Source organism: Macaca nemestrina, chromosome X (assembly GCF_043159975.1).
Source record: "Macaca nemestrina isolate mMacNem1 chromosome X, mMacNem.hap1, whole genome shotgun sequence".
In the NCBI taxonomy this organism is placed as follows: Eukaryota; Metazoa; Chordata; class Mammalia; order Primates; family Cercopithecidae; genus Macaca; species Macaca nemestrina.
Window position 1 is genome coordinate 147,746,577 of NC_092145.1, and position 72,089 is coordinate 147,818,665.

The window sequence follows — 72,089 nt, forward strand, 5'->3', positions numbered from 1 at the left end:
TAAGAAAGGATCCTTTTCTAAGCATAGGTTGAAAGTTTGCAAACTACAGCTGTTTGCACCATCCCATAATTGGAGCCGTCTACACTACCCCTACACTCGCTGCGTGAAACGTGGCTCTGAGAAGTCCAAATGCATCGACCACACTGACTACAAATAATTCAGCTTCCTTATGCCTCTCAGCCTGGGCCTATCCTTGGCCCATGTTGTGTCCTGTGTTCCCTTCCCACGCTCTATCTCCACTTCCACCAGTCTGGTCAACATTGTCCCGCAAGTCTCAACTTTTATATTAACTCCTTGGGGAATTTTCCCTGCTTTCTCCTCCCCCTCCTCGCCACACAAAACACACCCAACTTGATTAGGTGCCCATTTTGAGCACCCTGTACTTGCCCTTCTCAGAGCCTCTATCACACTGCATTCTAATCTTATACCTCCACTATTCACATAGTACTTGACAAGAAGTGGGCAGGCATTCAATAAATGCTTTATGAATGAATGGATGGATGGATGGATGGATGGATGGATGGATGGATGGATAGATAAATGGATGAATGAGGTTATAAACAACAAATAACATACCTGTGTGTATAATACATATCACCTTATAAAACATAAAGATAGATAGATGATACATAGATAGATAGATAACTTGTTTGAAGTTTTATGATTCCCCACAGAACAAATATTATTTATTTTCATTTTGCCAGGGTGAAAACAGCTTCACATCTATTAAATGACTTGCCCAAGTCACAGATAATAAAATCAGGTTCCAGTCCACAGAAATATTTCTAAGGGTTTTTTTTCAAATTTCCAGGATCATTTTACTCAGAAAAAAATATTCTGGTGCTAGTCTTGGAATCGATAGTGCTAATTCTGTGGAGAATATATATTGGATATAAAAGTACAGAACTTTAAAGTCAGAAGAAGCTTGCATGCTCATCTGGTCCACCTCTGTTATTTTATAAATGAGGAAACTGAAGCCCAAAGAGGTTAAGTCTTGTCCAAGGCCACACAGCTACTAAATGCAAGTCAGTATTGGAGTCTAGATTTTTCAGATGATGTATCCAATACCTTTTCTATGATATAAGAAAGATGATTGGTTTATAAACAAATTCTTGGAACACAGCATATTTATATTTGAGGCCTGCCTGTGATTGTAAAACCACTCACGTTCAGACTTCCTGAGATTATGCCTGTTGCAAATATTCTGTGCCAGTGTCAGAGCATGGGGCCCAGTGTGTGACAGAATTAACAGTTAGCGCTGAGGAAGGCCGGGCATGGTGACTCATGCCTGTAATCACAGCATTTTGGGAGGCCAAGGCAGGCAGATCACTTGAGCTCAGGAGTTTGAGACCAGCCTGGCCAACGTGGTGAAACCCTGTCTCTAATAAAAATACAAAAATAAGTTAGCCAGGTATGGTGGCAGGTGCCTGTAGTCCCAGCTACTCGGGAGGCTAAGGCAAGAGAATCGCTTGAACCCGGGAGGTGGAGGTTGCAGTGAGCCAAGATTGCACCACTGCATTCCAGTCTGGGCGACAAGAGCAAAACTCCATCTCCAAAATAAAATAAAATAAAATAAAATAAAATAAAATAAAATAAAATAAAATGAAGCTCTGAGGTCAAATTACCTGGGTTCAAATTCTAGCTTTGTGACCTGTGGCAAGTCACTTAGTTTCTCCTGTGCTTCAATTTATCACCTGCAAAATGAGTGTAATAATTCCTACCTCAGACAGTTGCTGTGAGAATTAAAATATTTACTACACATAAAGTCATTAGGAGGGTTGCCTGACTCATACTAGGTACTGAACAATGTCAGCTTCAATGATCTCAGTTTAGAAAACAGCTCATTACATACATATGAGGTCATTGTTAGTCCACATGAGTTGGGGAGAGTAGTGACTGCAAAGGGTCGTGAAGAGGCCTTCTGGGCACTAGCAGTTTTATCTTTCTTGAACTGATCACCTATTACATAGTTATATGCAGTTTGCAAAGATCCATCAAATCAATCCTATATAATTATCAAGAACTGTGAAGGTTCTCAGATTTGACCATACTTGTAAGCTGACAAGTTATCCTGCCCTAGTTTCATGGATGTTGGCAGAAGACATGAGACTCCTGGGTCAGAGGCAAAGGACTTTCTTATTCAGAGAACAGCATACAACATGAGCTTCATATTTGTATCAGTTTCTCTTGCCCTCTAAGTCCCATGGGGGCAATGTAGAGGAGCCCAGTTGAATACTGTACATGCAGTGGGTTTATGCCATAGTTTAAGAACACAAAGTGAAGGGAATCCAAATATTTTTAAAGAGGCAGTAAGCCTGCCTGACCTTTGACCTGGAGAGAACCACTATTGTGTTGGAATGGCTTTATTATACTGGACTGATTTTTGTTCTGGAGATAAACCCTATCTCTGTCTTCCAAGGCTGTTCACTATACAAACATCCTTGAGAAGAGAGTTCAGAACAAATGGAGTGAGAGCCTCTGGTTACAAGGCATGCAGAAAGGTGAGAGACCCATGGAGAATGGTTACCCAACAATATATGCACTATTCTGATATATGTCATGCTCCAATAAAAGGCTTTTTAAAAGTGCTACCCTAAAAAAAATGTTGCCCTATGTTCAAATACATTTGAGAATATCTGGGATAAACCATTTTCTTTACCATTGTACTTAATAGAAGCTTTCATATGCTAATGTGTATAATGCATCTGCAGGAAAAGGAACAAAATTTGCAGTTATTTCTCAACATTCAATGCTTCTTAAACCCTTCCTACACAAACATAAAAATCACCTGGGAGTCTAGTTAAATGAAGATCCAGATTCAATAGGTCTTCAGTGGGACCAGAGATTTTGTGTTTCTACCAAGCTCTCAGGAGACGCCAATGTTCTGGTTCATACATCCCCACATGTTGAGTACTAAGGAGTTAGAAAACTCTCTTTTCAAGGAACTTCTCACAAGACTGGGATTCTAACAAACATGCTGTGAGATTACAGTTTCCACCAACCCTAGATCTACTATTATGTCCAATCTGACATAGGAAGATAAAACAATATAAAATTCTTAAATGCAAAATATCAATGATTTGTGATGCAGGTCAAAGCTGGTTAAATGTAAAATGTAAGTTAAATGTAAAAATGCTAAAATGCTTAGGAAAGTTCTAATACTTAGGACGTATCTCCTATGGTATAAGCAAAAACCACAAATGGGGGCTGAGTAACAATGAAATTCTAATTTTGCCATAAATGATAACTTAAAACACTAAAATCAATGGAATGATATTTTGCAAAGTAGTTGAAACCTAAGCTAATGAAGGTCTGAAATGACAGAGGCTGGAGACTATTAAAGTGGCTGGTGAATGTTTTCCTGAGCTTCATATAACATGGAGGTACTTGAGCCACCCTAATCCCAATAGGGCATTCCCCATCAGTGAGTGCCGTGGGCAGAAGGCTGTTCTCCTGTGGCTTTCACACCACCCCTGGGCAAGAGGACATCCAGTAGAAATGACTCAGCTGTACCTAGTTCCATACTTATCTTTCTTAAAACTTCAGTTCTCAACCCTGGCTACACATTAGAATCACCCAAGCAGCTTTGGAAACACTTCTGATTCCCAGGCCTCTTCCAGACCAGTAAGCTATGAATCTCTTGGGACAGATCTTATGCATCAGTAGTTACAAAAATCCCCCCAGTGATTGTGATGGAAACTGTTACCCTCAAGCCTCTGACAAACTTCAGTGAAGGAAGTAAAATCCATAACCCATTGTAAATGGAGCATAAATCACCAAGGTACACCTGCTTTCCTCTCTTCCGCATCTCTGATTCTGCCACTATACTAAGAACCACCATGCTCTGAGAAGAGACATCAACAACAGCACGGTTCATTTCCTTCTAGACCTCACCACATGCCTCATCTCTCTCTAGTTCATGTTTGGTATAAGTGATGGGTCTCAATTCTAGGGAACAAAAGCACAGAAATCTCCTTATGTAGGACTTTGTGGAAATTTTGACCAGGGTGAAATTAATTTCATCCCATACTTACCATAGTTTGAGCATTGTATTATCTCAAATATTACCATGGATAAAGGGATTCTGCAGTGTCATGCTATGTAGTTAAGATTTCTGGGTTTGGGTCACAACCTCCCGTACTTACTAGCTGTGTGACCGAGTTGGGTAAGTTACTTCATCCCATTAATCATAGTTTGTTCATACATAAAATAGGAGAATTCATAAAGTTCAGAGTTGGGATGATCATCACTAGAAGGTAATTCATGTGAATGACTGGACACTGTCCTGGGCATAATAAAACTTCCATAAATACCAGCTATTTTTATAAGTTGATTTGGTATCATTTAAATAGATGATCTGTAGATGGCCACTCTTCAGTGAACTGTTTATTATCCAGCCTCAGGGAGACGTGTAAATTGAGAATAAATATTTAAATACTTTTACACTAATTTGACAGAGTAACTCTCTATCAAATCTAATAAAACTCTTAGGCTTGCATTTTGTATGTCTTTATTAAATTTTTGTAAGAACTCATTTTTTTAAATGTTATGAGTATTGGTTCATGGACTTGTATTTTGTATACCTTTTAAATTTAGTTTTTTCTAATAATTCATTTTATGGAAGTATTTTTCCATGATAGATTGGAGATTAAAATATTGATTTTTCATAGAGAGAGTTTGAGAATAACTAGTTTAAAGATAAATTTATGAATACTGTGTCATAGACATGAATGAATAACCCAATGTATCTGTTTTCTGTGCTATATAACAAACTACCGCAAGTTTAGTGGCTCAAAATAACACCCATTTATTTTTTTTAATTTTTATTTATTTATTTTTTTGAAACAAAGTTTCATTCCCATTGCCCAGGTTGGAGTGCAATGGCGCAATCTTGGCTTACTGCAACCACCACCTCCTGGGTTCAAGAGATTCTCGTGCCTTAGCCTCCCAAGTAACTGGAACTACAGGTGCACACCACTGTACCCAGCTAATTTTTGTATTTTTTTGTAGAGACAGGGTTTTGCCATGTTAGCCAGGCTGGTCTCAAACTCCTGAGCTCAAGTGATACTCCTGCCTTGGCCTCCCAAATTGCTGGGATTACAGGTGTCAGCTGTGCCTGGCCACACCCATTTATTATCTCACAGTTTCCATGGGCCAGGAGTCTAGGTATGGCATGGCTGGATTCTCAGCTCTGGCCTCAAGAGGCTGAAATCAAGTTGTCAGCTGGGCTGCATAAGTTTCAAATAATACACAAAAAGGAAATGTTGCTTTTGAGTTCCACCTTTTGTGTTGCTGATGCCTCTGAAAAAATGGTGTGTATGGCACATTTTTCTGCAATTATTTTCTGATAAATGTGAAATCCAACATAATTGCCCTTGAAATGAGATATTTAATGATGTGAAAGCTAATGACCATGTTAATGGTGATTCTCAATAAAGATCTGCTTATCCTTATAAACTCCTTGAAATCTAATGCAGTGGCTGTGGAAATCGCTTAATAAACCTCTTTTAGACATGGCTAATTTTTATATACTATGGATTGATTTACAGGACTTTTTTAAGAAGCCCAGTTCTCCACCTGGGTCTGAGTGTAAAATTCCCAAAGGGCTTGGCCTGGTGTCTGTTTGAACAGGATTGGTGTGCTTGTGGAATTATTTTCCTTCTTCACTAGAGGCCCCCAGTTTGACAGCACAACAGTGGAAGCACAGGTTTGCATGTGTATGAAGGGTACCGAAGAGCTTCAAGAACTTTTAGAAAGTGCATGGTATATAAATATTAAATGAATGAATGAATGAACAAGTGAGTGACTGAGTGAATAAAAAACATGTTAGTTACTTCAAAGGAGAGAAAGTCATGTATAATGGAGGACAGCTAGAAACATCTCAGCCGATAGTTTTACAACAGAAGTGATTTGGTCGATAATGGAACCTTCTGATTTATAGACTTTTAATTAGGGAGGAGGATATGAGGACAGGGGCAAAAGGGGCTTCTATGGAAGCTGGTAGAGATTATTTTAGGGAAAATTAATAAGATCACGTGGTTTTGATCATATGACCCATAACTATGCCTTTAGAGGGAAAAGGTTAATATATTTACAGAATAGGTGTGTGCTAACAATGTTTGGTTTAAACACATTACCCCAAAATACTGCCCTCTCAACTGCTGGAAATGCATCTTTCTACTGGAACACCTGGCCAGAAATTGTCCCATTGGAGAGCCTTTCAACCTTACCTTTAACAAGCTAATACAAAGGCTTATCTTTCATACCCTTGTGAGAAATTTTTTAAAGTCCATATTTCATGTAACAGCTATGTGAGATTCCTACACTGAGAGGTTTGTTAGTTTTGGGGGAGATGAAAAAGAAAAAGAATACAATGCTCACTCTGGAGCTCAGGAAGATGTTTCAGGAAGCGCTTGCTGGGTAGGTTTTCTTGGTGGGCCACTTAGGGAGCACTAGGTGGTAGAGAGGACACTAAGAGTCAAGAAGGAGACAAAAAAAAAAAAAGGAAGCATCCAGGGCAGACACATCCTGATTCTTCTATTTGCTTTCCCTGGTTTTTGGGAATACTGAGAAGTAATAAGCTAGCACTTTAAGGCTACTTGTCCCTGTTGGTTGGGGGCCCAGAGAAACTCACAAAAAGTTGGATTCAGCTCCATAGAGTAGTGCTGTCAACTGGAAACATAATGCAAGCCATAAAAGTGAGCCATATATGTAATTTAAAATCTTCCAGTAACCACATTTTTTAAACTATTATTTCAACATGTAGTCAATGTAGAAATTATTAGATATTTTCTTTTCCTTTTTTTTTTTTTTTTTGTACTAAGTCATCAAAATTAAGTGTGTATGTTACACTTACAGAACACCTGAATTTGGATTTAATCCACTACAGCTGCTCAGGGCTAGTGGCTCTTGTATGGAAAAGGGCAGCTATAGAGAATGGTAATCCAACAGATCCTTAGCCATGTGCAGAACGTTCAAGGCCACATGTTGGCAAGGTTGCTATACATTCAAAACACTGGAGAGCAAATCTGGAAATCTGGAATATTCTTCATGATGGTTCATGAAAAAAATACAACCATCAAGTAATTTATTCAAGAAGAAAATTGCCTACATGGAAATGAAATATTATCAAACTGTAAAGGTACATTTGTGCATACTTATATACAATAGTTTCTGGGCTCTTAGCCCAGAAATACAGCATTAATTATACTGTATATACACACACAACATTCAGATGTCCTTAATTTCAAAAGCTGTGATTAAATTTGAAAAACTGAAGAAATGATTTTAATCATAGACTGAGTGGAATGAGGTGGCAATTATTAATGTCCCATTTTGCAAGTGGAGAATTTGGAACTGTTATCTGAGGAGCACACATGGTTTTTGGCCTCCATTCCTTTTTGAATGAGAATTCAGCATCCAAAGTGGACTATAATGGTGGGAAGCTATAGAAAAAATGCACATCTATCACCAGAATTACTTGGCACAAGCAGCCTGTTAACTGCTCATTTTCAAGTTGTAGAGCTGAGTCACTATCAGGAAACTGAAGACCACAGAGGCAACTTCATGCTGCAAAAAAGAAGGTTTTCCTGCCTCTCCAACATGACATTCCTTCCTGCTCTTCTTTTGAAACTATTGGCCTTATTCAGTAAGTATTTGATTGCAGGGAACAAAAGTCTCTCAAAGTGGTTTGAAAGGAAATGAAGAATTTATTGGAAAAAAATACTCAAGTATTTCATGGAATACAGGAGGCCTTATCTAGTGGCCTCTCCACATCACAGCTTGGGCTTCCTCACACCATGGTGTCTCTGCATAGTCAGACTTCTTACATCTCAGTTATCACTTCTTACATGGCAGCTGGGAAAAAAGCTATTCAAGTATTTCATACAACACAAGGGCTAGAACTAGAAAATCAGTAGAACTCAAGGACACACTGTGGGCCGTATTGTCTCTATTTTTCATTTTCTCTCTTCCTTCTAAGCCCAGTTCTTTTTTCTTTTCACTTCTTTATTTTATTTTATATTTTTTGAGACAGGGTCTTACTCAGTCACCCAGGCTGGACTACAGTGGCACAATGTTGGCTCACTGCAACCTCCACCTCTTAGGCTCCAGCAATCCTCCCACCTCAGCTTCCTCAGTAGCTGGGATTACAGGTGCACACCACCATGCCAGGCTAATTTTTTTATTTTTTGTAGAGATGGGGTTTTGCCATGTTGCCCAGGCTGGTCTCAAACTCCTGAGCTCAAGTGATCTGCCCACCTCGGCCTCCCAAAGTGCTGGAATTACAGGCGTGAGCCACCACGCCCAGCCTCTATGCCCACATCTTTCTTCTTTCTGTCTATGACTGATTTTCTAGTTCTGATTTTCTAGTTCTGCTTGCACAATGTCCAAATGTGGCCACCTCAGTCACAAAGGTTGACCAGAATCACTTTGTCCCAATTCTACCTTCCTGGCAGACAGAATTTGATTGGCCCAGATGATAATATATCCCTACAATTGAACAGTGTGTAGTCACTAAAAATATTCCTTCCACTTTTGATAAAATGAGAAGAGACAAGTCCTGAAATGTATTGTGAAAAGTGCTAAAAACCAATTGTATTTATTGTATAAGTGTGACTGCTAAAAAAGCTGTGAAAAAAGATACTAAGAAAATATTCTAAAATAGAACAAGGCATCTCAGTTATTACTTGCTGCTGAATAACAAACTTGGTAAAACTTAGTGTCATCAGACAATAACTATCATTTCTCATGATTCTTTGGGTAGACTAGTCTGAGCTGGGTGGTTTTCTGTTCCAGGTGGCATCGGCTGAGTTCACTAATTCTACTGTACTGAACTGGGGGCTGGGCTAGGCTGGAAGGACTGAGAAGGCTTTCTTCACATGTCAGACACCTTGGTTCTCTTCTGGTGGCCTCTCCACATCACAGCTTGGGCTTCCTCACAGCATGGTGTCTCTGACAATGCAGAGACTTCTTATGTGGCAGTAGGTTTTCAGAGGGAAAGTGAAAGTTGCCAGACGTCTTAAAGTCCAGGCCTAGAATTGGCACAGCATCATTTATGCAGACTTCTAGTAGTGGCCAGTCCAATTCAGGATGTCAGGCCAGATTCCAGGGGAGGTAGAATGACTTCTTGCTGGGTGGAACAGCATGTGCATACAAAGGAAAAAAAAATTGATGGCAGCCATCTGGGGAGACTACCACACAGGGATGGGAATCTTAGTGTTTGGAATTAGAAGAGAAGGGAGATTTTTCCTGCTAGTTTTTGTTGTTGTTGTTGTTTGTTTTTTTGTTTTTGAGACAGGGTCTTACTCTGTCACCCAGGCTGGAATGCAGTGGTGCACTCTCAGCTCTCTGCAGCCTCTGCCTCCCAAGCTCAAGTAATCCTCCCACCTCAGCCTCCCAAGTAGCTAGGACCACAGGCATGCACCACCACAGCCAGCTAATCTTTGTAATTTTTTTGTAGAGACGAGGTTTCACCATGTTGGCCAGGCTGGTCTCAAACTCCTGAGCTCAAGCAATCTGTCTGCCTCAGCCTCTCAAAGTGCTGGGATTACAGGTGTGAGCCACCACACCTGGCCTGCTACTTTTTGTTTGTTTTTCTGTACTTTCAAATTCTTCAATGAGCACCGTTTTAATAGTCATACTTTTTAAGTGGTGCTGTTTGTAATCATAATTTATTAAATGCTGCCAAGTTGAATGTCTGGAATAAATCAATTAAGGGGAAGATGTCAGTATGCATTCTAAAATGCGACATTTGCTGGGAAATAATGTCTACAAGAAATTCTTGGCTTTGCCTCTCCTGAGAGTAATAAAAACTAGCCAGAATGGTAGCTGAAGAATAAGAGGAAAATATATATTTCTTGCTGTTAACTAAAAACAAATCTCTGCCTCCTTAAGTACTCTAATTCCTAGTCACGTAGCTTGGTGTGTGATTGCTTTCTGTCATATTTGTATGAAGGCTAGAGCCTTCATCCTTGAGAATAAATAGACTTACCAGCCTAGTGGCTGTGAGCATTTTTCTGCTTAAGACCTTGCTCCTGGCCAGGCACGGTGGCTCACAATTGTAATCTCAGCACTTTGGGAGGCCGAGGCAGGAGGATCACTTGAGGTCAGGGAGTTCGTGACCAGCCTGGCCAACATGGTGAAATCTCATCTTTACTAAAAATACAAAAATTAGCCAGGTGTGGTGGCGAGCACCTGTAATCTCAGCTACTCAGGAGGTTGAAGCAGGAGAAGTGCTTGAACCTGGGAGGCAGAGGTTGCAGTGAGCTGAGATTGTGCCACTGCGCTCCAGCCTTGGCGACAGAGCAAGACTCTGTCTCAAAAATAAAAAATAAAAAAAGGCCAGGCATGGTGGCTCACGCCTGTAATCCCAGCACTTTGGGAGGCCGGGGCGGGTGGATCACGAGGTCAGGAGATTGAGACTATCCTGGTTAACATGGTGAAACCCCATCTCTACTAAAAATACAAAATATTAGCCAGGTGTGGTGGCGGGCGCCTGTAGTCCCAGCTGTTCGGGCGGCTGAAGCCGGAGAATGGCGTGAACCCGGGAGGCGGAGCTTGCAGTGAGCCAAGATCGAGCCACTGCACTCCAGCCTGGGCGACAGAGTGAGACTCCGCCTCAAAAAAAAAAAAAACAACAAAAACCCTTGCTTGTTCAGAATTCAATCCAGCTAATAGTCATTCTGGGGACCAGGAGTCTCCTAAAATGTGAGGTCTGTTGACTGCTGCTCAGTAAAAGTACTTTAATCTCAGCTGAAAGGGCCTGAATATTCATTTCCTGCACTGAGCCAGGCATCAACGTCACCTACAGTCCAATTGCTCTGAAACGCACACAGATTGAGATCAGAAGAGCTCCTTTCATCCAAGTGACTTCTGTATGCAGTGACTATGTGTCTTTTCTGATCTTCCCAGCTTTGTCTCCCACTGACTTCTCTGCCTTGGACCCTCCAACCACTTCTACCAACTCTGTCTTCCCCTGGAAGATGCCCCTGCCCCAGGGTCAAACTGTTCCGAATGACAGGATTGCCCTTTCCTTCCCTCTGCCCCTGGCGAGGCCCAATCCCCTTCCTCCAGGAAGTTTCCCTTGATCTACAGGTCAAATTTGTCTCCTCCACCCCCATGTTCGCCAGCACTTTGCTCTGCCATTCTGCCCTCAACACTGGAAATGCAAAGAGGGCTAAATCCTAAATCCCAGACCTCAGGGAGCACTCAGCCTGGGGTAGAGAGACTCATGTAGTGTGGTGATGGCTGCCATGGAGGTCTATTTGGGGTACTATGAGAGCCTAGAGGAGGGGGATATTCAGTACAGCCTGGGCCTCCAGGAAACCACCTGAAGGAGGACAGCACGCCAGACAGAGGGTTCAGCAAGAGCAGAGGCACAGAGGCAGGAAACCACATGCAGTTTGAGGGCATAGGACACACGTTGGTTTCATAAGTCCACAGCCACATCACAGGACACCCTAGGTTAGAGTAGGCTGCATCACTCACCTCTGTAGCATTAAGGTCCCTTGAAAGGCCAACTCTCTTGCTTTGTGATACCATTCCACTCTGGGGAGCATGCAGAGAGGGAGTTATATATTGTCCAAGCTATACCCTGGGGGCACCCTTGGGGAGTGCCAAAACCCAAGATGTTATTTGCCCTTTTCTCTCTCACACACAAGTGTACAGTGGAGTTTCCCAGAAGCTACAGGACATATGTCAAGAGACTGAATACACAGCAGATAAGGGAATCCAGCTGTCTTCCATTCAGTCAGACATTAAAGAAATGTGCAACAATGTAAAACATTGCCACTCAGGACTGAGGCAGTGGCTCACGCTTCTAATCCCAGCACTTTGGGAGGCTGAGGCAGGAGAATTGCTTGAGCCCAGAGGTTTGAGACCAGCCTGGGCAACATAGCAAGACCCTGTCTCTACAAAAAATTTTAAAATTAGCAGGGCATGGTAATACACAGCTGTGATCCCAGCTACTTGGGAGGCTAAGGCAGCAGGAACACTTGAGCCCAAGAGGTGGAGGCTGCAGTGAGTCACGATCATGCCACTGGACTCTAGCCTGGGCAACAGGGTGAAACCATCTCAAAACAAAACAAAACAAACGACAACAACAAAAAACATTGCCACTCTTTTCACTACATTTTTAAAGAAAAGTATAGTTTTTTAAAATAAAACTATGTCACATTAACATTCAATGGAATTATTATTGTTATATTTAAATTAATTCATCAACAAACATTTGTCAATTTTCTCAGTTTAATTTCTACTATTATAAGTTTTGAGAGATTTAGCGCCTTGAGGTGCTAAATAAAGACAGGCTCTTTGAGACACTCAGTTAATTCTAAGAGCGCAAAGGAGGGCCAAGAACAAAGTGTTGAGAATCACTGGTATGGTCGGCTCTGAAGCCAAATACCCTTGGTTCAAATCCCAGCTCCTCTAATTACTAGCTGTGTGGTTTTGTATTCGGTTCCAAGCTTCTCTGTGCCTGTTTCCTCTTCCATAAAACTGGAATAATGATAAGAATGTAGGGGGCCGGGCACGGTGGCTCACGCTTGTAATCCCAAAACTTTGGGAGGCTGAGGCGGGCAGATCACTTGAGGTCAGGAGTTCAAGACCAGCCTGGCCAACACGATGAAACTCTGTCTCTACTAAAAATACAAAAAATCAGTCAGATGTGGTGGTTCATGCCTGTAGTCCCAGCTACTCAGGAGGGTGAGGAATGAGAATTGCTTCAACCCAGGAGGCAGAGGTTGCAGTGAGCCAAGATTGCGCCACTGCACTCCAGCCTGGGTGACAGAGTGAGACTCTGTCTCAAATAAATAAATAAATATTTTTAAAAATAATGATGAGAATGCTGTCGTGAGAATCAAAGGAGTTCCTTGGGTACAGTCCTCTGAAAAGGTGGCTGGCACAGGGGTTAGCATTCAACAACTGTTAATTAACATTAATTTCTTCAACAAACTCTCACAGAACCACGATTGTGCAGCAGGCACTGTGCTTGTCTGCAGTGATGTAAAGATGACTAATTCGCTTTCACGATCCTCAAGGGACCCACAGCAGGGAGAAAGAGACCCAGATAAATAGACCACGTCTGTGCAGACTTGGCCAAGACCTGGGGGACCACACAACCAGGACCCTTGGCAAAGGAATTGAAACATCTCCAGTGAGATGAATGTTCTGAACTAACATATTTGTCAAGAATGTTTACAGAGCTGAGACTTAATGAAAAGAGGGCTGGCTAGGAGTCCAGTTACCAGAGAGACTCCTTTTCTGACTGCCTTTAGCAACTTATTTAACAAATAGCAAACATCTGCTGTGTTCCTGGCACTCCGCTAGGATTGAGTGACATCAAGATGATTAAGATATGTCTCCTGCCTTGAAGGAGCTCCCAGAGCTGAGGAGACACACTGAGGTTGTGTACCACAAAAATGCATAAAAAGAGATGCTGAAGCCACTTAACCTCTCTGATTCCATTCTGTCCCCTACCAGATGAGTATAATGCCATACAACTAGACAAATTTCTCCCAGATCTAACATCCTAGTACTCCATTCAAATGTTAGAGGTCCTCTCAGAAATCCTGTTTGGAATTTGAGTGTCATCCTGGCCACCATTAACCTTGGGGTAGTTGTGCCATGGTAAGCAATACTGTTCCCACTTTATAAATGGAGAAACTAAGACCCAAGAAGGTTAGAGATTTGCCTCTAGTGATTCCTGGCTCAAGAAATAGAAGAACTCAAGAGCAGAAAGGGCTTTAGGCCTCTTCAGAGTTCATAAGAAAGATGTTTTTCAGCATGAGATGAATGTTGCAAATTCCCATTTGAGATTTAAAATTTAAGCATGGTAGCTCACACCTGTAATCCCAGAATTTAGGAGGCCTAGGCCAGTGGATCATTTGAGCCTAGAAGTTGGAGACCAGCGTGGGCAACATGGCGAAACCTTGCATCTACAAAAAATGCAAAAATTAGCCAGGCATGGTGGCACATACCTGTAGTCCCAGCTACTCGGGAGGCTGAGGCGGGAGGATTGCTTGAGCCCAGGAGGCAGATGTTGCAGTGAGTCAAAATTGTGCTACCACATTCCAGCCTGGGCAACAGAGCAAGACTCTGTCTTAAATAAATAAGTAAATAAATAAAATTTAAGCTTGTGCCAGGTGTGGTGTCTCACACCTGTAAACTCAGCACTTTGAGAGGCCAAGGCAGAAGGATTGCTTGAGGCCAGGAATTCGAGACTATCCCAGGCAACATAGCAAGACCCTGTCTCTACAATTTAAAAGAGAAAAAAAATTAGCTAAGTATGGTGGTACACACCTGTAGTCCCAGCTACTTGGTAAGCTGAGGCAGAAGGATTGCTTGAGCCTAGAAGTTTGAGACCAGTCTGGGCAACACAGTTAGACCCTGTATCTATTTAAAAAAAAAAAAAAAGGAAAAGAAATAAAAATAAAAATAAAATTGAAGGTCACCCAGATGGTTGTTGCTAACAATTTCCCTAGCCCTTATTCCCACATTTTCTCCCTTGTATATTGATATGGTTTAGCTGTGTCCCCTCCCAAATCTCATCTTGAATTTCCACATGTTGTGGGAGGGATCCAGTGGGAAGTCATTGAATCAGGGGGCAAGTCTTTCCTGAGCTGTTCTCATGATAGTGAATAAGTCTCACAAGAGCTGATGGTTTTATAAAGAGGAGTTCCCCTGCAAAAGTTATCTCTCTCTTTGCCTGCTGCCATCCATGTAAGATGTGACTTGCTCCTGCTTACCTTCTGCCATGATTGTGAGGCCATGTAGAACTGTAAGTCCATTAAACCTCTTTCTTTTGCAAATTTCCCAGTCTTGGGTATGTCTTTATCAGCATCGTGAAAACAGACTAATACAGTAAATTGGTACCAGTAGAGTGGGGTGCTGCTGAAAAGATACCTGAAATGTGGAAGGGATTTTGGAACTGGGTTACAGGCAGAGATTGGAACGGTTTGGAGGGCTCAGAAGAAGACAAGAAAATGTGGGAAAGTTTGGAACTCCCTAGAGACTTGTTGAATGGCTTTGACCAAAATGGTGATAATATTATGGAAAATGAAATCCAGGCTGAGGTGGTCTCAGATGGAGATGAGGAACTTGTTGGGAACTGGAGCAAAGGTGACTCTTGTTATGTTTTAGCAAAGAGACTGGCAGCATTTTGCCCCTGCCCTAGAGATTTGTGGAACTTCGAACTTGAAAGAGATACGATTTAGGGTATCTGGTGGAAGAAATTTCTAAGCAGCAAAGCATTCAAGATGTGACTTGGGTGCTGTTAAAGGCATTCAGTTTTTTAAAGGAAGCAGAGCATAAAAGTTCAGAAAATTTGCAGCCTGACAATTTGATAGAAAAGAAAATACCATTTTCTGAGGAGAAATTTAAGCTGACTGCATAAATTTGCATAAGTAACAAGGAGTCAAATATTAATCCCCAAGACAATGGGAAAATGTTTGCAGGGCATGTCAGAGGTCTTCATGGCAGCCCCTACCATCACAAGTCCAGAGGCCTAGGAGGAAAACATGGTTTTGTGGGCTGTGCCCAGGGTTCCCATGCTGTGCACAGCCTAGGGACTTTGTGCCCTGCATGCCAACTGCTCCAGCCATGACTGAAAGGGGCCAACGTAGAGGTTGGGCCATGGCTTCAGAGGGTGCAAGCCCCAAGCCTTGGCAGCTTCCATGTGGTATTGAGCCTGCCAGTGCACAGAAGTCAAGAATTGGGGTTTGGGAACCTCCACCTAAATTTTTGAGTATGTATGAAAATGCCTGGATGACAAGGCAGAAGTTTGCTGCAGGGGCTGGGCCCTCATGGAGAACCTCTGCTAGGGCAGTTTGGAAGGGAAATGTGGAGTCAGAGCTCCCACACAGAGTCCCTCTTGGGGCACTGCCTTGTGGAGCTGTGAGAAGAAGGCCACCGTCCTCCAGACCCCAGAATGGTAGATCCACCAACAACCTGCACTGTGTGCCCAGAAAAGCCACAGACACTCAATGCCAGGTTATGAAAGTAGCCAGGAGGGAGGGGCTGTACCCTGCAAAGCCACAGGGGTGGAGTTGCCCAAGACCATGGGAACCTACCTCTTGCATCAGCATGAACTGGATGTGAGACATGGAGTCAAAGGAGATCGTTTTGGAGCTTTAAGATTTGACTGCCTCGCTGGATTTCAGACTTGGATGAGGCCTGTAGCCCCTTTGCTTTGGCCAATTTCTCCCATTTGGAATGGCTGTATTTACCCAATGCCTGTACCCCCATTGTCTCTAGGAAGTAACTAACTTGCTTTTGATTTTACAGGCTCATAGGCGGAAGGGACTTGCCTTGTCTCAGATGAGACTTTGGACTGTGGACTTTTGAGTTAATGCTGAAATGAGTTAAGACTTTGGGGGACTGTTGGGACATATTTCACTGTTTTGAAATGTAAGGACATGAGATTTGGGAGGGGCCAGGGTGGAATGATATGGTTTGGCTGTGTTCCCACCCAAATCTCATCTTGCATTCCCATGTGTTGTGGGAGGGAACTGGTGGGAGGTAATTGAATCATGGTATTAGGTCTTTCCCATGCTATTCTCATAATAGTGAATAAGTCTCACGAGATCTGATGGTTTTATAAAGAGGAGTTCCCCTGCACAAGTTCTCTTTCTCTTTGCCTGCTGCCATCCATGTAAGATGTGACTTGCTCCTCCTTGCCTTCCACCATGATTGTGAGGCCTCCCAGCCACATGGAACTGTAAGTCCATTAAATCTCTTTCTTTTGTAAATTTCCCAGTCTTGGGTATGTCTTTATCAGCAGCATGAAAGCAGACTAATGCATATATTTTCCCTCTTAACAGAAAATCACATAGGCACACTGTACTATCAAACACAAGTTATTGCCTTAATTATTTAGTTAATATCCTCAGATAACAATAAACACTAAGTTTATTCTCTTAGCATAACCTTAAGGGTCACACAATTAGGCATAATATTATCCAATTTTATTTTAGAATTTGGACTTCAACACCCTGTACATTATAATGGTATTGTTGGAATTGTCTGAAATTAGCTGATGTTTACAGAATTCTGCCAGAACTTGATTTTATTTCTCCCCTATATGCAGAGAAACATCTGAGCTATCACTTATACTTGTATAGGAAACATTGATTCTAATTACTTGAGTATTGTATTTCCAGCTTAAATGTCCATATAGTAGTGGCAAACATTTTGCTAGTGTAATGCTTTGGTAATCAGCCAAAAGAAATTTAGGTCAATCAAATGGAAGAGAAGCTCAACAGAGGTTTCTAGGCTGTCATTTCCTTTTATGAAACCAAATGTATAAATTCGGAGAGACCTATTTGGGATTTAGTTCCAGCCCCCTAGATCATTACTGACTCAATTCCATGACTTGTGTAAAGCCTTTTTCACCCTTCATCATCTCTACTTCTCCATCCCAAAGTAGTCAATGTTATACTTGATCAACAATGGCCTACTTTTTTTTAAGTACTAGAGGATTCTTAAGGTCAAGTCTTGAAGTTGGAAGTGCTCGATTTTTACAGCTATCTTTACGTTCTCACCTATCCATTTTTCATCATCAAGGAATGATAAGTTCCACATAAGCAAATTTTCCAGAAATTTCTGTCAATTTTTGCCTCTTTCACTGTGCCTGTATTTGCATATTTCTCTTGCTCTTGCAAATTGCTTCTAATCAGGTGCTTCCCGTTTGCAGTGGCCTGAGTAATCAGATAATCAATCTTTTTGGAATTATTCATAGAATAAGAGCAATCAAGGTCAGAGTCAAGGCCAAGTCCCAGTCAGCTTGTAGGGTGCCCAAGTTATTTTATACACACACACACACGTATAAATTTACAGACTGAATCTTGCTATGTTGCTCAGGCTGGTCTCGAACTCCTGGGCTCAAGCAATCCTCCCACTTCAACGTCCCAAAGTGCTGAAATTACAGGTGTGAGCCACTATGCCTGGCCACTATTTTACTATAATGTATAAAGTCTCAAAGTTAGACATTGTACTTGGGGAGATCATCCAAGTGGCCTGGCCATTTCAATATCAGTAAATCATCTGTTTCATTCTGCAAGTATTTATTGACCCAAGATCATGGTTTAACTTAGTCAGACTCACAAGACTGTCTCGCTCTATCAGCTCAGGCTAGCCGACCTCTTGACCCTTTCCTTGGGTGACTCATCCTAAGTTTTCTGTCTGAGGCTCAAGATGTAACTTTTCAGCCTCAGATAAAAACTGCTTTCTCCCCTCACCACAAAGCACATGTCAAGATTTTATCTTCATCCCTCCCTAGGAAAGCAAATGCAATGACACCATGCAGGATGCGTATTTGGGAAGGGAGTCTCCTGGGTGGGTAAGACAGAAGGTAAGGATGCTGAAGGATTTGCAATGGAGAACGTGGGTTTAGGGTACGAGGTCACAGTTCCATACTTCAGTGTGCATCAGATCCCTTGGGATAGTTAATAAAAATTCAGTTTCCTGGGCCCCACTCTTAGAAATTCAGATTCAGAAGGTCTAGGGTTGAAACAGAAAACTGCCATTTTAATTCATAGTCTGGGGAATGCTGATACAAGAGGTCCAAGGACTGCTCTGGGAATCGGGTTTCAAGTGGCAGTGCTGCTCACAGAAGGCACAGAGTACACAAATCAAAAGCAGACAGTGATTGGGCCACCCTTGCAAGGGGGTAAGAAGCCCTTGCTCTGATTCTGAGCAGTATTTGTAAGAAAGCCAGAATAATATGCTTGCTAAAAAGAAAAACATCAAAGATGAAATTAAGGAGCCTGTAAATATGAAGTATTGTAACCTCATTTAATGAGAAAATTCTGACAACAAAGAGAGCTATCAGATTCAGTTCCAGATTTGAAATGACACTAGAGAGGGTTTGTGTGTCATCTGGGAGATGGGGTTGAAAACAAAGTACCCAACAAGGGCAAAGGGTTTGGGAGTCTTTAACACATTAATAGTAAAAAAGACAAATTTGAACGGAGAATGGGAACCCTTTGATACGGGGCACATTCAGTTTAACACGGTTACTTTATGTCAAGAGATTCTTAGCTCAGAAATAATTCTCAAATGGCATATCTTTTTTGGGGATCCCTCACCCATCTCCCAGCATCAGTGGCCACTGTCTTCTGAGGGTTTAAAGTCCCTCCAGGACCCACACAGCCACCATTTCAAAGGCAGAGCCCCCATAATCCAGATGTCCCCTGCTCCTCCCACCTTCACCCCATTCAAATACCTGTCTTTTAAGAATGGCTCTATCAGAGAAACAGCACTTGATAAATGTCCCCATGCTACATGCCAACTCCCAAAAATATGAAAAGCAAGTAACTTACTAATCCAAAGAAATGGCCTTTGATGATCATTTTAAATTTTATGGAAGCGGCTTCTTCTCCCCGACCCTCAAATTGTCCTGCCTACATAATGTTTACACTGTCTTGCAAGATAAAGAAGGTTAGTTCTAGCTAACAATCACCAACATCCATTGTTTACTCTGCACTAGGCCCTATTCTAAACCCATTAGTATACTAACTCATTTAATCCTCATATAACCCTAGGAGAGGCATATGATTATTGTCCTGGATTTACAGATAGGAAACTGAGGTGAGGAAAGTTTCCATAACTTGCCTTACAAAGGTTAGCGTGGGATGCGCATAAGGAGTGGAATTGGAATCTAAGTCCAGGTGGTGTGGCTGGAGTTCCAGCTCTTAGTCACACCATCTACTATCTTTAAGATTGAAAGTAGCTGTGTATTTTTCTAAATCAATTGTATCTACATTTTTTCTATGCCGAAGAGAATTATGATTTGCCAATTTTTCTAGACAGCTTTGATTACTCCTCTTAAACTTAGAAAAGAATCACTTTGATGTTCTACTGCCAGTTTGCACAACCTCTTTGCTACCACCAGCCCAACATCATCTCCAAAGTGATCCTTACATATTCCTGCTCCATTCTGGATGGTCCAACCCAATACTCAGCCTCAAAATAAAGGTTCTAAGAGTTACTCTGCCCAGTCTCAAGCTAAGTTCCAGTTATGTTTCTCAGGCTAAAGAAAGGTCAGGCCCACTGGTAATTATGTATTGTTAATTGGATCCCTGCTGGTGTTCCTCTAGTTCCAGCCAGGCTCAGCCTTCCCCTAGGCCCTTTCTCACTGTGTACATTGGTGCCCATGAGACTGTAATAAGGGAAACCTGCCCTTAAGCATCAGCCCTGAAAGCAGCAAGGCTGGGATATAGTTGCACTCAAGCAAATGTCCTAAACAAGGGGCTGTTGGCCATGGGGAGGATGGAAGGCTTCCTCAGATAATGCAGCCTCAACCTTCAATTTGGCTAATGCTCATCCAGATGACCAGGAAGAAAAAAATAATGGTGGCATGTGCAGAATGGCTTGACACTAGTAAGGCTGATTAAGAGTTCAGTTTAACCACTCAAAACTTAGTATGTCCCCAGAATGGTCAAAAACAGTTAGTCAAGAGCATGAATAATATTCTACTTCCCCTATCCTCAGCTCCTAATCTTTCCAGGGTAAGAAGCTCTACAGGCTCAACCTTGAGAACAGATTTAAAATCAATACCACTGATGTGTTAAAACAATGTTTTTTGCACTTTTAATTTTAGATACTTGAATATACACAAAAGTGGTCAAGATAATATGAGGCCCCAGTACTTATCACCCAATCCAACAGCTGTCAGTCCTTGGCCAATCCTGCCCTATCCACACCCATATCCTCAACCACTCCCTACCAGATATCTTATTATTTCGTTGGAAAATATGTTAGTATGTATCTCTAAAACAGTGGTTCTTAACTGGTGGTGAAGTTGCTCCTCTGGGGACATTTGGCAACGTCTGGGGACATGTTTGATTGTCACGACTGTGGAAGGGGTGCTTTGGCATCTAGTGGGTAGAAGTCAGGGATGCTGCTCAATATTTTATAATGCACAGACACCCTCAGCCCCAACAAAGAACTGTCTCCAAATGTCAGTAGCACTGAGATTGAGAAATCCTGCTCTAAATGATAGACACTTTCTAAAAACACAACCACAATGCCATTATCACACATGAAAATAACAAATACTATTATATTTTAATAAAGCATGAAGTGCCCAGGACAGGAATTAGGCATTTCATGCTTATGGTTTTTATTTGAAAGCTAAAAAGATCTCCATGGGCATGTATATTAAGACCTCAAAGGAGCATTCAACAGTTAACTCACATGGTGTCAATGAACTCGAGTCCTCAAGCTACTTTGAGAATATCAGTTATGATTCTCATTTTCAGATAAAGCCAGTGAAAGAAGGAGTTCCCCCCTTTAATGTTGCTTTGAGTACCCTCCTCTATCAATCCCACTTCTGTTCATGGAATTTTTTAAATATATAGAAGGTTACAGTGGAGGAAGAAATCAGAAATCACCCGGCTCCACATTCAGCTTTCAGGTAAGTAATCTAGGTCCAGAAGGCTTCCCTACTTTTCCAAAGAACATACAGCTGGTTTTAAAAATAAAAATAATACTAATAAAGGCATTTTTTTTTCATTCAAAATACAGGATCTTATTTCCATTGAGGCCAATGGGTAATGCATGTGGTAAGACCCAGGACTGAGCAGGAGGGACCCCGCTGGCTGGATGAATGATTTGTGGTGGTAAGCAGTGGTTTGATGGACAGGACAATATGGGAGAAGGAGGGTCCTGAAATCCAAGAACAGTTAAGTCTTCATTCCGATGATTAATATGGTGCTCTCCAATGTTGCTGAGAAAGCAGTGGGAATGGCCAGGTTAGGGTTTGGAGAGAGAAGGGTTAGAAAAAAAAAGTCACGTCCAAAAACGAACAAGACACGGAGGAATTATCCCCACTACACAGTGGGCGATTGAGCACATGCTGTCCTACGTGGAAAAGCATCTAGCAACCTGCAAGCGCTAGGTGATCACGAAGCATTCTTGTTATTGCTGAGAATCTTTAAAAACAATAATGCTGGGAGCCAACGCAGAGAGGTTAGATCAGGTTACAAAGAGCTAATCTGCTGCTTTTAAGGAGGTGCCAATAAAGAAAGTCAGAAATAAATTATAACATCATTCCAGGAACAGAAGTGGAGACCTCAGAGTGGTGATCAGTTCTCGTTTCTCCTCTTTATTGTTTTTTTTTTTTTTTTTTTTTTTTTGAGACGGAGTCTCGCTCTGCCGCCCAGGCTGGAGTGCAGTGGCCGGATCTCAGCTCACTGCAAGCTCCGCCTCCCGGGTTCACGCCATTCTCCTGCCTCAGCCTCCCGAGTAGTTGGGACTACAGGCGCCCACCACCTCACCCGGCTAGTTTTTTTGTATTTTTTTAGTAGAGACGGGGTTTCACCGTGTTAGCCAGGATGGTCTCGATCTCCTGACCTCGTGATCCGCCCGTCTCGGCCTCCCAAAGTGCTGGGATTACAGGCTTGAGCCACAGCGCCCGGCCTCTTTATTGTTTTTGACTTGTTTTGGCTATGAGGCATTGAACTCTCTATTTGGAGACAATTCGCCATTGTGCAGGTGTTGTTAGATTTTCCAAAGGGGAAGTTAAAGGACCTCAGACAATTCCCTCTCCCAGAGTTTTCTGTGGCTGGGGCTTGAGCACATGACCTAGGCTCATCCAATGAGAAAGTTGCACCTAGGACTTTGTGTGTTGAGGGAGACAGGTGTGAGACTCTTCTAGGTGGCAGTAGTGGGGTCAGGAGCCCAGAGGTGTGGGGAGGCCCAGGAGTGGTGGTGTCAGCAGTGTGGCCTTAACCAAAGCACAGTGTGAATTGTTTTGCCCTTGGTCATCAGGCCTGCCCCTGGTTCCTGTTTGTTTTCTGTGTCTGACCTTTCACTTTTCTAATGATTATATGAACTACCTATGTCCTTTCAATCAACTCCTTTTTTTGATTGGGTTATCCAGAGTTGGACTCTATGTTCTATAAATTATTCTGACAGCCGGTGTCATTGCAGAAAGATGATCCTATGGACATGTAAAATGGCTTGAGTTCTGAAAAACAATAATATAGGGCAAAGACTTGCATGGTATCTGTAATACCAGTAACAAGGTTTATTATTCTACATCCACATGCCAAATCAGCAAATTCACAACAGTTTTCTAAATAGCGATCTTAAGAATTTATCTTGTCTTCTCTGTTTTCCTGAAATCATCAAGCCCATCTTCACAAATTAAAGTTCAGTGTCTATGTGAACAACGTCACACAATCAAGGATAAGGATGAAATCTGGTATAATCATCACATGCAGTTTGCCACTGAGTGCTATAAATACAAAATGTCTGCTAATCTGCTCACAGAGTCTATAAAAGAAAAAGGGAGAGAGAGAGAGTGCATGCACGTAAAGGCTCTATTCTAGACTATAAGAGTAACACCTCTGTTAACACAAGTGCCTTCCCTTATAAACACTAGGATTGGCTTTCATGCCCTATGAGTGAAAATATATACTGGGACAATTTTGGAGAGGGCAATAATTGAGAAACAGATCACAAGATTTTTAAATAACTGGATCTAGTTGATTCAATTATTTTATTTCTAGGCATTTTCACAACTGCACAATGATATAAAAATACAATGTTTATACCAGCCAAGGGGAAAAAAAGCTAGAATCAACATAAATAGCCATCAAGAAGGAACTGGTTAAAATATATCTCCATACAGTGGAATACTGTGTAACCATGAAATGAGGAAGATGTATGTCTAATAATACACAGGGATGTCCAAAGTACATCATTAGGTTAGGAAAGAAGGCAAGTGCAGATGTATATTGTGATCCTATTTTTTGAAAACAGATTTATTAGTTAAAATGCTTCCACTCACAGGGTTGCTGAGGAGCAAATCAACCGATTTCAGTTATATTTTTATAAGTACAGTATAGTAAACAATGTTCTGAAAGCTTACATAAGGTAATGTTAACATCCTTCTGAAGAATGAAACTGAGAAGGGGTAAACTGTCATTTATTTATCCTAAGCCCATATAATTTTTAGAATTATAAAAAAAAATTTTTAATGCTGTGATTGTACTAAGTAGAAAACATTGATTTGAGCCTGCAGGCTACTCAGGAAGCTCTTTCAAATGGGTAATTGTTACTTATAGTGTGATGAACGGATTATACTGATTTAGAGTGATATTTATTTGAAATACATTATGATTCTGATTTTATGGGACTAAACTATAACTTCTTGATTTTTATGATGTTTTAAGATTATCTTGGTAATTTCCATGGTGAATACTAATGGCCAAAGATTATCTCTGTGTCTCTGTTCCTTTTGTGTTGAGGAACCAATATGGATTCGAAGTTCGAATGTGTATGTGAATCCCGACCCACTTGAAATCTGAACAGAATAAACTGGTGATTCAGAGATGGTTCAATATTAAACACTGATAGTGTCTAACTAGTAATCAATTATTTTAAACTATAAAGAGGACAGCAAACTTCTATGAATAAAGCACCTTTAAAGAAAACATTTCTGGCATGGCCTTACGTAAATACAGAAAATCTCCTTAACTAAAATATTATTAGGGGCCGGGCACAGTGGGTGACTCATGCCTATAATCTCAGCACTTTGGTAGGCTGAGGTGGGCAGATCTCTTGAGATCAGGAGTTCAAGAACAGCCTGGCCAATATGGCAAACCTCATCTATACTAAAAATACAAAAAATTAGCCGGGTGTGGTGGCATGCGCCTGTTGTCCTAGCTACTCAGGAGATTGAGGCACGAGAATCGCTGAACTCGGGAGGCAGAGGTTGCAGTAAGCTGAGATGGTGCCGCTACACTCGAGCCTGGACCACAGAGTGAGATTCCGTCTCAAAAATGAAATACAATTCAATAAAATAAAATCTCATTAGGGACCTGTTAATGATTACCTATATCACTAAACTGTTGAGGGATATTTAGCAAGACATGAAGGGTGTGATCACCATAATGACTGCAGGTGCTCCATTTCAACTCAAGGACTTTCAGGTGATATCACCAGGTTTCAGAGTGAGCTGACCCTGTCATTGTAGTACCGGGGTTACACACCTTTTACCTTAAGTTACAACAACTAGAGAGCTCTGTCTTCCCCTTCAGGCCACCTGTGTGACATCACACCTCAGATCTGTTCTTAGAGGTGTACAGCTCTTGATAGTCAACCTAGACAGGAATGACCAGGTCTAAGAAAATGCTTCTCTTACAGGAGATTCAGGAGTGACAGATTACAGAAATGCCATTACCCTAAATAACGCATCTTGGCTCGAAGGCAGTAGCACTTCAGATACTCTATGGATGCCTTCTGAATTTAAAATCAGACAATGTGGTCACTATATCCAAATGTTTTTTAAAGAAAACCTTTAAGGTACTCCAGGTCTAAAGCCCTCACATTCTAAGGAGGCTTCAGAGACTCCTGCCTTCTTCAAGGGTCTAATTTTCAATTGTTGTGACTGAAGGCGAAAACCATTCATGTCTAGAATGGCTGCATGGGTCTTGACCCAAAGTTCAGATCAGTGAGCTAATTTCATAGTTTCTATAGCAGTCGAATTCACACAAAGTGATCTTGGCAGCCCCTCTAGTCAGCGAGTTTTCTAATCCTTCCATAGATGCACCCGCCCCCACCCCACCCCCGACATTCTGCACTGAAAGATGTAATCACAATCTACTGTAATCCTCTGAGTTGGCTTAGCAAGCTCACCCCAGAAAAAAGCTATCCCTCTTGGGCATTACTTGGAAGAATTTTCAACTATGCCAGAACCAAAGTTGTGAGCAGGTGACACTGACATGCTGAGTATTCTGGGAGTTGGCTTTGGCCTTGAAGGAAGATTACAGGGGCCACGTGGGTCCTATGCCACAATTTAAAAAGGAGTGTGGGGGATGTGTCAGGATGAACAGGGAAGAGTAAGGTGGGGAAAGTCAATTATAGCACCAGTAAGAGGGACCTTTTTATGTTCAAACAAGGTTAATGGGAGGAAGTTTGATGCCAAGGTATTTTTAAATATTCATTGAAAAATCAGTACGAATCTCTTTTTTTCCCCAAAAACTATTGTTCCACCAACTTTGTGGGTAGCCAATTACAATCTTAAAAAAATGCCCAAGTATTGAGAATTTTTTCTGGTTTCTCTATAATTAGTTGCTAGGATCAACAAAGAAGAACTTAGGAAGCTTAATTTAATTTTCAGCAGGAATCTTAATAGAATAACAACCAAAAAAAAAAAAAAATAACAGAGGTGGGGAGCAGAGACAACACAATAGAGAGAGTGCTTTGACCCCACAGCATCAAACAATAAAGCAAACAAAGGCGCTTGGAGCTGGTCTGGCCCTGGCAGACAGCCATTTTTGTCTTTGAAGCTCTCAGTGATCTTGTTGAAATACATCTTCAAAAACAGGAAATTGTGTGATTTTGATTTTCTGGCAACCTCGCCCTTTCTTGTGAACTGCCAACCAGACCATGAGCTATTAACTTTGATTTACACTAAAATAGGTTGGAGGCAGAAACAAAAGTATTTCCTTCTCACTTAAATCTCAAGATTTTCAGAAGCAGTTATAAAGCTAAGTCATTTCTGCTCATTAATGTGCCCAACAAACATTTCTGAAATGAGGCCTGTATAAAGGATGGAAGTGCATTTAGCTTTAGTTTTGGTTTGCAGCTAGAATGGGGAGGAAAATTCACCTTGATGAGAGTAGAAAGTGGTGACGCTTTGCATGAAAGTTGTATACATAGCTCTTAAAATTCAGTGGGTGATGACGCATATACTACGTAATTAATAATTCCGGTAGACACTTCTGCTTTGTCAGAACACGAAAGCAAATGAACATAGAAATGGAATGGAATGTCTGTTTCTCCATCTTTATATCAGGGGAGTTGACCTAGAACAGTGGTTGACAAACCTTCTCAAAAGGACCGGATAGTAAATATTTTTTACTTTGCTGGGCAGGTGGTTTCTGCTGCAACTACTCAACACTGCCACTAAAGTGTAAAAGCAGCCATAGACAATAGAGAAAAAAATGGGCATGGCTGTGTTTCAATAAAACTTTATTTACAAGCATAGACAGCAATGTAGATTTGGCCCAGGGGTCGTAGTTTGTTGATCCTGGTCTAGATTATTACACTTCATTCTCTCTGTGAAAGTATAATTTTGAGAGACAGAAGAGAAGAAAAAACACCAGCTTGTTCTTTCTCTCTCTGTGACCACTGATTCCTTTTCCTCAACTTACATTCTAAAATGTCCTGGCCCTGGAGGGAGGAACCCTCTTTCTCCCTGTCTGCCTTTATATCGTTTGTTTGTTTGTTTGTTTGTTTTTGTTTTTTGAGACAGAGTTTTGTTCTTGTTGCCCAGTCTGGAGTGCAATGGAGCAATCTTGGCTCACTGCAACCTCTGCCTCCTAAGTTCATGCCATTCTCCTGCCTCAGCCTCCTGAGTAGCTGGGATTACAGGTGCATGCCACCATGACCGGCTAATTTTGTATTTTTAGTAGAGATGGGGTTTCTCCATGTCGATCTCCTGACCTCGTGATCCACCCGCCTCGGCCTCCCAAAGTGCTGGGATTACAGGCATGAGCCACCGAGCCCGGCCTCTGCCTTCATATCTTTTATCCACTGCAATCTGGTTTCTCCCTACATCACACTTGAGAAACTACCAAAGACCTTGGGTACCCTCGCGATGGTCAAAGCTTGTGGTGGCCATCCAAGCCTCAACCTTCTTCATCCCTCTGAGGTCTTTGAATTTACTGAACTCTCCACAACTCTAAAATCTCTGTCCCCTTCTGTCCCTGGACTCAGCTCTCCAGCATGTCCTCCTATCTATTCAGTCTGTTGTGCTGGCTCCTTTTCCTTTATCTCTGCCAGGTTTAGCCCTTTCCAGTCCCAATCTCCGTGAGACCCATTGACCATCTCCTCTCTCATGGTATTTACTTGAGATTGCTAGCCTAACTGCACCTTCATCTGCCCATGTCCCTGAGGTGAGAGTCTTGGAGTTATCTTTAACCCCTCATTTTTGACCTGCAAACTGGTATGTTCCCACATCACCAATTTCCTCTCCCCTCTCCCACACCTTGAGTCAGTCCCTTGTCATCAGTTGGTTGTAAAATGTCCTCAGTTGCCAGTCTCCCTCCACTGAAGGACCCAGATAGTCACTTAGATGATGAAACAAAGTTCTCTTAAAAAATTGAAATCGGGCCGGGCGCAGTGGCTCACGCCTGTAATCCCAGCACTTTGGGAGGCCAAGGCAGGCAGATCACGAGGTCAGGAGATCGCGACCACCCTGGCTAACACAGTGAAATCCCATCTCTACTAAAAACACAAAAAATTAGCCAGGCATGGTGGCGGGCGCCTGTAGTCCCAGCTACTCAGGAGGCTGAGGCAGTAGAATTGCTTGAACCCAGGAGGTGGAGGTTGCAGTGAGCTGAGATCGCGCCACTGCACTCCAGCCTGGGGACAGAGTGAGACTCCATCTCAAAAAAAAAAAAAAAAAAAAAAATTGGAATTGGAAGCTAATTAATGGTCATGTGTGGTGGCTCATGCCTGTAACCCCAATACTTTGGGAGGCTGAGGTGGGGAGATCACTTGAGGTTAGGAGTTCGAGACCAGCCTGGCCAATGTGGTGAAACCCTGTTTCTAATAAAAATACAAAAATTAGCCGGGTGTGGTGGCACATGCCTGTAATCCCAGCTACTCGGGAGAGTGAGATATGAGAATTGCTTCAACCCAGGAGGCAGAGATTGCAGTGAGCTAAGATCGTGCCACTGCACTACAGCCTGGGCGACAGAATGACATTCTGCCTCAAAAAAGAAAAAGAAAAAAACCCCCAAAAAACTAATAAATAAAAAAGCTATTTGAAAAGAGTAGGGCAGTGGAATATAGAGAGGTGACATCCAGGGCCACTGCATGACATTGATAAGCTATAGACACATTTTCCTTCGTGAAGCCCTTTCTCCATCAAAAAAAAAAATTATATATATAAAATAATACATGAAATAAAAATTATATTTTATGACTCTGGTAGTATAAAGATAATATAATCCATACTGAATTATATTAATATTTTCCCTTGCTATTTTTAAGAGAAATTGAAGTAATTTTGTGGTCCCTCAACTCTGTGCCTAAAGGAGAAGTCAGTCCTGTAGATATTGGTCAGAGGCTGATAAAAGCACAAAAATTCTTTTTAAGAAATCTAATAATGTCAAATATTTCCCATGTTAAGCTGTTTATCCTTCTTTTAAAGAAAAATATAATGTCTACCAACAAGATTAGAAATGTTGATGTGAGTATCGGAATTATAGTTATCCATATAATATAATATTTGGTGACACTATTAGATACCAAAATAAGAATGAGAAAATAAAAATTGATATGCTCTATTTGTGCTTTAATAATAAAGTGAAAGTCAGCTATTACTCTTTCGGTTACCACTAGAGAACATATCAATCTGAAATAAAAGCACTCTAGATCTTCCATTCTATAAATCTCTTGAATATGTTACCTCTTATTCCGACTCATTTGATTACTTCATTGGTTCATCCAGCAAGCATTTATTAAGCACAAACCTTATGCCAGAAATTGTGCTAGGTCTGGCAATACTCTGTGTAAGCATGGTACCTTCTATTATAACTGTGACATTTACTGCTATATTAATAGGCCTATTGTTAGATCATTCATAAGTTGCCATTCCCACACAGTTGTCTCAATTATCCATGACAACAAAGATAAGCCATAAGCCATGGTTACAATAATGTGAAAGTGATTAGAACTTCACCTTAAAAGGTATTTTGTGGATCCTTAGTGGGGTTGAGGAAGGTAGGATTACAAGGAAAGGGTACTGGTATGTCTTGTTAATGATTAGGCTTGAATGGCACATCAATTCCATTCAATAAGAGCAGGAAAGATGAACAATGTATTAGGCTTGAGTTTCTCAAACAAGGGGTTTTGAGAAACATAGGGCATTATTAATTTTATATATATATATATATATATATATATATATATTTTTTTTTTTTTTTTTTTTTTTTTTTTGAGACGGAGTCTCGCTCTGGCACCCAGGCTGGAGTGCAGTGGCCGGATCTCAACTCACTGCAAGCTCCGCCTCCCGGGTTCACGCCATTCTCCTGCCTCAGCCTCCGGAGTAGCTGGGACTACAGGCGCCCGCCACCTCGCCCGGCTAGTTTTTTGTATTTTTTTAGTAGAGACGGGGTTTCACCATGTTAGCTAGGATGGTCTTGATCTTGTGACCTCATGATCCGCCCGTCTCGGCCTCCCAAAGTGCTGGGATTACAGGCTTGAGCCACCACGCCCGGCCTATTAATTTTATATTAAGGCAACCTATTAAGGATCTGAGGCAACTTCTTGTCTTGAGCTTGTTGTTAAAGGTTCAAACTCTTAATTCAATGTATGACCTTGTATAATGAGTTTAGTTTTCAAATTTAGAATCTCTCCCTCTCTTTCTCAAGATTGCTGGGAGGAACATATGGCCATGTATATAATGTGCCTGGCACAAAGGGAACACTCATTGAATGTCAGCTCTTCATTTGCTGGAGCCAATCCAACATGTAACATCAACAGTTGACTCAGATGTACTCTGGGATAAATTGTTGTGCAATTGTCTGTCTTATACAGGCCATGGGCACACAGTGCACAAAGGAGATTACTTTGGTTAAGAAAGCCCTAGCTAATCAAACAGTTACAATAGACCACGGTGTGTCAATCTCAACACTGTTGGCATTGGGAGCCAGATAATACTTTGTGGTGGGGCTGTCCTGTGCATTGTAGGATGTTTAGCGGCATCCCTGGCTTCTACCCACAAGATGCCAGTAGCACCTCCATCCCTAGCTATAAAAACCAAAAATACCTCCAGACATTGCCAACTGTCTCCTGGTAGGGGGTGGGGGGGTGGAATTACCTCCAGTTGAGAACATCAACTTAGATGATAACCTTCAGTCCTGGAGACCTGGTAGCTTGTCCTGAGAATTAAAGGAAAGAAGGTGAGTGAAAATGAAATTACCTGGTGGCTTGTAAAGTCCAAACCCTGGAATTCTCAGTGCTGCATGCACTTTTCTATCATCTGGGGAGATTTCACCATCCTGAGACCCAGGCCAAACTCCAACACAGTTAATCAGAAACTCAGTGGGTAGGATGGAGGCAGCAGTGTGTTTTGAAATTTCCTGAGTGATTCCAGGAGACGCCAGGGTGAGGCCCCTCTGCTCTAAGCTGAGATGTAATTCTCAGGACTGGGTGGTAGACTTTGCCATTTGATGAGAGGGTCTGAGCCTATGTCTCTACATGTATGCACAGCATTAATTCACATATAGCAAACACAGCATTTGCTGACGGCACACCATGTGCCAGTCATGGTGCTGAGTGCTGGAGAAGCAAAGTTGACAAAGAACTGCCCTTGAAGGAATTATAATCTGATTGGAGAGAGTCTTGAAAAGCCCATTGAGAACGGCCCTGATAGAGTCTGCACAGAGAAGATCATAGGTGAGCGTATTTGTGCAGAGTACATCAGATAAGCCTTTCTGAAAGACATGAATGTTTTCATTTATTCTTAAACAGCTGGAGCCTAGAATTTGCTGCTTCATTTGAGTATAAACTTTTGCTAACAGTCTAAGAATTGGAGAAAAGACTGAAATGTAAATGAACATGAAGCCCTCAAACATCTGGAGGATTATCAGTAGAGAAACTTCCATCTCCTGTGCTACCAGCCCTGTCTGATAAATGAGCAATTTGATTGGCTATTAGAGCGTAAATCACTAATTCAGGCTACAGAGTATGGATGTATATAGTCTTTAACCCAGTGATCACATCTTAGATTTCTAGATGTTTTCAAAATGAACAATTGTTTTCCAACATTTTATTATTAGAAATTTCAAATACACAGAAAAGTTGAAAGAATTTCATGGAAAACATTCATGTTCCCACCACCTAGATTCCATCATTGACATTTGGCCATACTGTTGTTGCTTATCACATATCCAGCCATCTGTTTGTCCCTCTGTCTGTCTGTGAATCCAAGGGGTGCATTTCTTTCAGTTAGTTCTCAATGACAGCAATAAAAGAGCAAGGGCTGCTTTGAAAATTGGTGTTATTTCTACATTTGTTATGAAGCATTATCCTTACTTGTCATTCGATTCACATAGGGTGGAGTAGGGTGTTGGGGGTAAGAGGGGGTTATGCCTCCAGTTATTAGAAACCAATTCTCTAAATTACTGTACTTATTCTAATAACTCTTGAGAAATCGCCTTTAAATTTGCTTAAACATTTCCTGTGGTCTTTGTAGATAACCTCCAGTGGGGGAAAAAAAAAAAATTGAAGTGACCATGTTTGCCCTAAAGGCTTTGGTTAGTTCACAAAACCTGTTTCCTCAGCGGAGAGTTGCTTCAAATAGACTTCCTCCCTTTACAAAGGCTTAATGATTTGTGTATTGAGTTGTTTCTTTCTGAGAGACATCTCACAAATACTCCAGCTGGGAAAAAGAGATAAATTGCTCCATCCGAAAGTTTAAAAGAAGAATTTTTTCAGGGTTTTGTAACTTGGACACTTGGTGTTCTGAAAAGAATGTCTTTGTGCCTATTTAAAATTGCAGAATCCTTTTCAGTTTGTTTCTAGGCGGTTATGCCAAAGAAGTAGCTCTGTAATCCCCATTTGTCTTCACCTGACATCAACTTCCGCTTTGCGATGGAGAATTGTTCCTTGATTTGACATTCTTTTAAAGAAAAATGAGCCGGCATTGAATTCTTAGCTGAATACCAGTAGTTGGTGTATGTGTGTATGTGTTTCCAATTATAGACAGAACCTGGTATAGTACTTTCAGCTGAAATCTTTGATGAAGCATATGAAAATTACATTGATCCAGATGGGATAGAAAGCTGTAAGACTGGTTGCACAAAGCCCTCTGCAAGATTTGTCTTCTTTCTTAATGTTACACATCTTAAGCTCGAAAGAGAGGGAAACCTGAGGCAATCATGGCTTAAAATTGCCCAAGATGTCTCATTGGCTAATTTGGGTACCAAGTAGATTGTGGGGAAATGGGGACAGCTGGTAGTATTTAGTTTCAGTAATTAGGGATTCTCTTTAGGTTATAGAGAACTCTTAGAAATAAAGGTGAGCTGCCTTGTCAGGGGAAGATGGCTTCCAACCCAGCCGTGGAAATAATCGGGCTGGGCACGATGGCTCACGCCTGTAACCCCAGCACTTTGGGAGGCTGAGGCGGGTGGATCGCTTAGCCCAGGAGTTCCAGACCAGCCTGGGCAACATAGTGAGACCTCATCTCTGCAAAAAATAAACAAAATTGGCTGGGAGCAGTGGCTCATGCCTGTAATGCTAGCACTTTGGGAGGCCGAGGCGGGCAGACTGCCTGAGCTGCCTGGGCAACATGGTGAAACCCTGTCTCTACTAAAATACAAAAAAAAAAAAAAAAAAAAAAAAAAATCAGCCAGGCGTGGTGGCGTGTGCCTGTAGTCCCAGCTACTCGGGAGGCTGAGGCAGGAGAATTGCTTGAACCCAGGAGGCAGAGATTGCAGTAAGCCGAGATCGCGCCACTGCACTCCAGCCTGGGCGACAGAGTGAGACTCTGTCTGTAAAAATAAATAAATAAAATAAAATAAAATAAAATTAGCCGGGCATGGTGGGACACTCCTGTAGTCCCAGCTACTTGGGAGGCTGAGGTGGGAGGATCATTTGAGCGTGGGAATTTGAGGCTACAGTGAGCAGTGATTGCACCATTGCAGCCCAGCCTGGGTGACAGAGCAAGACCCCATCTCAAAAAAAAAAAAAAAAAAAAAAAAAAAAAAGAAAGAAAGAAAGAAAGAAAGAAAAGAAAAGATCACATCATGAGAAATCTAGACAAAGTCTTCAACTTTGTATATCCACTACAGAATCATGCAATACCCAGTGTGAGAGAATGAAGTAGGATAGGAGAAAATTACCTGCCGCTGCTGGGAGTCAACAATTTTCTTAGATAAAACATAAAAGCACAATGCATTGATAAAAAGGATGCAGCTGGGCGTGTTGGAAGCACACAGGGCATGGGAGGGAGCCTGGGCCCCACCCGCAGGGGTGATGGCCATTCCACCCGAAGGGGCAGGAGTGGCTGGAACGAGCCTGGGGGAAGGTCCTAAGCCCCGTTCACTTGGCCTCCATTCCTTAGGGCAGGGTCCTCTGGCACTCCCCACTCCCGGGTCCTTGCTTCCTTCACCAGGATGAGGAGCTGGAAAATCGTGGGGACAGAGGCCTCAGAGAGCCACCCAATCAGTCCACAGCAGCCATGGACAGTCCCTGAGCGGGAGGGTGTGCCGGCAGGGGGCGTGGCCCCATGCCGCACGCCACCTGCATGCGCACTGAGCCGACCAATCAGCGAGGAGCGCGGGCAGCCAGGCCGGCTGCTCTCGCGAGAACCCAGGAACCAGGCAGTGAGCTTTCGTGGTGCCAGCCTCTTCAGGTCCTCTGAGGGAGCAAGATCAGGGATCCCTCAGGCGAGGTGCCTTCGGTGGATATGCGGGGAAGGCGGGCATGAGGCTCTTTGGGGAAGAGGGTGTGAAGGGCGGGGCAGCCAGGCTGACCTGCGAGGAAATGGGCAGGGCAGGGAGCTGGAGCTGCCTGAGTGGTCCCCAGGGCCCAGGAGGGTCCCGGAGGCCTGTACATGTGTGCAGCGTTTGTGGGAGGGAGGCTGGGGGGGTCGACATGGGTCCGTCTTGTCTGGCCGCCCATCAGGACGGGATACTTGGGGTGACCAGGGGTTCCCTGGGCGTTCAGGCTGGCTAGTGGGCAGTCCCTGTCCCTGACTGTCAGAAACAGTTGCACACCGGCTCAATCCATGGAGATGGTTGGGGAGATCCTGTGTCACCCCGCGGCCCTCCTGACTACATGGGGTCGCTGGGGAACCCAGGGGCAGGGCCAAGCTCTGTCCCAAGGGTACTGCAGGAATCCCGCAGAGGCCGCGGAATTCTGCGAGCTCTGCAGCCAGCCCCAGGGAAGCGCTGGACGGGCCAGGACAGGAAAGGATGATGGCATCTTCTCCGCGTCCCCTCCTGCTCCCACAGGGGACTTGGGGCGCCCTTGAACCCGCGATCCTGATGGCTTTCATTTAACACGCCTCGTTTCCTTAGTTTCCTTAGTGTGTCTTTGTACTCACCAGGTTCAGAGGCTGCCTCTAGCTTCCCAGGACAGCCAGCCATGCAGCCCGTGGGCAGGAAGCGCAGCAGGATGGCTGCCAAGGACCAGTTGGAGGCTCAAGTTACGGTCGCCCAGGAAATGGAGCTTGCGGGTAAACACAGTCCAAGGGGATATGGAAGAAGGTGCACGCCTGACGGTCTGCCTGCTTTCTGCGCTGGGGGCACACGGGCAGCCCGAGGCCCCCGACCCCTTCGTGGCTTTGGAGTCCACCGTGCGTGTGCTAAGATGCCCCAGGTTTTCAACGCAGGCTCAAGGGCCTTAGGCTTCCCGTGGGAGGCTCCCCCTCATAGCAGGGTTACAAATGCTCTCAAAGCAGCTCTTCTCCATGGGTGCTGTCCTGACATCCAAGGGGTCTGACCTGTGAACGTTGTTTACTAGGACTTGAGCCCGAAGGGCTTCCAAATCTACAAAGTCTACAAATAGTACGTTTCTCTACAAAAAAAAAAAAAAAAAAAATGTCCACAACAGCGTCTTCCTCTAAAAAAGTTTGTCTTTTTTATTTTAATGCAGGAAAGGCTCCAGTAAGTTATGAGCATGAGGAAAGAAAACCTGTTACAGAGACAAAGAAGGGAGATGTAACTGATGAGCATCAGGAAAGAGAACCTTTTGCTGAAACAGATGAACATGTGGGGTAAAGTGTTTAAGTCACTTTTGCCTGTCGGATAAGGTCTTTAGGAAAAGTCAGCTTTGGATCATGTCATCACTGTTCTGTTCTATGCAGAACATTTCACATAAAACATTTCTTCCCAACAAACATGGCATTTTGTGTAGCATTATGTTAAAATTTTGTTGCAACTTTTTTTTTACAGGGTTGATACCAAGGAGCTAGAAGATATTGCAGGTATATTTTACGAGCTATTTGTGGTTTATGAAAATTGTTTTTAACCATACAACTGTTACAGTAGGTTATATGAATTAGTGGATGACAAGATGGTCTTAAATGCCTTCTTCTCATATATAGCATTTAATGTAATCTGATAATTTTTCTTACCTTTTTAATTGTTCATGCAGAATGTGAGGATGCTTCTAATAATGGCAAGAGGGATGGCTTTTCTTTCATACACGTGGAAATTTAATTGTTTGGGGGATATTAGAGGACATTGGAGGAGAAACAGCTCTATTCATTCCTTTCAGTGTACACACATTAAGTCATATATCAGGTTTTTTTTAGCTTTTACTTTAGGTTTGGTGGTACATATGCAGGTTTGTTACATAGATAAATTGTGTGTCACAGGGGTTTGGTATACAGATTATTTTGTCACCCAGATTATAAGCATAGTACCTGATGGGTGGTTTTCAATCCTCACCCTCCTCCTACCCTCCACCCTCAAGTAGGCCCAGGTGTGTGGTGTTCCCCTCTTCCTGTCTGTATGTACTCAAAGTTTTTAACATGAGCTTTTCATGTTCGTAATTTAGCTATTGTCACAACTTTCTGATTTTGTTTTCTTTAAAGTACCAGGGAAAATTGAATTATCTAAAATGATGATTTTCTATTATTATTCCAGTAATAAATTGTGTAGTAGAAAAGGAAAGACAACCTTTCTACCCAGTGAGAAACATGTAATTGGATCCAAAAACTCATAAACTTTATATTGCCATGTGAAATATTAGTTGCACTGTTATAGGACCATATCTTCAAAAAAGTTTGAGAAAATTTCTGTAGAGACGATGGAGACAATACTCTTATTTTTAAAAAGCTTACTTTAATTTTCAGCTCTTCTATAGTGATAATTCATACAAGCAGTATATTTGGAAAACTTTGCTCTGCTTGGTGGTGACAAAGTGTTGGTTTTGTGAGCTTCCTAATACATTGAGCATTATAGATGGATACCATATGTAAAAAATATTTGTATTATGGTGCAGCTCTTCTATGATTGCCGAAAACTATTCTTAGCAATTGATGGTAGATCTCTGATGTGAAACCATGTTTGGGAAAGCATTCCTTGCAGTATTACAGTTTTCTGAAACACCACACTATGGGTAAAAATGTCAGATAAAAAGCTCTCAGAAAATATTTCAAACGTGTTTTTGAATGTATTTCTTTATCTGTTTAAACCTAAATGTTTATACCCATGGACATTGCTTCTTTTATTAAAATACAGTTAATAGCATCAACCACAAGATTGATTAAAAATACTTTGCTTATTGTGTATTATTTCTACCCTTTTGATGGTCTTATTAAATAAGATACTTTTTTGTGCTTTACGTAATGAGTTGTGACAGTATTTCACAAAAATATGTCCTTTGAATTGTAGGACATTTTATAAATGTAGAAATTAAAGTCTGTGGCTGGGCGTGGTGGCTCACGCCTGTAATCCCAGCACTTTGGGAGGCCGAGGCGGGCGGATCACGAGGTCAGGAGATCGAGACCATCCTGGCTAACACGGTGAAACCATCTCTACTAAAAATACAAAAAAATTAGCCAGGCGTGGTGGCGGACGCCTGTAGTCCCAGCTACTAGGAAGACTGAGGCAGGAGAATGGCATGAACCCGGGAGGTGGAGCTTGCAGTGAGCCGAGATCGCGCCACTGCACTCCAGCCTGGGCGACAGAGGGATACTCCGTCCCAGAAAAAAGAAAAGGAACTGTTTTAATTATTTGCTTTTTTTCATCATCCGTCAATTAAGTGATTTGCTGTTATACCAATTGAAATTGGAATACTAATATTAATACCTGAAAGGTTTTACATAAAGTGAGTAAATCTTGCTTTGTAAAATGATCTTTGCATTTTACATTTTAAATGTCCTTCTGATATTGCTGAACCATCAAGTCACATATTGATTTCAATATATGCAAAGAAACTAGTTTTCAACATGAACTTTTAATGCATATTCATTTACTATCTAGCTGACATTAAAGAGGATCTTGCTGCAAAGAGAAAAAGGAGTGAAAAGATTGCAAAAGCTTGCAGTGAAATAAAGAATAGAGTTAAAAACGTTTTGAGAACAATGCAACTAAAAAGGTATGATTGTTGGCTTTTTTTGCATCGTGATATTTATATCATTGGCATCTACATATTGGCATCTCTAGTGAAGAACATATTTTACTTGATTGTTCCCTAAGCAGGTAAGTTTCTTTAGTTTTATAACCTCAGTTTAACAGAATTGAGAGAGATTACCTAGAAGCCAATGAAGATGACCTCTTTTTGCCTTCCAGATAAAAATAGCCTTCCTGGGGCCGGGCGCGGTGGCTCAAGCCTGTAATCCTAGCACTTTGGGAGGCCGAAACGGGTGGATCACGAGGTCAGGAGATCAAGACCATCCTGGCTAACACGGTGAAACCCCGTCTCTACTAAAAAATACAAAAAACTAGCCAGGCGAGGTGGCGGGCGCCTGTAGTCCCAGCTACTCGGGAGGCTGAGGCAGGAGAATGGCGTGAACCCGGGAGGCGGAGCTTGCAGTGAGCTGAGATCCGGCCACTGCACTCCAGCCTGGGCCACAGAGCAAGACTCTGTCTCAAAAAAAATAAATAAATAAAATAGTCTTCCTGTAAATTAATGTTTAGCCATTTCTAGAAATATGGTAGCTGAATATAAGATAAATGTCTTCAATGTTTAGTCTGTAGATTCTTAACAATATTCAATTATGTAGAAAGGGATAACCTTATGTTGTAAATAAGTTATTAGTTAAACTGTTTTCACTATTCCTTTTACGAAATCATTGTTGTGCCAAAGTGGAGAAATAGTTAAGTGAAGTATTTCTTTTGGGAAATCTTACGGGATGAATGGCTACAATATTCTCGAACCTACTTATGAGAACCCATATGTTATTTAGTAAGAAGAAATGAAAAGTAAACTGCTCTTGGAGAAAATGATTGTTTCTGGGAAATTTATAGTGCAGTAAACCCTCCTTAGTCTTCAACACGTAAAGAATATAAGATAGCTGCTCTAGTAGTCAGTTAGGAAAGGATCCTTTCAGAATGAGAGTAACTCATTTCACCTTTTCCCAAAAAGATTTCAGCTGCTATTACTCCCTTGCTACTTTATAGTATAAACTATGTCAAGTCAGTTTTGATTTGAATAGGATTAATTTTTCATCTCTCTATGATGTATGACCTTGTTACTTATTATGTGTTATAGGCAGAAACGTGATTACAGAATTTCTCTGAAGTTGCCGAATGTCCTTGAAGAGTTCACCACAGATGAGCAGAAAGATGAGGAAGGAGAAGGAGAAAAGGAAGAACAAATTGTTGGTATCAGGCTTAGCTTTATGATCTACCTATTGTATCAATGTCTCAGGGAGTAATAGTTCATGCAGAAATCCAGCGAAGAAGGAAGAGAGCATGAGCCCAAAGAGGGGGCCCGTTAGTGGACTCATGTACCAGGGGAATATAATTGCCATGCAGCTTTAGGGGTCCAACTGAGGTCAGCATCATAGCGATTAAGAAGTTAAAGTGAGCCCAGTTGGCATATTTGTACAAGAACAGCTGTAGGGTTGGAATTTCCTGGGTTGGGGTGTAGCCGAGCATGTTGATAGAGGGAGAGTTGGGCAGGGCATAGACACAGGGATGGGGTTATGATGACTAGCTGTGGAATTTCAGCTGGGACTGAGTTACCTGAGTACATGGGGGTGGGACATTGGGCAGTGAAAAGTGCTCCATTCAATAGGCATCAGGTCCTGACAGACTCCTGAGCTGTAGTACTAAAGTGAGTGACCTACAGTGGCAGGAAGGTAGTGGCTGTATGTTGGGAAGATGGAGAAACAACTGATTGCAGTGGTCAAGGGCTGGGACTCTGGAGCCCCACTGCTTTTGATCCAATTCCAGTTTGACCATTGCTAGCTCAGGAACCATGGGCATATTATTTATCTCTGTGCTAAAGTTTCTTTATATACGAAAGGAGACATGGTAAGAGTGCCTACTTCAGAGTTGTTTGGAGGATTAAAGGGTTCCTATGTAACGGGTTTATTTAAATTTTTCAGGATGCGATCTGGCTCATGGTTGCTGTTTATCAATGCTATTATTAGTATTATGTAGGTATTATGGTCATTGGGAGCGACAAAATTTAGGGGATGACTGTGTGTGCCACGTAGTGGAGACAAGAACACTGTTGTTGGAGATTAGGTCAAGGTGCAGAAAAACAGTCATTAATGGAAGGTTCATCTATGTACATATTGAAATGACCAAGATTTAATACGTGTTTAAAATCTTAATAAGAAAGAATGTTTCTTAGTTAATTTCTGTATAGATCTTACCTATCTGTGGTCAACAAATTATAGGGAAGGTCATCAAATACTCTTCATTTGAAATCAAGAATTGGGACGTGCATGTTGAATATGTACAAGAAAGAAAATTCTTTACTCTATTACTGATTAAAAAGGTTATCGTTTTAGCACATGAGTGGTGAACACAATTGTTTCAAATTTGGTCATAAACGTTGTCTAAAATAAAGTGTTCACAGGTATTGATTTAAAGAGTATTTCTTTAATGCAGAATTATGTTTTGTAAGTATTAAAATTTACCCAATTTTAATCACTTTTTTGTTTTGTGCTTCTAGAAGATATTTCAAGAGCAACAAAAGAGGTGGCAACAAGATAAGAAAGGAACTGAAAGAGATTGAGCCATCACACGAGCAATTCACAAAGGTCTGTTCTATTTGGTAACACAATATATTCTTATAAAATACAACACATGCATAAAAATAGAAGACAGTCTGCTTGTTTCTGAATGTATGGAAAGATATTTTGGTTATACATTTTGAATTACCATTTTCACTTTGAATGTATTGTTCCAGATTTAACATAATTGGTAAATGCAGTAACATAAAACAGTATTTTTAGGATTCATGAATAGTTTTGTGGGAGTTATTTAGAACAGGAAAAGGTAAATTGGAAATTTTATCTAGAAATATACCTCTTGTGTATAAAAATTGATACTTTATGAACACATTAATGAAGACTTTATTTTCAGTTTTTAGGAGATCAGCGACAAATCTTTGGAAGGCAGAAAGTCCATAAGTCCTTTCTAGATGTCTTTTTCACTTGTGTTGTTTCAAGAGTTTTAGTTAAATAGGAAGTAGGCAAATGTAACTACTGAGTATCTCTTTTATTTTCTGCTGTAATGTAGGAGTGTTTTATGGCATATTCACTTTCAAAATTATTAGTGACTAGTAATGGTTTTACATGACAATTTGTAATAATAAGGGATGGTTCAGATGTACAACAGAATGGGAAAGCCAGCAGATTATTAACATGTTGTGAATTGTGAATTATCTGCTGTCGTACAGCACATTAGCAAATTGTCATCGGACAATGACCTCTTCTTCATGTAGATGTATATTATTTAGGAAACAATGGAATTCCTTTCTGTGAGGTAAGGTATTCTTTTTAACAATCTTGTGAAAAGACATGTTCATATGTCACTCCTCTACACTAACTGAGATGTGTTAAATAAACTGGGAAAGAGTTTGAAAATAAAATTTTTGAGCAACTTGAGGATTATCTATACACAACACAGTTATTTATATAGAAGTCACAAGTGGAGAACATGTTACTATAATGTTCCCCAGAAACCATTTATTAATTGGTATGAACTTGAGACTAGAAAAGTTTTCCTGTCAATGTTAATGCTACATGTTACCACTTAGGGTAGGAACTTCGGTATCATCTTGGACTCTTCTGAGTCCATTATCTTTCCCATGCAGTTATCATGAGGCAAGTTTTACCTCTGCAATGGTCCTTAAATTTCTTTTTTTAAATTGCCACTGAGGCTACCCTAGTTCAAGACCTCATTCTTCCTTGCTTATACTATTAAACTCTTTTCTGAGTTCTCTCTTCTCTTCTGAGCCACCTTTCATTGATCAGAAATACTATCTTCCTAAAACCCTTCCCTTCCAAAAATGCTTCTAGCCCTTCCCTCTTCCCAGCCTGTCAGTGGCACCCACATGTCAGTTTTTAGATATTCAGAGACTCTCCCCTTTACATGACCCCCTCTTAGGCTTGTTTTGCTGCCTTCTGTCTTTCTTCTTGCCTCTCCGGGTTGACAGCCTTCTCTGAACGTCCTCTCCATTAATCTCATGCTTTGTTCATGCTCTTCCCTCACAATGCTTTTAAATCTCTTTTTTTCTTGTTTTTGACCGATTGAAATCTTTTGCCAACTAAGTTGACATCAGTCTCCATTTTTGGCTACATGTCCGAGTGAGTTGCCCTTCCATAGCAGTTACATAAGTTTTGTTATCAATTTTTTTTATTCGTGCATTTCCTCATGTCACAGGAATATGAAAGAGATTGTGTGTTCATTTTTTACATCTTCCTCAGCATTAACATACCACATTTTAGGGAGTAGGAACTGTTGAACTGTTTGCTGAGGGAATAGTATATATTTCAAACATAGTTATATTTTCTCTAACTTGATGAGGTCATATCACAGACCATTCTATCCCTTCAGTGGAAACCATGTTATATGGACTATTAGTGATAACAAATGGGTCACTACCTGGTGAAAAAATACGGTATTTCATGATGTAAGACTACCAGTCTTTTTCTGTTTTTGCTCCATCTTGACCATAACATGTTTATCAAACCATTTTCTTCAAGCAAAGTACATGACTGTTGGACGTGCTATAATAATATTTCACTGAAATCTGGTATTAAAATATTTAAGTATTTGGAGCTCCATGTATTGATTACAGTTTTTAAATTTGAAATAAGGGGAAGGGGCACAGAGGCTCACACCTGTAATTCCAGCACTTTAGGAGGCCGAGGCGGGCAGATCACGAGGTCAGATCGAGACCATCCTGGCTAACACGGTGAAACCCCATCTCTACTAAAAACACAAAAAATTAGCCAGGCATGGTGGTGGGCGCCTGTAGTCCCAGTTACTCGGGAGGCTGAGGCAGAAGAATGGCGTGAACCCGGGAGGCGGAGCTTGCAGTGAGCCGAGATCGTGCCACTGCACTCCATCCAGCTTGGGCAACAGAGCGAGACTCTGTCTCAAAAAATAATAATAATAATAAGTAACCAGCATCCTTTGAATACTAAAAGCTGTTTCCTTTTGACATTTAATTTACTCTGTTTAAAACGTGAGATGTAAAGTGATAGTTTGTCAGTGAACTAGACTTTTTGTTTTAAGAGTATCAAGGACTTGGAAGAATATGATGAAAGCCCTCTTTTTGGTGAAGAGAGTCAACTTAAAAAATAAATCACCCTGGCTGGGTGCAGTGGCTCACGCTTGTATTCCCAGCACTTTGGGAGGCCAACGCAGGTGGATCACGAGGTCAGGCGATGGAGACCATCCTGGCTAACATGGTGAAACCCCGTCTCTACTAAAAATACAAAAAAACAAAACAAACAAAAAAAAAAACCCGGGCATGGTGGTGGGCGCCTGTAGTCCCAGCTACTCGGGAGGCTGAGGCAGGAGAATGGCGTGAACCTGGGAGGCGGAGCTTGCAGTGAGCCGAGATCGCGCCACTGCACTCCACGCTGGGCGACAGAGAGAGACTCTGTCTCAAAAAATAAAAATAAAAAATAAATAATAAATAAATTGCCCTGTTCCAAAATAATATTGTGGTAATTGTAAGTAGTGCATATTTAATCTTAAAAACTCAGGATTGATGTAAGCACTGGAATATTTTATTTGTAGAAATGTGTATCACAATTACTTAAATTTATTTTTTTGAAACAGCTGCAGCAATAATTGCCACTTATTCATATGTATCTTCAACCTCTGTTATTCTGATGACTGACAAAAGAACTTGAACCTATGTTATATGATACAAGCATAACTTGAGCTACACTAAACCACATGACAGTGTTTACTTAATTCTTGTAATAAATTAGTATATCTCCTCTATCATTAGCCTGTTTGTTAAATGCTGGACCACGTTTCTATGATCTGTTGAAAGAACCCTAGACAGTTCTGTGAGAAAGCAGCAATTGCACAGTTACATACACAGTCAATTAAATTTTAACGTTAAAGATAATTTAGTTTTAGGTTTGGCCTCTGTGGTTCTGTATCAGTTCCAAAAATGTGGAAAGCATGGGCATGGAAAAGCACATTTTTCTCTAATAAAAGAAGACAAAACCTTATTTTATCTGTGCATTCTTTATATTTAATCATTAGGTTAAAGAAGCAATTCCAATGAAAGCTTGACTTCAAAAAATAGATATACTCTATGGCCTTTCAAAATTATTAAAAGTACCTTAACGTCTGTGTTCTTGAAAAAATTAAACTACTATAAATGATTGAGACAACTGAGCAAGATATATTAATATCAGTGCTGAGCCACTGGTTTGTGGGTATGTCATTTCCAAAGACATCAAATTGCCATGTAGTTTGTTTTGGTCCACCATTCAATGATACCTCCCCTTAGCATTGAATGAAAGTATTTTGTTAACATTTATGTATGCTTACAATTATTTCACATCTGTGGCAAGGTAAATTATGTAGGGTGCTTTGTTTTTCAAGTTTAGTATTTGTGGAGTATGCGGAAGTTTAAGTATATATGCATCTAAAAACTTAAGTGATGAATTCTCCTACCTTTCGTTTTGTAATATGCGGTTTTTACATGTAACATACAAAATGTTCATTTGAAACACTTTATTTAGTAAATACGAAATTCAGAATATATTTGGAGTAAGTCAGTTAAATGTATTCTTTTGCTGAGTTTCTGAAATTCCATTCATGAATCCTTCAGAACACAATACTCCCATTGGGAGGAGAGGAGCGACTTCCTCTCATTTTCCCTTGTGCTTTTTATTTTAATTGGCCCCTATATACCACTCTTGTCTTTTCTAGGTTTTCCAAGTTTAAGGAAAAAAAAAAGTTCATTCAGATTCTGGTTTTCTGCCTGCAATCACTTATACAGGAATAAGTGAGTCCCTATGGGGAGCATTTAATTCCTAAAGCTTGCATTTTCATAAAGGATTTTCCTTTTACCCAAAGCGTGTGTTGGTGTATAAGTCTAAGTACTACTTCAGGTTTCTAAGAAAATCCTTATTTGAGATCTGCAGAGGTCCATATGAGAGTTCTATTATACATACTGGGCTATGTAACCATTTATTCTATAGGGGAAGGATGAGAATTAGGACGAAATGTACTTAGTGATGAAACAGTTGATATTTATGCCACCCCTTACTACCTCAAATGAGTAATGGTGTACTTTAAGTCACTTTGGCAGATATTCTGAAGGGAAGAAAGTTTTTGTCCTTAAAAGTTATTAGGGGTGTGTGTATGTGTGTGTGTATAAATGTGTGTGTGTGTGTATATATATATGTGTGTGTGTGTGTGTGTTTATATGTATATATGCATATACATGTATCTATACATAAATAATATGCATATAAGTATATGTGAATATGTGTACACACACACACATATATATGACTTTATTTTTTAGAATTGTTTTTAGTTCACAACAAATTGATCTGAAGGTCTAGAGATTTCTCATTTACCCCTGCTCTCCCACCATAGCATTCCCCACTATCCATATCCCCCACCAGAGTGGTGCCTTTCTTATAACCCATGAACTTACATTGACACATCATTATCACCCCAAGTCCATAGATTACTTCAGAGTTCACTCTTGGTTCCTTTTTTTTAGTGACTATTTTTTTCACATCACCTGTGCTATATAGTCCCTGTTTTATTTCTCATAAAGAGAACATTTAATTTGTACTTTTTTGTGACCATGAAATTTTAGGTTAGAATATCAGGAACAAGTTACACTAAAACAAATGTAAAGATTCACTTTTCTCCCGAAAATGGTAAGACAGATAACATTTATTTATATATGCTTGAAACGTTGCAGTTAGTGCTTTCAAATTCTAGATTGAAGCACATATTTTCTTTTGTTCCATAATAAACACCCTGTTTGAAGAATGGCTGATATCTAGAGCATCATGTCTTGTAATATTGTCTCACTCAATAGCTGAATGTTGAAATGTACAGTCACAAAGCACTAAATATATCCTTAGAACAATGATGTACTGAACAAAATTCAGAGTTCAAATGCAAAGACAGCTCCCAAGAAAGTTTTCCCACAGACCAGAGGCAAGTCCTTTCCTTCAGCAACTGAAACCCAGGAGAAACAGAGTCTCTTGCCTCTGCCTCTTGGAGAGGGGTTCTCCTGATACCAGAGGGAAAGGGCCATCTCATCTCCCTGACGTTAGTTAAAATTTCATCTTGGATTGATAAGTTAATATCTTTGTAAAGATATCTAAATTAAGGTGATTCAGTCAAATCACAAATACTTGACTCACTCCTTAGGAGGAGCTTAACTCTGCCCTGAATTTCTGTGCACACACCTGATTTATTGCACTCACAGTACAAAAGCTCTGAGATGTAAAATTGAACCAGAACTGGACAGCGCATTGCATTCTTATTCAGGTGAATCAGGGCTCTCTCAGCGCTGCTCACCCAAAACACATTGAAATCAATTCTTTTTATTCTTATTTATTTGTAAAACTGACAGTGATGTATCTATGTCAGAGGGTTGCTATGAGTGTCAGAGGAAACGATGGTGAGAAGGTTAGACACATGGTACATGTTGAATAAATGTTAGCTATTAGTTACCAATATCTTCATGATTTTTATTGATATGTAATAGTTGTAAATATATATGGGGTAAATGTGATATTTTGATTCATGAATATGTAAAGATCAAATCAGGGTAGTTGGAATTTTCATCATCTCAAACTTTGATCACTTTTTGTGTCAAGAACTTTGCAAATTTTGTCTAGGTATTTTGAAATACAGGATAACTGTAGTTACTCGAGTGTGCCATTGAACACTAGAACTTATTTCTTCTCTCTAACCGTATGTTTATACCCATTGTCCAGCATTTCTTTTTCCCTGACATCCCTCCTACCATTTCCAGCCTCTGGTAACCACCATTCTACTCACTACCTCCCTGAGATCAATTGTGTCCAGGAATGAATAGCAAGTAAGTGGTAAAGATGGACTAGTTGATAGTTAATAACCATGACTGGTCTATTCTTTGTCTGCTACACTTTCTTTCATCTATGTGTGGCAAGTGCCTACTTACTCTTTTAAGATCTGTGTCAAAGACCACCTAATTCTTCACCTTTTCTGGAATCCGTTAGTTCTTAAACAAAATTGTGCCCCTTTTCCTCTCTTTTAGTGGTTTTGTACCTCTCAAATCCCGTATTGTGGCTGTTATTTACTTCACTGTTACCCTTCAGAGTAAAAATTTTATCATAGTCCCAGTTTTATTTTTGGAACCTGGTGTGTTCCCAGCCATACAAGAGGGGCACAATAGACATGTACTAAATAAATGAATGACTGGTTATTTGAAAGAACACTGAATACACAGCAATTCTCCAATCTCTGTGTCTATGTAAACACAAGAATTAATTTTATTTGCCTAATTCAAACATTATCTTTAAATTTATTCAAACTTCCCATTTTCCATGAATTAACCAGACATCCTTTGTTGCTAGATTTTCACTAATTAACCAGTTAAATATATTTTGCCTTATATCATTTAAAAGAGCACGTCAAACAAAATCAGACAGCTGGCCGGGCGTGGTGGCTCACACCTGTAAACCCAGCACTTTGGGAGGCTGAGGCGGGCGGATCACGAGGTCAGGAGATCGAGACCATCCTGGCTAATATGGTGAAACCCTGTCTCTACTAAAAATACGAAAAAAAAGTTAGCCGGGCGTGGTGGCGGGCGCCTGTAGTCCCAGCTACTCGGGAGGCTGAGGCAGGAGAATGGCGTGAACCTGGGAGGCGGAGCTTGCAGTGAGCCGAGATGGCGCCACTGCACTCCAGCCTGGGCAACAGAGCGAGACTCCGTCTCAAAAAAAAAAAAAAAAAGTCAGACAGCTTCAGTAGTTCACGTCTCTTGAGCTCACGATTTTAAGGAGTGAAGTTCACCCCGCCACTTGCCTACCTGTCTCAGTACTCACACACTTTCATTGATGTCCTGCTAATGTACATGAAATCAAATATCCATACCTGCTTTTAAGTGTGCCCTAGTCAACAAACAGGTCACTTGGTTATCATTGTCTTCCATCCAGGATCAAGACAAAATAAGTGCCAGAGAAAGATGTCCTATAGAGAGTCTCACAATGTACTAGTCACACATAAACAAATTAATTACTGGAGCACACATTCCTATCTTTTAGAAAGAGAAGACCTGTTAATAGGAGTTGAGAGTGAAGAAAATCAATTCTCATTGAACCGATAAATGTCCCTTCTGGATAGTTTACATTGCCATTAAAGCAAAAAGTTGCCATTTTATCTGTCAGCTACTTATTTCTTGCATGAGCTCTTCTGGCTTTTTAAAGCGTATCTTTTGGCTGGGCATAGTGGTTTATGCCTCTAATCCCAGTACTTTGGGAGGCTGAGGCGGGCGAATCACTTGAGGTCAGGAGTTTGAGACTAGCCTGGCCAACACGGTGAAACCCTGTCTCTACCCAAAATATAAAAAATTAGCTGGGTGTGGTGTCACACGCCTATAATCCCTGGGGTGGCTGAGGCAGAAGAATCGCTTGAACCCAGGAGGCGGAGGTCACAGTGAGCCGAGATCGTGCCACTGCACTCCAGCCTGGGCGACAGAGTGACACTCCGTCTCAAAAAAATAAATAAAAATAAATAAATCATATTTTTGGTCATTTGCCAAGTGCTTGGCTGTTGGGTACACACGGAATAAATTATCCAGTAAAAAACATCTCGAATCTTTCCAGCTATTTTTGATCAGGTACACCTGTAAATCTTAAAAAGCCTGTAAAGAAATACCTAACTAGTACATTGGATACAAGACATAAGACAATAGTAACTGAAGTTCTGAAAGTTAACTTAGGAAATTGCAATCGTTAGGGGGTAAAATCCTTAAAGCCTTAAAATTCTACTAGGTGGCAACCGCTGTTTATACACACATGCATTTCCCTCTTCATATTTGGGAAACTGATGGTCGTGTTTCCTTTTTAGGGTGGAGGAAAAAATTCTCCATTGAGAGAAGGGAAGGAAAATACAGGAAAAAGAACCATTCTTTGAAGGCACCTATTGTCCAATTCATGAGGAAGAGCTTGTAGTTCTGAGTTGCACAAGCATGCTTTAGTTGTTTTTCTGTAGGATACTAGAGGACGTTAAATGTTTCACGATAGCTGTGTCCTCAGACCCAGTGTAGGAGATGGGTATAAAAATGTTGATTGGATAAATGTGTTACTTTGCTAGTTCATACCTCTCTGAACCTATCTTGAAGCTGCTGTGGGGAAAATTTCTCCATCTTTTCTTTGTTCTGTCACCATTCAATCTATTCATCTATTGCTTGAGAATGTTTTTGCAATAACAAATCTTTGAGGTTTGGAAACCAGCTGTGATTAGCTTAAGAACTCTTGGTCCTACCCAATTTCAGCCTGTGCTGGGGTGTCTATTTCCTTTGTAAATTAAGGCTGCCTCCCCCTCTGCTGATTACTGGGGCTGATTGGTTGTGCCCTGCATTTCACTGGAGCCCCTGTCTGTTCTTTGGCTCACCTTCCCCCGCCCTTCCTTATTTGTAAAGCCCTGAAGGAGGCAAGTTTCCTTTGAATGTCATTAACACTTTGTAATTAGCTAGGAAGCCAAGGAGAATACCAAATGTCCCTTTCCCACCACGGGGCAGACTGTTTTGTTTTCTCTTCTGAACCCCAAGCAGGAACTGGCTAAGATATGATGGCCCCTCCACACGAAGAGTGACTGATTTCATTGGGAAGTGAAATTTGCATGACACCATCAGAAGCTCTTGACCCGTCAGACTCAGAACTCAGCAAGCTTTTCTTTCCCATTAATCCATGGTTAATGCCTTTGTGCTGCATAGTTTATTCAGTCCACAGCTCCCTCCTCAAACATAAACCACTAAAGGACCATGGATTCACAGGAATTACAATAAGACTACTGAGAGGCAGAGAGCGGAAAGCCCTGGGCTTTGGTGTCAAGCAGACCCAGGTTCAGGAGGAAGCAGGGATAACATATACTTTTTTTTTTAAGTCAGGTTGTGAGGTATAATTTACATATAGTAAATTTCCCCCTAAGGCGTGGCATTTGGAATTGCACTTTTCTATAATCTGTGAAGGAAATTGCACTGAGTTCAGAGCCAGGAAACATGGGTCTTGCTCCCATCCCCCCAGCCATTGTCAATGAATAGCTCTGAACTCTGCATCATCTGTAAAATGTGTGAGTTGAACTAGGTGACAGTGAGGTCCCCTCTGCATTGTAAGAAGTCTGTTGTTTTATATTTTAAATGAATGAAACAAACAAAATAACTTGTCTTCCCAAAATATATTCAAGAATCTCATGATTGAAGTTCACTGTTGAAATAACTAAGCTTCTTCTACAGTTCAAACTTATTTTTACAGTTGCTGCTGGAAGAATTTCTAAGCATATTGGGATAAACAGTTCCCACTTGCTGATCCTAAACTAACCAGTGTCCCTTGCTCCCCCCACCCCAGGTCACCCTAGTCCTCCAGTCGGCTGAGGCAGTGGGAACAGGAAATCAAGTCTCTCAGAAAGTTCAGGCTGCCTTGAATGGCTGCCAGATTACCCTGGAGGAGAAGCTCCGGAGGCAGGCGGGAAAGGCTCCCCTCCTCTAGTTACAGAAACTCTCTCCTTACACTCCTCTCTTAAAACTACCTAAACTTAAATGCAAAAACATTTCTGCAGGGAGGAAAGTGCCCAACATTCTCTGGTTATGGATTGGGGGCCCTGTTTCATCAGTTTTTGATCAAGGCATTTTGGCTTGATTGAACTTTCAGATTGCTCTAGCCTTGTCTCTCCTCCCCCAAACCAAACAAATGAGTGCTTGGAATGAGTGAAGCACACACATTCCTGGATCCAGATTGATATCTGGAACTGGAATGTGACATTTACCAGTGTAATGTGCTGAGATTTAAGTTTGTGGAGAGTATTCTTCCCAGGTAAACCTCTGTGGCCTCACTCCTGCAGTTGGGGGAGAAAAATGTGGCAGCCACTTTCTGGCCTTTCTCCTGCAGGTGAGCACAAAAGCTTAAGACATACATACCTGCAGGGGATGTAGGAGAGTGTCCAGTGGAAGGATGACCTCATTCCCTAATACCTGACCATTCATGGCAGCCTCTGTTTCTCTGAAGTCCTGTTGGAAGTTGATTTCCATGGGGCCTTTGTAAGTGTGACTGAGAAAACCATGCTAAAGTCTACATTCAGCCCAGTTTTCAGGAGCTGTTTGGAATCCGGGCTGCATTGTTAGGATGATGCCTGTTGGCTCTTTAGCCTGTTCTATTATTTCTAAATCACACGTGTTGACTTCTAACATACTAATAATTTTTGTTTTTATTGTGTTTGCCACCTGTCTCCTCTCATTAGAATGTAAGAGATGCATGTCTCTTTTCTTCATTATTGTATCCCCAGTGCCTAGCACTGTGCCTGGGACCTAGTAAGAGCTTAATTAATATTTGCTGAATGACTTAATGAAAAGTGAATGAATGATCCGTAGTAGAATCCCCTCGAAGAGATTTTCATTTTTTAACCAAATCCTTGAATAAATTCATATAAATATTTACTGAGTCTATGATGTGAGTTAAACAAAAAGTACAGAATAAAGAAATAGTATAAGAATGTGTCAACTGGCTAATCTCTCCAGGGAAGTAATAACTGAGCACCAAAAAATAAGCTACATGAAGCACTACTCAGGAATAAAAATAAATGAAATATTGACGCTTAAGACAACATGATGACTCTTAAAATTATTATGTTGCATGAAAGAGGCTAGACTCAAAAGATCTACTGGGTGATTTCATTTATATAAAATTGAGTCTATAAAATATAATCTATAGTCACAGAAAGTAGATCAGTAGTTGCCCGGGTACTGGGAGTGGAGAGAGAGGGATTACCAACAGGCATGAGGAAAGTTTTAGGGATGATAGATAAGTTGATCATCTTGATTGTGGCGACAGTTTTACAGATGTGTGTATACATCAAAACTCACCGCATTGCACATTTTAAACAGATGCAGTTTATTGTATGTCAACAATGCCTCAATAAAGCTGAAGACTGCAAAAAGAGTACATTTTAATGCATCAATCAAGAACTACCCTTTGAGTGCCCAACAGACAGTCAAACTATTTATTTTGATTCTTGCTTTCCTTTCTGTACCTCATCAGTATCTCAGCAGAATTAATTAAGTAGGCACTCAATGAACTGGTGTTATGAAGTACATTTATGCTTGTTGTGATACATCTTAGGGTTTTATTTCAGAAGCAAAAGTACCATCACCATGATCCATAGACCTTTTACTTTGTAACGAGCTTCTCCATCTCTATTTTCCCCAGGATAATTGTTTTTGCATTGTTTTATTATTTATTCAACAAGCATTTATTGTACTTTTTGTTTATGAATTCTTTTTCAATTTCCTCTGATCTCTTTAAAATTCTGATCCTGTCTTGCGAGATGCTAAGTGCTCAACTCCCACCCTTCCAACTCCAATCCTCTTCTCTTAATAAGCTTATCTTAATATCTAGCAAGCAGGTTTTCTCTCCCAACATTAAGTCACTGGTAAAATGATGAAGAACACCAGACCCATGAAGGAAGATGAGGGGGAACTTCCCAGGCTGTTTACTAAGAAAGCAAACCTCTGTCATTGAGATCCTGTAGGTTTGCCCCAAGTAGGGGTTACAATCTAAAAAGAGTGTCAGTTTTCACTGGCTTTCCTCTTGTTTTCCACCTAGCTAATGAACTTGCTTCAGCTCAGGGTGAAGGGATATGCCAGAAGCAGGAAGAAGTGCTTAAAGTGAGAAGATACATGAAATGTTGATCTTTGCTTCACTTAAACCCATGTCATTTTTCTGTTTGGCATTCTTTCTGTGTAGGCTTCACCTTTTCTCCAGATGGTGCAGTCAGTTGTGTTTGGGCCATTCTCACATGCATTGTGGTTTCCTAGTTCACGCTCATGGTTGTTTCATGACCTGATATGCCAGTGAACTATCTTCCTTTTTAGATATACTTGGGCCACATTTTCATCACCCCTACATCCTTACTTTTTCAATATTATATGTGAAATCATCTCTCTCCAGTGAGCCTAGCGAAGTCATCAGTATTTAAGGAGACAGCGTAAGCTCTACACTCTAGAGTCCCAGGTCGTAGGTTTGAGTCCTGGCCTTGAAATCTTCTAGACATCAGGATTGCTGATGACTCTCAGAGCCACAGTTTTTCTGTCTGCAAAACAGGGCTGATAATACCAACCTGCATTTCTTAAAACATAGAATTTTATTGATGCCAACTCATATTTTTTATTTTATTTTAAAATGAATGTATTTCCTGCAGACCAACCCATATTTTATCCAAACCTCAAGAATAACCTGTGTCCAATGCTGAGGAATGGCTGAGCAGAGGTTTCCACTCAGTCTCACTGGTAGAATGAGTTCAGTTGCTTGGCTTTGGGAAGATCCTAACTTCTTAATTTCAGCAGTAGTTTTATTTGTGCTTTTGGTTTTGGGGTTTTCTTTCTTTCTTTCCTCTTCCACTTGGATGTGTTACCAAACCTAAATGGTCTTGTTGGAGAGAGAGATAAATCTCAGATGTTGTACTGCTGTTGATCTAATTACACAGAAGACCTCCGGGGCCTGTTAGGCAGTTTGTTAATTGTCTTTAAGACAATGGGGAAGTCTGGTGGTTTCCTTGGAAATACCCAAGTTCAGATATTTAGGTCATTGATTTTCTGCAGCTTTCTTACAGGAAATTAAACCTGTATCCAAGTGATTGAAGTCATGTATTCAAGTCAGCTTTTGCATCCCTCCAATCACTAACTAATAACCGAACTAGTACTTTATGGTTGTCAACCACTAACTAATAACCTAACTAGTACTTTATGATTGTGAGTACTGCAGTCCAGGTTGAATTGGCTTTGTAGATAAAATGGCTTTCTATGTTTATTCCTACAAAGATCTCTCTCTCTCTCTCTCTTTCTCATATTTTTATAGAATGGTATACAACTATGATCCACTGAAGATAGCAAGAGTGACTCTTATGATCTCCTGTACTATGATCTGTGCATCTTTTCATTGTTGAAAAGAAAATTCTTAAGCCACATTGAGAGGATGGAGCAAGCTCCATTTCCTGACAATCCAGACTCTCTCCTAATTGTGGCCAGACAAGGGACAGAGAAGACTACTCTTTATCCTGGTTACCAGACCCGCTCCCAGCACCCATGATGTCATGCCAATCAACTTTTATTTTTACACATACATACATACACATATGAACACACAGAGTTCTAAATTATTTTCAAACACCAATCAACCTTCATAAATGACCACCCACATAGGAGTTCAGAAAGTCCTCTTTTGCAACAGAAAGATCACCCACTAGTGGACGTGACAGCAGATTGAGATCAGAAGGAATGGAAAACTCATTAGCTGCCTATTGAATTCAAAGGAAAACAGGTACTTCCCTCTGATGTACAGGCGTAGGAGATCAGTTAGTTCCCTTTCATGTGTAAACACCAACTGGTCTTGTGCTCATGGTAAGACTGGAAACAGGCACAGGGCATCCTCCTGTTCTCCCCTAGGGGCGAGGAAGAGAGAACAATTTGGATGAAATGTGGAAAGAGTGAAGGGAGGAGAAAAAAGGAAAGACTGACAATGAGTGTACTGGAAGGGACATGATGGGTCACTTAAGAGAATGCCCTATATTGAGGATATGGAATGTGAAACAGGAAAACTGCTGGCATGGTAAACAGCTGGCTAAGCCCCCTGAACTGGGTGGATATGACATTTGCTTTTGTCTAGTTGTCCAGCACTGCTCAGTGAATCATAGGGACCTCCAAGGCATTGTAAACTGCTTCCAGTCATGCAGGGTGTTCACACCTTCCCTTCATATGGAACCCGTAGGCCCATTCTTTTTTTTTTTTTTTTTTTTTTTTGAGACGGAGTCTCCCGCTGTCGCCCAGGCTGGAGTGCAGTGGCCGGATCTCAGCTCACTGCAAGCTCCGCCTCCCGGGTTCAAGCCATTCTCCTGCCTCAGCCTCCCGAGTAGCTGGGACTACAGGTGCCCACCACCACGCCCGGCTAGTTTTTTGTATTTTTAGTAGAGACGGGGTTTCACCGTGTTAGCCAGGATGGTCTCAATCTCCTGACCTCGTGATCCGCCCGTCTCGGCCTCCCAAAGTGCTGGGATTACAGGTGTGAGCCACTGCGCCCGGCCATGTAGGCCCATTCTTTATCAGCTATGGGGAAAGGAAGTTGTTTGTCATGACTTCAGATATACTCCAGACTTCTCTTTCCTCTGAAATTCTGTAATTCCAAGATTCCAGATAGGTTGTGGCATGGAAATCAGCATGAAGGAGCCCACAGAGCTACCAGGAAGGAGAATAGGGAGGAGTCGTTGGGAAGAGACAAATGGTACCAGGGCTACTTGAGGCTGTGTTTACACAACAAAACAATTGGCTAAAAAGGGAAAGACTCATTCAGTTAAAAGCCTATTACTGTGTTTACTTGACATCAAATCCCTGCTTTGATTGACTTCCCTTCCCTTCTGCTGAGCAGTTGTTGGACTGAATTGATCCACTGTGGCTTCAGCATAGAGAAAGCTTCAAAGCAGAATTTGTGTAGGGAGTCAAGTCATGGAAATGTGATGCCCAAAATACTATGAAATCAGGAGATGAGTGAGAATTGGAACAGTTTGTGGAAGGTCGAAAGCAAAACTGAAAATAGGAGTCTTAACTCCAGGGCTGGTTCTCCCGTCTCATTTTAGTACATCCTGATCATGTCCAGGTTAAAGTGCAGATTGGCCTCATAATTTTAGAATCCTTGAAAGCTGGCAAATCCTGTTCCAGGGAATTATCCATTTCAGGTAAACAAGCTGTTATTCTCCCAGGGGTATTTCCTTTCAAATTACTCTTATCTTTTCCCTTGGCCAAAGGGCAGAACAGCAGTAACACTAAAGCAAAGTGACACAGGAGCATGGAATCAGCAGCCCAGGCCTTCTCTCAGTGCCCTTGGTGCACTCAGTACCCAAGGTTCTTCAGTCCCTGCCCTCCCTTGCTAATCCATCTTCTCCACCTGTTCCTGGACTGGGTCTCCCTGTCTATGTTTCTGGTCTAGGGCTTCTTTCCTAATTCTGCTAGAAGAGTGATAGTTCAAAAATGACCGTAATAGTCACACTATGCTATTATTATTATGAATCATCAGAGCCCTTCATTCCCTTGCTCTAAACCTTCCATTAGCTGCACATTGCATGAGAAAAAGATCCCAGTGATATAAGGCCAATGGGTGGGGCCTCACCAGCCTTCTTTATTGCTCACACGCCATGACCGCCCATCAGTCAATGTAGGTCTCCTCTCCTTCCCTGCGACACAGTGAGCAGTCTCCCACTCCACCAGGGCCTTTGCACTTTGCCTCTCAGCCTGAGACTTTTTGTCTTGGGCATGGTGGTGCACGCCTGTGGTCCCAGCTACTCGGAGGGTGAGGCGGGAAGATCCTTTGAGCCCAAGAGTTTGAGGCTGCAGTGAGCCATGATCACACCACTGCACTCCAGCCTGGGTAACAGAGGGAGACCCTATCTCTAAAAAAAAAAATAAATACATAAAGAAAATTAAGATCAACAAGAAAGAAAGTTTAAAATGCAAGATCAAACATTTTTCTTTGCTATTAGGAGATGTGGAACATCCAACTGATTTGAAAGAAAGAAAAAAACTTTCCAACATACCACAGATTTGAAGAGCATCTCTTGCCTGGCACAAAGTATGAAAATGTCCTGAGCTGCCTGTGTCTGAAAGTCTGGGGTGGGGAGGTGGGGCATTGAGGGAAAGGTGGCTGCCAAGATCTGTTGAGAGCCTACCCTGCACACTTAGTCTCACCTGGTTTGAAAAATTCCCCTTCAGTCTCCTCGGTGAGCACCCTTCATTAGCAAGAAAAGGGAACTAGCCCAGATTTCTCCGTGGGCCACAAGAATCTGTCTGGTGAGAGCGTATTCATCTTCATCTGCAAGAGACCGTAACTCAATTTGACCTTAAAGAGACTTCCCTCCCACTCACCCCCCCACCCCAGGATTCTTTTTTGCCTTTGTTTCAGTACTATCAAGCACATATCCTAGAAAAATTTTAAAACATAAAAATCAAAACAAATCATAAACAGACTCTAAAAGCATAAGGCGTAAAGAAGCTAAGCCGCATTTGGATGTGTACATTCAATTGAACATAATTTTAGAATCTTCTCCCTTGGATCACGGAAATAAACATTGTCTATCTAAGCTATGGGATGCGATGTCAAAATTTTTGTAGGATTCACCTTGAGATTTGCTTCCATCTGTTAACAATAGGGAAGAAAGGGAGGAAAACAGAAAGAATGTGGCTCTGTTGTCCCAGCCCCCGGGGTTGCAGTTTTGCTCCTCTGCCACCCCTGCCTTGCTCTGTGGTCTCAGAAAAGTTACTGACCTTTCCGTGCCTTAGTTTCCTCTCTGTAAGATGGGCACAATGATACTGAGACCTCAGAGTGCTTTTGTGAGGACTAAACACAACCTATGACAAAAGATGTCATTCTGGCTGGGTGCAGTGCTCACACCTGTAATCCCAGCACTTTGGGAGGCCGAGGTGGGAGGGTCACTTGAGTCCAGGAATTCAAGACCAGCCTGGGCAACATACTGGGATCCTGTGTCTACAAAAAGTAAAAAATTAGCCAGGCGTAGCGGCGCACCCAGGGTCCCAGCTACTCGGGAGGCTGAGACAGGAGAATCACTTAAGCCCAGGAGGTCGAGTCTGCAGTGAATTAGGATCTTATAATTGCTCTCCAACCTGGGTGACAGAGTGAGACCCTGTCTCTAATTTTTTTTTTTTTTAAAGTCATTCTTAGGAGAGAGAAGGAAGTTCTCTTGATTACTACAATCAATTGATAAGAGGGATTGTAAAATCATGGAGTCATTACATCTGAAATGGACCTTAGATTCCAACTCCTCATTTTAAGAATAAGGAAACTGAGGCTGGAACATATGAGTGACACATAGCATTTAGACACAAAGTTGGGTTGTTTCTATACAGACTGAAGCTTTTAGGATGTTGAGAAAACATGTTTTCAACAGTATATTTTTATAACACGTGTCCTTTCTACTGATTAATTTAGTAACATAAAAGAAATGCTTTATAGAATGATTTTTATATATAGTTCACTACACATTTTTTCAGAAAAAGATACATATTTGAGTGAAAAGACAAATTGGTGTTTTAGAGTTTCTTTTAGAGCATTCCAGCTTGTTGCCAGACTAAACTGGATGGATTAAAAATGGTCTTTAAAAAAAAAAAACTCATCCAATCAGTTACTGCTTTGTGATTATAAGTTTGTACAATCTTTTTGAAGTTTTTCTCACCAATATATTTAAAATGAAAAATAGTTAAACTTTCTGAGTGAGTAATTCCATTCCTGGAAATATATCCTACAGAATTTCTTGCATCGGTGTACGTGATTCAGAACAAGGATATTCACTGTAGCATTACAAATGTTCCATAACGTAAAATACCCTTCAAACATCTCTCTTTTCTTTTTTTTCTTTTTCTTTTTTTTTTTTGAGACAGAGTCTCGCTGTGTTGCCCAGGCTGGAGTGTAAGTGCTGCGGTCTCAGCTCACTGCAACCTCTACCTCCTGGGTCAAGTGATTCTTGTGCCTCAGCTTCCCGAGTAGCTGGAATTACAGTCATGTGCCACCATGCCCAGCTAATTTTTTTTTTTTTTTTTTTTTTTTTTTTTTGTATTTTTAGTAGATATGTAGAGATGGGGTTTTGTCATGTTGGCCAGGCTGGTCTCGAACTCCTGGCCTCAAGTGATCTGCCCACCTTGACCTCCCAAAGTGCTAGGATTATAGGCATGAGCCACTGCACCCAGTCAAACATCTCATTTAAAAAATCTTTTTGTGAGTACGTAGTAGCAAACATCTCATTTTAATCGATGTTTAGCATTCCATTTTGTTTACCATAACTTATCTGACCAATGTCCTTTCATATTTCAAACTTTCTCTTACTACAGTTGAATACTATGAAAATTCTTACAGGGAGCCCTCGTGCAGAACAGATTATCTGAACAGGGAAAAATAATGAAGAGTTGTATATCTTATATTAGAACACATACAGTGTCACCCCAAGAGTGAAAGAAATGGCACAATTAGTGAGTTAATAAAAAATCGCTGCACACTGCATGGTATCCTCAAATAACAGAGAGAGTAGCCCCAAGGCATTGAAAACCACTAATGAATAAAGGAATCATCCTAGGATTGGCCAAGAGTCATTCTAGCTGCAGATCTGTCCGAAGCTGATTCTGTGGTGATTTGTGGAGAGAAACCTGTACCCTACAGCACTGGTTTTTAAACTACCCCAGTGACAAGCACATATAGAGAATTTACTGTGTATGAAAATTCTGATGTTCTTTGCCCAGGATACAGAAAAAGGAAATATAATGTCAGGTCGGGGGGGATTGTTGGATTCTATTTTCTTTCTTCCTTTCTTTCTTTCTTCCTTTCTTTCTTCCTTCCTTCCTTCCTTCTTCTTTCCTTCTTTTCTTTCTTTCTTTCTTTCTCTTTCTTTCTTTTTCTTTCTCTTTCTCTTTCTCCTTCCTTCCTTCCTTCCTTCCTTCCTTCCTTCCTTCCTTCCTTCCTTCCTTCCTTCCTTCCTTCCTTCCTTTCTTTCTTTCTTTCTTTCTTTCTTTCTTTCTTTCTTTCTTTCTTTCTTTCTTTCTTTCTTTCTTTCTTTCTTTCTGTCTCTCTCTCTCTCTCTCTCTCTCTTTCTTTCTTTCCTTCTTCTTTCTTTTCTTTCTTTCTTTGTCTTGCTCTATTGCCTAGGCTGGAATGTAGTGGTGTGATCATAGCTCACTGCAATCTCAAACTCCTGGGTTAAAGTGATCCTCTCTCTTCAGCCTCCAGAGTTGTTGGGAGAACAGGCCACCATGCCACCATGCCTAGCTAATTTTTATTATTATTATTACTGTTATTATTATTTGTAGAGACAGAGTCTCACTATGTTGTCCAGGCTGGTCTCAAACTCCTGGCCTCAGGCAATCCTGCCACCTTGGCCTTACAAAGTGCTGGGATTAGAGGTTTGAGCCACTGTGCCCAGCAAGGTTCTAATAAGACAAATGGAACTGAGGATGACAAGTAATAGTAAACCTTTCTTTTCATCATAGACCTTTGTTTATGTCCCCAGAATTGAATCCATAGTATACCCTGGTGATAGTGTTTCTAGGTCCTGAACCTGAGTAGCAAAATAAGTGTAAAGCTGTATTTTAGAATGGAATTCTTGGGTATAATCAGTGATATTGTAAATTAAGGGAGAAAACAGAAATAGATGGGTCATTTGGCCTATACTGTGTCAACTGCTCCCTCACTGTGCCGTAGAAAAACATGCCAGCATAGAGAATCTCAATGGGGGGAAAGGATGCAGATCGTTGGAAGCCCAAAGTGTGTGGAAATACTCAAAATGATTTCTGACATATACACGCTAAGTCAAACTTTTCAAGTCAATTAATCAATTCATCCATTGGAGAGATATTTTATACCAATATCTCTGTACCAGTTTAGATATAACATAGAGTAGTAGAAAGTACTTTTAAACAAAGGATCATTTTTTACATCAGTCATAAAAATAAAAATTTAAGCAGAATCTATACTGTCCTACAGTTTTTAGAAGAAAGGATTTACAGCTGATGGCTTTAAGAGAGTGTTTCTCCTTCCTTGTCTCTCTTTGTTTGGTTGTCATGGGAGTCTGTGTTTATGGGGAAATTCTGAATGTATTTGCTATAAGGAGCTATTTCTGATTTCTCTCTCTCTCTCTCTTTTATTTTTATTTTTATGTTTTTTTTTTTTTTTTTTTTTTTAGAGAGATAGCTCTGTGGCCCAGGCTGGAGTGCAATCGTGTGATTGTGGCTCACTGCAGCCTCGAACTCCTGGGCTCAATTCATCCTCCCACCTCAGCCTCCCAAGTAGCTGGGACTATAAGTATGTGTCACCACAAGCAGATGGGGGTCTCACTATGTGGCTCAGGCTGGTCTCAAACTCCTGGCCTCAAGCGACCCCTCTGCCTTGGCTTCCCAAAATGCTGGGATTACAGGGGTAAGCCACTGAGCCCGGCCCCAGTGATTTTCAGAAGTAAAAATGTCTGAGACGGGGTGGGCTTACTGAATGTAAGTTAAGCAAAAGCACATTTTAAGAAATTAGATGCAGTCAGATACTTTTTAGAGATGTATTCAAAGCACTGTCTGTATAAGGCTTCGGGTGGAACATTTTAATTCTGTTCAAATGACTCTTACAATTTGAAAGTCTACCTGAAGCCCTTACCATTTTGGAAAACACGCAAAGAATAACTTCCTAACCTACTCAGGGAGGCTAGGGAAAGGTGAAAGTGTGTGAAAATAGTTGTCTGATGGTCCAAGAAGTGGGTTATTCAGAGAACTAAGCCTACTTCCTAAGTACAGGTAAAGACAAAGGAAGCAATTCTTAAATCCCACTTTGCTAAATCCAGACAATACTGCAGAGAAGCACATGGCTGTGAAGTTGAAAGTCCTTACTCCACTCTGAGAAACTTACTTAATCTCTCTGGCTGTCAGTTTCCTCATTTGTAAAATGGAAGACAAAAATCTCTATTTTAGAGATGACTGAAAGGATTATGAGATGCAGTGTGTGGCCAGTGTTAGTCTGAAGTAGCTGGTCAATAAGAGGGACCAAGGCTGGGCGCAGTGGCTCACGCCTGTGGTCCCAGCACTTTGGGAGGTCAAGGCCGGTGGATCACTTGAGCTCAGGAGTTCGAGACCAGCCTAGTCAAATGGTGAAACCCCGTCTCTACCAAGAATGCAAAAATTAGCCGGGTGTGGTGGCACATGCTTGTAATCCCAGCTACTTGGGAGGCTGAGGCATGAGAGTCGCTTGAACCCTGGAGGTGGAGGTTGCAGTGAGCTGAGATCACGCCACTGCACTCCAGCCTAAGTGACAGAGTGAAGGACCTATTTATTTATGCCCAACTTCTGTGCATCATCCGGGTCCAATTCCCACCAGCCCCTAAATAGCTTTGCTCCTCAGCATGGCCAATGAAAAACTTGGATGTCGCTGAATGTGTGGTTGTACACAATTCCAGTCCATCTCTGCTTTATCAAATCACTCTGAGCACTGGTCAGAATGGTGGAAATTCATGATTATTTGCCATGATAGACTGGCCAGTTAGGAAACAGATGACCAATTCAATATCTTAGATGTTTTGTAATATACTACCATGCATACTGCACTTTGTCAGATGCTCTGGAATACATGCAAAAGTTAAATATAGTAGAAAGCAGACCAAAAAGAAAATAGTCATACAACAACAATAAGATGTGATTTGGGCCCTGAAATGAAGGAGAAAGACTGGCATTTATTATTTCCTAGTGTTTTGTTTTTTGTCTGTTTATTTTATTTTGAGACAAGGTCTCACTCTGTCACCCAGGTTGAGTGCAGTAGCATGATCACGACTCACTGCAGCCTTGGCCCCCTTAGGCTTGAGCAGTCCTCCCACCTCAGCCTCCCAAGTAGCTGGCACCGCAGGTGTACACCACCACACCAGGCATATATATTTTTTTTTTTAGTGGAGATGAGGCTTTGCTATGTTGACCAGGCTGGTCTTGAACTCTTGGGCTGAAAAGATCCTCCCACCTCGGCTCCCAAAGTGCTGGGATTACAGGCATGTGCCACCACATCTGGCCTGGTCCCTAGAGTTTTAACATAACATGTGAGGATTCACCTGACCAGTTCTTTTTTTGTTTTGTTTTTTAGTCCCATCAAAGATACTAATGTTATTTACACAGTTCTATTAATAATAATAATAGCTAAATGCATTCAGTGCTTACTGTGGGCCAGGCATTGTACTAGATGCTTTGCAAGCAGGACCTCAGTAGTGCTCCCAACAGCACTTTGAGACTAGTATCATTATTCCCATTTTAGAGACGAGAAAATTGAGCCTTGAAGAAGTGGACTCACATAACTCTATACAGCCAGGAAGCAGGAATACTGCCATTGGAATCCAGATTTGACTCCAACTCCCACTTTCTTTTCCCTATATCACTTCACACCAAGAGAAAGGAAATGCTTAGGATGTTGGGACTGGAAGGTACTTGCCATCTCATCTAGCCTCCTCTCTCTAAGGTTGGGGAGGAAATACTTTTTCTAGGCTGAGACAGAAAGTGGTACCTGACTTAGTCCATGAAAGGCAATGAATGGTAGGAGATAGGTGTTCCAAGGAGGCCTGCCAATGGTGATAAAAGAAAAACTTTAGCCAAATTAAATGTAAAGGAGTTTAATTGAGCAATGAACAATTCCCGAATCCGGTGGCCCCCAGAATCATAGCAGATTCACAGAGACTCCAGTACAGCCACGTGATGGAAGAAGATTTATAGACAAAAAAAAAAGGGGGAAATTACATACAGAAATGGGAAATGAGGTACAGAATGGCTGGGCTGGTTACAGCTCGGTGTATGCCTTACTTGGACATGGTTTGAACACTCAGCAGTGTATGAATAGTTGAAGTATGGCCGCTGGGATTGGCCAAGACTTAGCTATTGTTACAGGTGCATACTACTAAGTTAGGTTTTCAATTTTGTCTACCTATTAAGCTAGGCTATAGTTCGTCCACAAGGACTCAAATATAGAAGTACAGAGTTCTTCTCAGGCCATATTTAGTTTGTTTTAACCATGGTTTTCCCCCTTTAAAATGCTGAGAACTGCAGAGCAGTATTTCCAGAGTATCCGGAGTATGTCAAAGACTAGTCAATATGAATGGCCTGACGAGAGTGATATTCTATCCTACCATGAGCTTGCATTAGAGAGAAGGCCTCAGAGTTTAATCCAGGCTGTGAAAGGCCAGGATAATATACAACTAAGTGAGGCAATGGAATACCTTCCCCTTAATGAATGGATTTCCTAAGAAGTCTTCAGCATGAACTTCATCCAGAAGAAATGAAGACGCAAGAAGATAATGTGCTAGTTGCCACCACAAGTCCCTGCAGTGTCCCCTGCCTGGGCCGTGTACTCCATCATAACAGGTGAAGATCCTGCCTTTCTTACATTTCCCAGGTAAGATGATCAAAGTTTAAACTTTGAAACTGTCTTCCATCCCCCTGCAAAAGGAACTCAGTAGCCACAAAGGAGGAAATGTCATGTCATTTACCAGCCTCTAAAGCCTGCCCCAAATCAGTAATTCACCAAACCTGAGATTAAGGGGAACAAAGTAGGTCTGTTCTCTTTTACCTTTTTTTTTTTTTTTTTTTTTTTTTACTTCCTTGTACACTGTGTCCCACCATGAGAAATAAGTGTGTAGTTTCACTTCCAGTGTGGTCCACGAGCAGAATGCTAAGATCATGGCATTGAGAGAGAACCCATGCCTGGGGGAAGAGCCCAGAATGCCACCTACTGTGATGAAAACAGCCAGCACTCACAATAGTGAGGGGCCATTCGATATGGGTGCACCTATCCACAGTGCCTTCAGTAGGAGGGAAGCAATCTGCCTTTTATAGCCATTTAATCACTGAAGCAATGCAAAAGTCAATAGATATTTACTGAAGATTCTCACCAGTGTCAAAGACTTGAGATTTGAACTTGAGATACCTTTGAGAATACAAAGCTTACATTTGATCCCTGCCCTGGAATGCTTAGAATCTAACAGAGAGATAAGAAACCAAACCTGGAAGCTTAAGCAATGACAGGGAATGAATGGAGTAGCACAGATTTGCACTGCTAGAAGAGTAGAATCCCCAATATTTAGTATGGCACAGTGGTAAGGAAATTGAAAACATGGGATTTAGTCTATATTTCCCAAGTGCAAAATGGAATAAGTTTGTAAAACTATGCAACGTTTCTGGTCCAGATTTTTTAAAGTTATAACACAAGCAAGATATCTAAAGTCGCTTCCAATAATTTTTTTTTTAAAAAAACAAAAACCTTGTGAATGTGTGAGACTGAGGGGAAGAAGATAGGAAAGCCCTGGAGCCCTGTGTGGCTGGTGCAGACACTACCAGAAGGATTGTCATGGGGAACTAGGCAAGGAGAGAAGAAGGCAGGAAGAGAAGCTTCTTCATTCAGGAGAACCCTGAATGCCGGGTGCAAATGATAGCATACATGCGGGTGGGCAGTGTTTCCTGGGCTTTCAAGCATTCCTTCCCTTTGATGAGTCACCTGTTTCTGTACCTTCTATTCCTCGATCACGAATTTACATCCATTCTGTCTAATCAAAATAGTTAACATTGATGGAGTATTTTATAGTATCAGGCACTGTTCTGTGGGCTTCATATGTTGCCTTACTTAATTCTCACACCAAGAATATGGCATATGTATTACTACTCTGTCTGTTAAAGTTGAGAACACTGAGGCACAGAGACGTTAATTAACTTAGTCAAAGCCACACAGTTTGTAAATAGCCCAATCTGAATTTGAACTCTCACGGTGTGATAAGGAAACCCAACCTCTGTCTGCTAACCTGAAAGACCTTTTTGCCAAAAAAAATCTAGATTTTTGAGTATTATCCAATGAGACATCCAAGAAGTCTCTTCAGTTTTTCACTGTGTCTCACATGTGTGAACCTAGCCACAGTATGACTTATCTGTAGAAGGATAAGGGCAAGTTAGCGTGCCTCCTGTCAAGGTAAAAATGTTGTTTCCCAATTCCCTGGCCAACCTTCCAGGCAAATTTGCTGCAAAAAGTTTTCGTGGTGTTTGTAGAAAAGTTGTATAATAAGAAAGACACGAACGGAATTCCTTTTTTAAAGGACTATGCTGGCTTTTGTAGCCCCTGGCTGTGTAGTGACAACAAATGCATGCTAAGGGGCAGTCCCTGGTGAGTACTTATCTCTTTAAGCTGTTTTAATCTCCAGACAAGTCAAGAACCTACAGAGGGGTAAAGGACATGTGACATATTCAATCACATTATCTATGAAAAGATATTCCTGCAATTTTTTTTTAAAAAGCTTTATCGTGTTTACAGGGGCAAGCGTCCCATTCTTCTCCCTATACCAATTTCACTGTGCAGTAGAGGTCACTCATTTGTGTAATATGGAGGAACCAAGAACGCTGCTTCCTCATTACAGCACAAGAGACAGCAGCCCCCAGTTGTTATGAAACGGTGCTGAGCTTCACAACAGGAAGTACGATCCGTGGCCAGTAAATAACGCTGCCTTCCTTTCCCTTTCAGTAAGCCTCGAAACTTCCTTATCCTCAGTTCCAAATCCTTTTACAGATGTTTACCTGGGAATTTGGATTTTTCTCCCCTTCTCTTAGCTCTTTTAAGGAGCCAGACAGTGTCATTGACCTCTCGCTTCATGTTAATAGTAAGCTAAGGGGAAAGTCACGATATGTCTGTTGTTCTCAGGAAAACCTTGAAAACACAGGGAAGAAAGCCCACTGTCTGACTATACCCATCTTTTTCTCTAAATATTTTGAGTTGGACTCTATCAACATCACTTTGCCCTTGAGTCGGAATTTCCCTTTGAATGTACCTTGACACACCCTGTTCAAAACCAAACCAGGCAGCCTGAATCAGGCAACAGTATTTTGTATGTAAGTTTCTGCAAACATAGTCAGAGGTGTAAGAAGAGCACTGTAAATATCTGCTTTAGTTCAGAAACTACAATCCATGCCAGATAAATGGGGGGAAAAATACTAATTCATCTGTGACTATACATTCATGAGAAGAGGAGTAAAGGAGTTTCTGAAAAACTATGCAGCTAATAACATTTCATTCCTACATCCAAGAATGTGCCATTACTCCAGAATTTCTATTGACAGGTATGTCTGTTTTCTATTGCTGCTGTAACCAATTATCACAAACGAAGTGGCTTAAAACAACACACACATTTTTTAAACTTTTATTTTAGGTTCAGGGATACACATGCAGGTTTGTCCTATAGATAAACCACATGTTGCAGGGGTTTGGTATGCAGATTATTTTGTCACTCACGTAATCACCTTAGTAGCCATAGGTAGTTTTTCAATCCTCACTCCCCGCTACCCTCCACTCTCAAGTAGGCCCCACTGTCTATTGTTCCCTTGTTTGTGTCCATGACCACACATGTTTTTTTTTTGTTGTTTTTTGTTGTTGTTGTTGTTTTGTTTTCTTTTGAGATGGAGTTTCGCTCTTGTTGCCCAGGCTGGAGTACAGTGGCGTGATCTCGGCTCACTGCAACCTCTGCCTTCCAGGTTCAAGCAATTCTCCTGCCTCAGCCTCCCAAGAAGCTGGGATTACAAGCATGCGCCACCATGCCTGGCTAATTTGCATTTTTAGTAGAGAGAGGGTTTCACCCTGTTGGTCAGGCTGGTCTTGAACTCCCGACCTCTGGTGATACGCCCACCTTGGCCTCCCAAAGTGCTGAGATTACAGGCATAAGCCACCACGCCCGGCCCACACATGTTTTTTATCTTACAGTTTTGTAGATCACAAGTCTGACATGAATCTCACTGGACTAAGAACAAGGTGTCGGTGGGACTGCATTCCTGTCTGCGGGCTGTTGGTGAGAATCCATTTCCTCACCTTCTCCAGCTTCTAGAGGTTTCTACGTTCCTTGGCTTAGGACTCCCTCCCTTTATCTTCAAAGCCAGCAGTGCCCGGCCAGGTCCTTCTCAGGCTGCCATCCCGCTGGTCCTCCCTTGCATAGTCCCATCTTCCTTTTTCACTTTTAAGGACTCTTGTGATTACATTAGGTCCACCCTAAAACTTCAGGACAGTCACCCTATTTTAAAGTAATCTGCTTAGCAACCTTAATTTCATCTGCCACCTAAATTCCCCTTTCCCATGTGATGTACAGGACATGGACCCCATCCTGAATTGGAGAGTGATAATTCTCACCACCACAGTAGGCAAATAGCCACATATTTTTTCTAGTAGCATAAAGTTTGTTCTCTTCTTTACTGCAAGGAGACTCTCATATTTACTAGGAATTCAATTGCAAGAAAGAACTTTTTTAGGATACATGAAGTAATATGAACGATAGCTGTCCTTTATTAAGTATTATTATACCAGGCAATTTATTCTGCATTCATTTGTTTTTCGAATTCTTACTAGAACCTTGCAAGATAGGCAGGGCAGGTGATAAGATTCTCATCTATAGATGGAAAATCTGAGGCTCAGAAAGATGAAGGCTCACTTGAGTTATTATTATTATTATCATTATTTTTTGTAAAGACGAAGTCTCACTACATTGCCCAGGCTGGTTTTGAATTCCTGGGCTCAAATGATCCTCATGCCTTGGCCTCCCAAAGGGTTGGGGTTACAGGCGTGAGCCACCGCACCCGGCCTCATTCAGCTATTGAAGTCACACTGGATCCCCATCAGTCATGAAAGTGACACTTTCTCCTGCCTTCTCAACTGCCAGCCCTCACCTGTGGGGCGCTACCCCCAGGACTCTTGTCCTCTTCTTTTGTCTTTAAGTGAAACCCACCTGCCTTGTGAGCCCTTGAGCTAAACAGCTGGAATATGGAATCATAAGTCTGGGATTGCTGGGGAGTGTGGGCCCATTGAGAATTTTGTAGAAGACCACATTAGAAAAGCATGGATCCTACATTTTGGCCTTCTTTGTGTTGAGAAAGCAAATCCTTGTGGGGGAACTGAAGTTAAGCTTTGAATATGGAAGATGGACCCTGAGAGTACATTTTTGGAACCCTACCTGGAAGCCTATAGGTCAACATTGTCATTTCTTCAGACATCAAGGGACACCCTGCTTTTAGAGAGCACTGCTTTGAGCTTTGTGTTCAGTCTCCGTCCCCAGGCCACATCACGATCTTCTCCTAGGACAGAGCTGTGACTGGTGTCAAACTGCTCCATTTCCCTGCAGCTGTTTGGCTTGGGTGGGGGAAATGGGTCCTCGCTCTACAAGTCAAGCCTCTCCTACAATGAGGGTCAGTACCCCTAGGGTGAGGAAAGAGCATAGATGATCGCCACCAACAAAATTAATAACCAGCAAATGATATGAATGATTTTCTACCTGGATACTGGCATGATTCAAGTTTTGGGTATTTTCTTGTGTTTTCAATCTGGGAACAAAGGCACTCTTTTTGTGAGTTCTTTGCTGTAAAATCGAATAGTTCAACTAGCTGCCACATAGTGAAAGAAAGATCGGTGGGGTTTCTTCCTAATGAGCCCCAGTTGAAAAGCCCCCCAACTAACACGCTCACACAATTTCCCCAGTATTAGAGTACTTCTCTTCATTGTTTTTAGAAACCAGGACATTTCCTAATTCTAAGCATCCACATCTTAAATAGTCAGCTCACTACCCTGCAGTACTTTCCCTTTCCTATCAAAGTCAAATTGGGTGGAACTCTGTATCACTTTCCCAGATTTCCCTCTCCAGCCCACTTCCCTACCTAGAAATGCACTTCTGATTCTCCTGGACTCATAGTAACTGTGGCCCCAGTGAGGCCCCAGGTGGAGAGAACTATGCCTGTCCTCCACAATCTTGGGGCACTGTTTGCAAACCACTCTGATTATATGCATCTCACAGTGGTATTTATGCATCAGCCTTTCCAAGTAGATAACGTACTATGTCAGGACTTATTTATCCCTCCCGCTTGGTTTAGCCAGGGCCCTGTATAGAACGGGTGCTCAATAAGGTTGGTTAAAAGATCAGCGAGATTAGCTCAAGCAGAGATTTGTTAGAAAAGAGCATGTTATTCAATGCAATATGGTCCCCTGGATTGTCTCTTGGAATAGAAAAAGCACATTAAATAGAAAACTGGCAAAACTGAAATTAAGTCTGGAGTTTAGGTAATAGTATTGCACCCGTGTCAGTTTCTTAGTTTTGACAAATGTACGGTGGAAATGTAAGATGTTACCATTGGCAGAAGCTGGGTGTATGGCAATTCTTTGTACTATCTTTACAACTTTTCTGCGAATTTAAAATTATCCCAAAGTAAAATGTTTACTCAAACAAAAAAGGCTTGCTATTTTGCTTCAAAGAAATTGCAGTGTTTTAAGATGAGTCGTACAATAAGAAAAATGAACTAAGCTTTTCTCTGCCCCTCCCTGCTCCTCCTATATCCTGGGGTTGGCTCACTCTGGAGAGCTACAGAGTGGCCCCATCAGTGGGCATCCACTTATATACTCCACATCCTGGAAGTGGAGGCCACTAAAAAGTACAAATGTCGCCGGCTGGGCTCGGTGGCTCACGCCCGTAATCTCAACACTTTGGGAGACTGAGGCAGGTGGGTCACGAGGTCAGGAGATCGAGACCATCCTGGCTAACATGGTAAAACCCCATCTCTACAAAAAATACAAAAAAATTAGCCGGGCGTGGTGGCAGGCACCTGTAGTCTCAGCTGCTGGGGAGCCTGAGGCAGGAGAATGACATGAACGGAGTTTGCAGTGAGCTGAGTTTGCAGTGAGCCAAGAACGCACCACTGCACTCCAGCCTGGGCGACAGAGTGAGACACCGTCTCAAGAAAAAAAAAAAAGGTACAAATGTCTTAGCCATTCAAAGTGGCAGCAATAAGGGCCATTTGAATTAAAAGTGAAAAGGATTTTTTTTCTTTGTTTTCCTGGAATCTCCCTTGGTGTTTGCCAAGCCAAGATCACCACTGCATACAGAAACCCTGGGCCAGCCGGTGACAGCTGGGTTGCCCCAGGCAGTCCCCAAAACCCTCGACTCTGCTGAGACACACACAGGTTGCCCAGCAGCTCTTGGGTCATAGGAGCCTTATCCTTGAGACACTACAGTAAGCTCTGAGACTTGTTGAAGAAGAGGGCGTTTGCCTTCCCTATTCCCATCTCCAAGACCAGGAGGTTATTATCTGGCTAGAGCTGATATTGGCTGATCTTTCTTTCCCTTAGATGGTTGATGGCTTATCTGGGTGGTGGGAAATCTTTCTAGTAACTGATGAGAGTGTTCCACCTCTGAACAAAAGAGACCAGCAACAATTCCCAGTGTGATATACAACCTTCTGGGCCATTGGTTGGTAATCCAGAACATTCCATTTGCCTTTGCTGAGCGCATTTAGGAAGATCACAACTGTTAGAAGGTGACTGACCATTTTTCCCGATGGCAACAAGTCTTGACTGGAGAAGGAATATTTTGGCAAATGCCTAGAAATCTAAAATCAGATATCTACCTCCCATTCACCATCCCGTCCTCACATCTTCCACCTGGTGCTACTGAATACAAACCAAATGGTCTAAAGTCTTCAGTTGTAAAGAAGCCCTGCATAGCTGCAGAGCCCTAGGCCCACTGGAACTGGTTTTGCCTCCAGAAGAGTAATGGTAACTGTTATAGCCTTTGTCCACTTTAGAGATACGGTTTTATTTTTTTCTTATTATCACTGTTGCCATTTTCCTCTGAGAAGAAACTGAGTTTGCAAAAAGATCTGGGGAGCCCAGTTCTCCTAAGCTCAGTCAGATCACAGTGTGAGGTCTTTGCCTTTTCCTCCTGAGCTATCTTCTGAGTCCCCAGGAGATACATTCACATGACGCAGTGTCAGTCAAGGTTGTTGACACCAAGAAGTTCTGGCAAGCTGGTAAGTATGTGCAAATGTAAACAGCAAGCGAAGGGAGGTTTTCCCTGGAGTATCTCTGCTGTCTCTGAACTGGCTCTGCAATCTGCCCCCACAAATTCACAGCCCTCCTTCCTTGAAGACGGCTGAAGCAGAGGCTTTAAACAGTGGACAGTGACAGCTCCTTATAGAGGAAAAGCCCCTGCATGCCACATGCTATTTGCTATTTTTATTTCACAGCCAAGGATGAAAGCTTTCATTTGCAGACACAGACCGAGTCACCCCTGTGGCCAAGATTAACAAGCAGACATCTCAGTTTGCAATCTGGTGGGGAAGGAGAAGCTTCCTCAGTTATTTATGCGGCAGTAACCCTTGTCCACTTCTCACCTCCCAGAGTTTCAGGCACAGGTACACCTTTTCTCTTGCATATGCCAGGTAGTCTCGACTGTCTCTTCAATCTAGGAACTTTACCCAGCCCTGGCACTAGCTGTACTAACCCCTAGTCTGAGACATCTGGCTTTTGCCCAGATAATTACATGCCTAACGTTGTAATTCAGGTTTGGCACTACTATTTCATAATGTTTTCTTTTTCTAAGCTGGAGCCTTCCAAG

At 41.5% G+C, this 72,089-nt stretch overlaps 1 protein-coding gene across 5 annotated transcripts; it reads left to right on the top strand.

Moving 5' to 3' along the window:
• Positions 1 to 16,615: 16,615 nt before the first annotated feature.
• Positions 16,616 to 44,576, top strand: LOC105478273 (family with sequence similarity 9 member C). 5 transcript variants are annotated; one of them, XM_071088259.1, is made up of 10 exons: positions 16,616 to 16,714; positions 21,258 to 21,412; positions 21,523 to 21,617; positions 35,072 to 35,320; positions 35,620 to 35,740; positions 35,919 to 35,950; positions 37,956 to 38,070; positions 39,187 to 39,295; positions 40,603 to 40,690; positions 41,016 to 44,576. In XM_071088259.1, exons 3-9 carry the CDS (start codon positions 21,605 to 21,607, stop codon positions 40,663 to 40,665), a joined length of 702 nt encoding a protein of 233 aa, XP_070944360.1. In that variant the 5' UTR covers positions 16,616 to 16,714; positions 21,258 to 21,412; positions 21,523 to 21,604; the 3' UTR covers positions 40,666 to 40,690; positions 41,016 to 44,576. The 5 variants fall into 5 exon arrangements, with proteins under 5 accessions (XP_070944360.1, XP_070944362.1, XP_070944364.1 ...); XM_071088263.1 differs by having other exon boundaries at positions 16,617 to 16,714; positions 35,072 to 35,200; XM_071088261.1 differs by having other exon boundaries at positions 21,258 to 21,617.
• Positions 44,577 to 72,089: the final 27,513 nt, after the last annotated feature.

Coding starts and splice junctions, on each gene's coding strand:
- LOC105478273 (XM_071088261.1), top strand. Junction 35,321..35,619: donor TCGTGGCTTTGGAGTCCACC/GTGCGTGTGCTA, acceptor ATTTTAATGCAG/GAAAGGCTCCAGTAAGTTAT. Junction 39,296..40,602: donor GAGAAAAGGAAGAACAAATT/GTTGGTATCAGG, acceptor TTGTGCTTCTAG/AAGATATTTCAAGAGCAACA.